This window comes from Garra rufa, chromosome 4, assembly GCF_049309525.1.
Source record: "Garra rufa chromosome 4, GarRuf1.0, whole genome shotgun sequence".
In the NCBI taxonomy this organism is placed as follows: Eukaryota; Metazoa; Chordata; class Actinopteri; order Cypriniformes; family Cyprinidae; genus Garra; species Garra rufa.
This window is the reverse complement of record NC_133364.1, coordinates 55,419,450-55,478,388: the sequence shown is the minus strand read 5'-3', so window position 1 is coordinate 55,478,388 and position 58,939 is coordinate 55,419,450. Positions and strand designations below refer to the sequence as shown.

The following is a 58,939-nucleotide window of genomic DNA, read 5'->3' as shown; positions in this document are numbered from 1 at the left end:
GGCATGAATCGCCAGCCCCTCTTCTCAGCTGACCAGCTGGCCGTGGTAATAAAAAATTACCTCCCCTTTCTGAAAGTCCCTTTTAGCCAAAACAGCAGCACACCCCCTCTCAGGGACGTCCCTGACAGTCAGTCCTTTCCAGCCTTGTCCTCTGATCATTCTCCCAACAAAGTCACTGTCAGGGGCAGAGTCAAGGGAGCCGAAGGGTGTCCACTTCTGGAGGATAACAGAAGCCTGTGGGACATTAGCTGACCAGCCTTGTTTTTCTACCCAGGCCTCCATTTTTGACTGCGAGGGCCGTCGTCGTCCGAAATGTTCTATAAAAACAAGCCGTTGAAAGCATTAGACATTGTGGGTACAAATACTTTGAGATTTCACTGACCTTTCACATGTGTGGACACTCACCAAGAACATGCTGTTCACTCAGCTTGAGCTGCTCGCTACGCCAGCGGTCATAGCAGTGCCTCTCGTGTTGTCCGCAAATTTGCTGCCGGCATGTCCTTTTTGGAGGAGGCCCGTCCAGAGTCACTGGCCAGGACTGCATTAAAATGGCAACAGCCGTTTGCTCATCCAGCACAGACTCTCGGCTGGTTGATCCAGTAAGCCCTTGCCTGTAAGATCAATGAATGAATGAATAAATTAAAGAAAGAAAGGGCAAATTAGAGACTGCTGACTGAAAAAAATGATTCATTGAATTTACTAAAAATGTTTAAGGTAAGTGGTTGCAATCAATTTATTTTAGCTACATTTAAATAATTACATTTTGTTGACTAAATTTCAAAATTGTTTTAATCACTTACCTTATTTATTTTTTCTGAATGAAAGGTTCTTAAATGGCTTTGCAAATAACACAACAAGTTTAATGTTTTGAATTTAGTTTTAATGTCATCAAATGTATATTCAATAACAGTTTCTTTGTATGTACAACAAGTGTTTGGAAGACAAGTGCTTACTTAAAGGGATAGTTCACCCAAAAATGAAAATTTGATCTGCTTACCCCCAATGCATCCAAGATGTAGGTGACTTTGTTTCCTCAGAAAAAATACAAACGAAGATTTTTAATGAAAACCGGTGCAGTCTGCCAGCCTTATCATAGACGTGGATGGGCACCAGACCTTTAAAAGTAAACAAAAACATGCACAGACAAATCCAAATTACACCCTGCGGCGATCGTTTTTTGTGAGAAACTAAACAGTATTTATATCATATTTTACCGTTGATACACAGCCACGTCCATCTGTCATGAGCACGAGTTTGGCATCAGTCACGTCACATGTGCACGCGCTCTAGCGTAGAATACGCAAACGCCGGAAGCCATCTGTCGCATGTATACGACACTCATTGTTTACACAGTGCACAGAGATTGTGGGTATAGTGGCTATACAAAATGGTAATTACTTGCGCGTATCCTGGTTGTTTAAACCGATTTAAAGCTAAAAGATTACGTTTGCTTGCGCAAACTCATCCGGGACTTTTCGCTGATTTCCCCTTACGGCGTTTGCGTATTCTACGCCAGAAGCGCGTGCACATGTGACGTGACTGATGCCAAACTCGTGCTCATGACAGATGGACGTGGCTGTGTATCAAAGGTAAAAAATGATATAAATACTGTTCAGTTTCTCACAAAAACCGATCGTTTCGTGTCTTAAGACATCAATGTATCATCACGAGCCGCAGGGTGTAATTTGGATTTGTCTGTGCATGTTTTTGTTTACTTTTAAAGGTTTGGTGCCCATCCACGTCCATGATAAGGCTGGCAGACTGCACCGGTTTTCATTAAAAATCTTCGTTTGTGTTTTTCTGAGGAAAACAAGTCACCTACATCTTGGATGCATTGGGGGTAAGCAGATAAACATAAAATTTTCATTTTTGGGTGAACTATCCCTTTAACATTGCACATTCACAAAATAAACATTAACAAAAATTCACAAGTGAAAGAGGCCACATTGTTGAGTGCTGACTTTAAATTGCAAAATTAATTAAAAATATGTGGAAACAGGCGACAGTATTTAGTGATTTAACAGTATATAGTATTTATTCAATAGTGAATAAAACAATAGTGCTAAAACTGTTCATATGTCAAGCAACAAACTGCAATTTGTAATGTATTATACAGGTTTGCCCATGGTGATGTTTTCTGGGTCTTTCAAGGAGTCATCTCTTTGACTGTCCTATATTTAAATAAAAAGAAACTGTTATTAGTAGGGTTGGTTATCAACTGATATTTACCAGCCAATATGCACAAAAACACATCAGTGTGTCATCATAAACAGCAGGTTTTTTTTAGGTTAAAGTAAAAGGAAGCAGATGAGAAAGAAAACTGACAAATCTATACAATCAGGGGTAATTATAGTCCTAAACTATGACATCCCCTTCCCCCATCTCTACAACATTATTGCAGTGCTTATTATGTTTTTAACATTATACTTTTTAAAACAAATGATGCCAAACATATAACATGCTAAAAAAAATTCACAGCAATAATGATCCAATTATTTTTTTTTAAAGGAACAGTTTGCCCAAATATAAATTATGTGATTAGTTAGTTAATTAATTAGATTAATTAATTCACCCTCATGTTGTTCCTAACCTGCAAATAGAACACAAATTCAGATATTTTTAATGAGATCTCTGAGCTTTATAACCCCGCATAGACTGCAACGCTACTCAACTGAAATGTTCTTAGGCCAAGAAACACATTAAAGATATTGGCAAAATAGTAGAACATGCAAGAACCATGTTTATAAGCAGAGGAAAACACACACATATGTCATTGTAGTCTTGACAATGGAGGCAGGGAGAAGAATTGTTGAATAAAGTTATTTTTGTTTTCTTTGCACATAAAACATTATTCTTGTAGCTCTGTAAAGATACAGTTGAACCACTGATGTCACATAAATGGTTTCACTTATGTCCTTAGTACGTTTTTGGGCCACTTATATTGTTGCCGATGCAAGTCCAGAAACCTCTCAGATTTCATTTGAAAAAATCTTAATTTTTTTGGTTCTGAAGATAAACTAAGGTCTTCTGGTTTTGGAAAGACATATTTTTCATTTTTAGGGCAACTATAAACCTTTTAGTATTTGAAATTTAAGTAGAATTAAAAAAAAAATCCTTTAAGATTTTAAATTCAAGCAGAGACATTTTTGTCTAGACAGTGTATTTGACATCACTGTGTTAAATAATAATACATATGGGAAAGGAAAAGACAATTGATAAATGAATACATATACCTCCTGTAAAATGCCGAAATATTTGACCACTTTCCTCCCAGGAAGACCTCCTTTCTGGAAAACAGCAGTGAGCTGTGGAACATAACATAATATTATATGATACATTTCATTAAAGTCAACTGTTTATTGTAAAATACTTTAATATTAAAAATACTTACTGTGCATATTGCTGGAATAATACAACTTCAGGAAAGTGGCGAACCTGGAATATTCCTTCGGCATCAAGGAAATCGTATGTGTTCACACGCACGTACAGAGAGTCCCTCAAAAGAAACAAAGCACACAATAATTAATATTGTTAGATTAAGACACATTTTACATGCTGCACCATTAAAGCTAGCAAAATGGGGGATGTATTAGTAGTAAAGACATTTACCAGTTTACATTAAAGGAGAAGTTCACTTCCAGAACAAAAATGTACAGATAATTTACTCACCCCCTTGCCATCCAAGATGTTTGTGTATTTCTTTCCTCAGTCGTTAAGAAATCATGTTTCTTGAGAAAGAAAGACACAAACATCTTGGATGACAGGTGTAAGTAAATTTTTGTTCTGGAAGTGAACTTCTCCTTTAAAGTCATCGGTAACACTTTATGCACAAATATGCATTAATTTACACTTAATTAATGCACAGATAATCACAAGTAAATGTATAATTCATGAGGAACTAAACCATTTATTAATTATTACTACATCAGCAACTAATTAATATTCTATGATTTATAGAATATATAATCAATACATTGTTATTAGTTAAATGTTTTCATAAAGTTTGTATTTACTAATAACTTAAAATTTTATTAACTCATAATATAAAATCATGTGTTAATTACCACAGTGGTCAAAGCTATACGCTTTAACTTCCAGTTGTCTGCTTTAATTACTCATAAGCTAATGGTTTGTAAATTTATCATTATGTTATGACTTTACTTGTTGGGGTACATGATGTATTAATTCTAAATCCACAATTACAAATTACTCAAAAATTATAGTTCCCCTTCAGTCGAATCACTTCGATGTTACATTGGGATCTTGCTTAAGAGACCAATCATCTCTGAGCCTTATTCCAGAAAAAAAAAAACCTTCTACAGAGTTCTTCGGAGTTCATGCTCCCTCCCGCTGGCGTGCTGCCAAAACTAAAAGTGTTTCAAAAGAGCATTGTTTGGCAGCCGCCAGCGTGGTCCTGCGGGCTGCCGTTTTCACGGCATCAAGAAGCCTTTTTGCATTCCGCGGCTCCTCCCTAGGCAAACCGGGATCACAAAAGAGCAATTTCTCATGGCTGTTAAGACGTTCTTTTCAGAATGGCTTTTCGGCCGTGCGTTTCTGGGTGTGGTACTTTCCTCTCCTCATCGGACGGACATGAATGCTGCCTCACGTGTTTGGGCTTCGAGCACGCTGAAGCGGCGTTCACGGATGGTTCATGCCCACACTGTGAGAGCATGACCATGGCCATGCTGAAGTCCCGCGGCTCGTTTGCGAGCCGGCTCCCCCCGCCTTCCTCCCGCGGTCGGTCGTTAAGCCGTCAATGCTTTTCGGCCACCGCGGCGAGGTCCGGGGGGGACATCCAAGTCACGGTAGAGAACGTACCGCCGGCCCATAAAGCCCTGCGGACTTCTCTATCTCAGCATGGCACCTCTCTAACAGACATTTGCAGAGCTGCGGGTTGGACTACACCCAACACCTTCGCTACGTTCTACAATCTCCGCGTAGAGGCCGTATCCTCCTGTGTCTTAACATAGACATCAGGTAAATGGGAGATCGGCTGGTGCCGGCTTGCTGCGCCATTCCTACGGGATCCGTACGCCATTTCCCAGCTGTTCCCTCCGGCGAACCTGGGTCCTCCATGCCCCGCAGTCAGCCTAGAGCGGAGTAGTTTCTGACTGTGCTCCTGCCGGGTCTCCTTCGCCCTGCAAGGTTGTGGCAACATGTCTCAGTATTTTTTCCCTCGTTCAGCCAGAAGGCCTTGGTTTCCCTCGTGTATCCCTAGACTTCTATTGATATATTGAATTACTCTGATTCCACATGTAAAATGATCTCATGTGCTCCGCCCCCCAACCCCTGCTTCAGTACAACTGGCATCCCTGTGGGGTACCCTACTTGGCCCCCAGGGCGTTGGGAAGGTTACACCTGTCTGCACGTGGTGTTGTGCGTTACGCGGCGTCAGGGTCGTGGCCTGTTCCATGGGTCTAAGTTCCCAATGTAACGTCGAAGTGATTCGACTGAAGGGGAACGTCTAGGTTACGTAGGTAACCCTCGTTCCCTGAAGGAGGGAACGGAGACGTTACATTCCCCTGCCACGCCCCTGGCGTCGCGCTGACGCCGGCTCGATCGGCTCCTCAGCAAAAACCTGAATGAGTGGTGCGCGCCGCCATCTTATATACCCGTATGTACGGGGGTGTGGCTGGCACGCACACACCACTCGCCAATTTTATTGGCCTTTTGAATAAGGCTCAGAGATGATTGGTCTCTCAAGCAAGATCCCAATGTAACGTCTCCGTTCCCTCCTTCAGGGAACGAGGGTTACCTACGTAACCTAGACGTTCTGTGCCTCATAACTATCATAATCTTTGCAGATAATTAGCTAATGATTAATTAAAGCAGACAATTGGAAGTTGAAATGCTATGGCTTCAACCCATTGTGGTAATTAACACATGAATTTACACTATTAGTTAATAAAATAAGTTATTAGGGAGTAAATACACTATGACACATTTAACTAAAAACAATTTATTGATTACTTAATCTATGAATCAGTTAAGTATTAACTCATGATTATCCCTGCATTAGTTAAGCATGAGTTAATGCATATTTGTGCACCTGTACTGTAAAGCATTACCAAGTCATCTGTATACTGTAATGAGTAGTGATTAGTAAAATAAAATTACTTACTGTGCAAATCATTAAAATAATAACATTTAAGGAAAACTACCTTAAGTCACACCATGGGAACCTGGAAACTTCCTTTGGCATCAAGAAAATGGTATGTGTCCTAGTCACAGGAACATGCAGAGAGTCCCTCAAATGAAAGTAAAAACACAATAATTATTATTGTTATTTTAAGACAGTTTACATGCTGCACCATTAAAGCTAGCAAAAAGGGGCATGTTCACATGATTACAATTGTGAACATGTGTCACCAAAACATTCAGAAATCCAATGTTATATTGTGAGATTTATCGATAGGAACTAACTGGAAATTCACCACATAACTTATATACCTTCGTCCATTTTTTAACTTTCCATTATGAGTCATATTTGGATTTCGATGTGATGGCGTCCAGTTTGAACGAAACACATCTATATACAGCATACATCTAACGTTACACCACAAATAAAGTTTGAGTCTGTGGAAACAATTCTACAGTACAAACACGCAGTTAAGGATACGATCTCCCCATCATTGCTTTAAATGCAATAGTCGCAAATTAAGTTATTTATTTTTTTCGGTATCACGCAAGCACTAAGTTACCTTACCTTCCGCCAAAACAAACTGCTCTTTAAAAAAACAAGTAAAGGACATTAAAGATTACCCGTCCAAAAGGATTTAACGTTATATCTCATGTTTAACCATATTAGAAGCCGGCAGATTCCCGAAGCACTGGCTGTGGTAAAGCTAACGTAACTTAGGCGGGAACAGCCGATAACGTTACCGGCCTGGAGCATCGCCGAAAGAGCTGAAGCATTTAAATAGAAGCTATCCTTACAAATAAACGGCACATTTTAGGCTTATAAAACTACTTTTCATCCAAAAATATCTTAAAAGTACATTCCGTCACATAAAAAAGTAATATTTGTTTTATTTGTGTAAGTTATATGCATGGGCGTAAATTTCATTTAACAGTAGGGGGGGGACAATAAATATAAAATTTCTCATGAGCAATTTTTGAAGGGGACGCAAAATAATACAGTCAAATTGTACTTATAAAGATACACAACAATAAAAACAAGGAATTAAAAAAAGGTTTAAAATTTTATTTAAAGTGAGGTCAGCTCGGACGTAAAACAGTGCTCATTTAGTAAATGCACAGCTAAATGAAATTATTCACAGTCGTGACGAGCGGGCCTCGAACCCGGGTCTGTTTGGCTGGACCCACTAACAGTGGCCTCTGTTGATCAATATTCTATTTGTGGCCATTAATGTTGAGTTAACATTATGCCAAGTCGTCAAAAATAAAACAATGCATGGGAAACGGCTTTGGCGTGTTAGTTGCAGTGCATTATGCAACAAGCTATGGTAAACAAACTAACGTTAACTAGATAAGTAATATTTTAATCGCTAATATTGCAGATTCATGGAAAATTATATCGGTAATAAGCATTTTTGTCGCAACCAATTTATGAATGAGTCTGCATCAACTACATTAAAGAGAATCACTTTATTTAAAGTTAATAAAATACACTACTTACTAGTTCAACATTAATTGAGCCGCAGCCACACACCTGACTCGTGTGTAGAGCAGGCAGTGGGCCAAACCACTGTGAGGAAGGGGAGGGGAAACTCAACTGTTTCTAAATGCATTTTTTGCGGGGTTTTTTTTTTACTTACACGAGTATTTTAGGTATACATACATATATTTTCACAAGAGAGAGTGCTTTTTTTTTTACAAATTTTTTTAGAGGGGGGGGGACAACCCTCGGATGGGGGGGGGGGACATGTCCCCCCCGTCCCCCCCGGGATTTACGCCCATGGTTATATGTGACCGTTGGTCGCTGTGGAATTTATCCCAAAGACTCGTTCTGCAGATATTATTTATACAGCGAACAAACTTTTTACAATAATAAAACAGTGCTAAACTACATATATATTACTCACATAAATATTACTCACCTTGTAAATCGACTTAATGATGAAAACTCCGGCTCCGGAATAAAAAGTTCCCACCGTGAACCTGAGTCATGACCAACTCCTTATAGCGCCATGGAGAATGTGCATTTGTGAAAATTTACTTAATATTTATACTTTTTTTGTAAAGTACCTTGTACTGTATAAGTTGCAAATTGGGATTTTTTGTCATGAAATAGATATTTTTGCAAATCTGTGTCCAGAAATCAGCATCAGGAGTGATAGATAGGTCTGATTCCCATTTCGTATTTGGTAGACTTATTGTGTTGTCTGATTTTATTATTATTTTATATATTTTGGAGAGAAGCTTTTTTGAGGATGAAATATTAATTAATTCTAAAATCGATGGTGAAAGGTCAAGATTGACAGTCCGAATATTGATTTTTGATTGGATAGATGATTTGAGTTGTAGATATTCCAGAAAACTATCACTCCTGATGCCATATCTCTGGACCAAGTGTGAAAAGGAAGCCAGATTATTACTTTGAAAGATGTGCTGAAGTTGTGTGATGCCCTTCTCAGCCCATGTGCGCATGTTAAGTGGCTTTTTATTAATTGTAAAATCTGGGTTATTCCAAATGGGGGTGAATTTAGATGATGCAAGTGGAGTGTTTGTTAACTGGTGAAATTTCCACCAGGCTGTCAGAGCTGTTGCTATAGTTGGTGATTTAAAACAGGAGTGTTTTTTGATTGTCTGAGTCATAAATGGTAAATCTGAAGTGCTAATGTCTTTACAAATTGTTTGCTCAATATCTAGCCATGTGCATTCTAATGTATTTGGGTGAATCCATTTATATATATATTGAAGCTGATTAGCCAGAAAGTAGTGGTAGAAGTGTGGTGCTTCCAATCCTCCTTGTGTTTTGGGTTTCTGTAGAGTAGTCAATTTAATTCTAGGGGTCTTATTTTTCCAGTAAAATTTGGTAATGATTGAGTCCAGAGATTTAAACCAGATGAGGGTGGGTTGTATTGGAATCATTGAAAATAAGTAGTTTATTTTAGGGAGTATAGTCATTTTTATTGCTGATATTCTGCCCATAATGGATAGTGGTAAATTCATCCAACGTTGAAGATCGTCATTTATTTTCTTGAGTAATGGGGTGAAATTAAGACTAACTAGGTCTGACAGCCTAGGGGAAATATTAATACCTAAATATGTGATGTGATTGGTGCAGAAAGGGATAGGTGATATTTGAGATGTCACATCCAAGCTTTTATGGTTTAAAGAGAGAATAGATGATTTACTCCAGTTAACCGAGTATTCGGAAATATGAGAGAATGAATCAATAAGCTTAATTGTTTCTTGTAATGATGATGGAGGATCTTGTAAATATAATAGTATGTCATCTGCGTAAAGGCTGATTTTGTGCTGTATGTTTAATGTTTGAATTCCTTTAATGTAACTGTTTTGACGGATGGCTGCTGCCAGTGGTTCAATAAAAATGGTAAATAATGAGGGGGAAAGTGGGCATCCTTGTCTAGTACCCCGGTGCAGTGTGAAGCTACGTGATGTTAGTCCATTGGTGATAACAGTGGCTGAAGGTGATGTATATAAAATTTTGATCCAATTAATGAATGACTCCCCAAAACCAAACCTCTCTAATGTGGAAAACAGGAATTTCCAGTTTACCCTATCAAATGCCTTCTCTGCGTCTAAAGTGACTATGATGGTTTTTTCTTTATGATTTGAAGAATAATGCATTAAGTCGAATAGTCTGCGTGTATTGGTGGATGCTAGTCTTCCTTTAATGAAACCGGTTTGATCTGGATGTATTATAGATGATATGACCTTTTCAATTCTGTAGGCTAATACTTTAGTGATGATTTTAATGTCAGCATTGATCAGAGAGATGGGACGGTAGCTTGATGGTAATTTGGGATCTTTATTTGGTTTGAGGAGAAGTGAAATTGTAGCTGTATTCATGCTTGTTGGTAGTTTTAATTTTTGTTGTGACTCAATTAACATTCTGAAAAAGAGTGGTGATAAAGTGGACCAAAAGTGTTTGTAGAATTCAGCAGGGAATCCATCAGGACCTGGTGCTTTATTATTAGGCATATGTTGCAATGCTGTATGAAGTTCATGTTGTGTTATGGGAGATTCAAGGCTATTTTTTTGGTGTTCATTCAGTTGTGGCAGAGTGATACTATTGAGAAAAGAGTTGATGTCATTCTGATTTGGGTCTTTTTCTGCTGAGTATAATTTGCTGTAGAAATTTTGAAAGATATGATTGATTTCATCTGGTGAGTTGGTAGATTTCCCTGCTGAGTCTGTAATAACTGAAATGGTTGCTTTTTCCTTGTTTTGTTTAAGTTGATTTGCCAAATATTTGCCAGATTTGTTACTATGATGAAATTCTTCTTGCCTAAGCCTATGAATCAAAAATTGAGTGTGTTTGTTAATTATTGAATTTAGTTTTAATTTGTATTCTCTTAATTTGTTTTGCGTTTCTTCTGTTGGATTGTTTATATTGATATTTTGAAGTTGTTTTATTTTTTGTTCCAATTCTGCTTCTTGTTCTTTTTCCTTTTTTTTTTTGTAAACGGAATATGAAATTATTTTCCCTCTAAGTACTGCTTTTCCTGTTTCCCACAAAAGGGAGGGAGATGATTCAGAGAAGTCATTCATTTCTAGAAAGAAAGCCCACTCCCTTTTAAAATAACTGTCAAAATCTGGATCTTTCAGGAGAGATATGTTAAACCGCCATCTGGTAATAGGGTTATGAGATTCAGTTCTGTTCCATTTTAATGTTACTGGGGCATGGTCACTAATGACAATAGGATGGATTTTTGATTCTGAAATATTTGATAAGAGAGAATTACTAGTGAGAAAAAAATCAATACGGGAATATGTATGATGGACCGGTGAGAAAAAAGAGTATTCTTTAACATTTGGATGTTGTAATCGCCAACTATCGCCAAGACCAAAATCACTCATGAACTGTTTTATGATTTCTGCTGACTGGCAAAGGCGTCTATTACTTGAATTATTTGATCGGTCTATTGCTGGGTTAAGAACTGTATTGAAATCCCCTGCTATTATGACTGGACAATTAGAAAGATTTGAAATGGTGGAAAAGAAGTTTTGAAAAAAAGATGGGTCGTCTGAGTTTGGGCCATATAGATTGCCAATTGTAACTGGTCTATTATTGATTGAGATGTTTATGATAATAAATCGTCCCTCTGGGTCTATAACAGTGGTATTATGAACAAATGGGATTTTTTTATTTATTAGAATGCATACTCCTCTTTGTTTTGTATTGTAGTGAGCTGAGAATAACTGGTTGTATTCGGATGATTTGATTTTATCTTGATCTGAATCTGATAGATGTGTTTCCTGTAAAAGGCATATGTCAGCTTGTAGTTTATTTAAGTGATTCAAGACTTTGACCTTCTTTGATTGAGAGCCAATTCCACGGACATTCCAGGTTAGAAAATTGATAGACATGTTATGAAATTGAAATTACTGTAAAGATGTATGAGTGGTGTGTGTAGCTGAGTGTGCATATAATAGAGTGTATACATTTACCGTGTGTACATGTGTGTGCATGACATTTTGATGTTGTTGACAAGCTAATGTAACTGAAGAAACCCAAATGACAGTGTGTATGTAGCAAAATAACAATAACAACAACAACAACAACAACAACAACAACAGCAGCAAAACAAAGACCATAAAAAAAAAAAAAAAAACAGTGTGAGTTAAGGTAAATAGGTTCGGGGGGGCGTGAGATCTAGGTGCAATATATATTACATTAAATGATATAAAATGAAAGGTGGAGACTGATGGAAGGAGAAGAGGGAGGAGGAGGAGGAGAAGGAAGAGAGAGGGATACTGGGGAGTGAGGTAAGGATAGATTATTTATAATCATCAGTTATTTGCTAGTTCTGAAATGGGGATGAAAAAAAAGAAAAGAAAGAGAAAAAAAAAAAAAAAAAAACCAGAAAAGCCAGGGAGTAATGCCTCTGTCACGATATAACTGTCCATTTATGTAAAGTTTGTCCACAGAGATGATTGCCTTTTTTCCTTCATTCATCATTTGTTTTCTGATTGGGAAGAGGTGTTTGCGACGTTCCAGTATGTCCCTTGGGTATTGATCATTGAGTCCGTAGTTTGTGCCTTTGAGTTGTTTGCCTTGCCTCTGAACCAGTTCTTTTTGTTTGTAATGTTCGAATTTTGCGATGATTGGACGTGGGCGATTGTTATTGTTTTGAGATCTGATCCGATGCACGCGGTGAAAAGTGATGTTCTGTACAGTATCGGCTGGTAACTTGAGTTGTTTAATCATGAAGTCCTTTACTGATTTTTCGGGATCGTCTGGGGTTTGTTCCGGGATGCCTGTAAAAACTAAATTGTCCCTCATGCTACGTGATTGTAAGTCCAGAATGCTTTCTTTCATCGCTTTGTTTTGTGAAACCACGGAGGTGAGTTCGGCTGTAAGAGTGTGAACGGAGTCCTTTAAAAAGTTATTTTCCTTGGTGAGAGTGTCTATCTGTTCTTGACTGAATTCTAAACTGTGCCGTAGTTCTTGAAAATCCTTATGTATTACTTCTATTAGCGCGATCCTTGCATCGAGTCCGGAAAGTTTATTTTCAATGGAGAGTAAAATGTCGCTTACCTCAGTGCAGCACGGCGGTTTTGGTGATGTGGATGGTGTACCTGTGCTGGAAAGTGAGCTGGGACGGGGTCTCTTGTAGTTTGGAGTGAGGTTGCCTTTACTTTTTTTGTTGTCATCTGCGTTATCCTTGTTCATGGTGCTGTAAAGTTTGTTATAGTGCGTGTCGATGTATTCCTCAAGGTAATCCAGATTGCAAAAACGTTATGGTCCAGTTTAGAAACGGGATGTAAATACGGTATGGTCCGGTTTTCAAAACGGGAGAGAAAGGAAAAAAAAAAGAGAGATAGAGGGAGAAGAACGACCAAAAAAGAGAGAGGGGAAAAAGTTGTTTGCTGAATGTCTAGCAGCAGTGGGCCGCCATCTTAGATTATGCACCTGGTCTCGTAGATTCTCGCGTTACTCAGCCATCAACTAGCCCTCCTGTCACCCTAGAATGATTTCTGACACTGACGACCTTTTAATATTTATACTTTTAATATTTATACTTAATAAAACAATTTATACTAATTATTTAAAATCAAAAACTAAATTTTAATTATTTAAATTAGCAAAATTGAATTATGCTTAATTTAACTGGGCCATAATAATTTTTTTCAGTGTAGCAAATGTAAGAATAAGAATTATTCATTAGATGTCAGATTGCGTACCGTGGGGTTTTCTAGCAAGCTGGTCAACCCTCTTTGGGCCAGAAATGCGTCTGCCGGAGTTCTTATCCTGTTGTGTTTTTCAGCCGTTTCTGGTGTGTGGCCCAAGAGCCATGCAACTGCATTCTTCTCCACCTCCTTCAGATTTTTGGCCGCTGTCTCAACTGCTCTACGTGCATAGCCACAGGTCACACTGGGGACATTATATCTACAACACAGAGCCTCATAAGTATACAGACCAGAATAAAAAGAAAAGATATAGATATCTGTAATATCTAGTGGTGGGCCGTTATCGGCGTTAACGTGCTGCGTTAACGCGAAACTCTTATCGTGCGATAAAAAAAAATATCGCCGTTAATCTATTCTCATATTTGGGTTGGGAGCTGGGTCTAAACTACGCAAGCTATGATGACTTTCACCTTGATAGTTTAACGCGGATGTATACCGAATATGGTCACGCGTTTAAGTCTCCTCCGCCAAAACACAGACAGGATCGCGTCGTCCTCCATTCATGAAAACCGAATCTACTATAGCGCGAAATGCCACGTAAATTCGTCGTTTTTTGGATTCATAAATCTAATGTTGGTCAGTCACTTAATTCAAATCGCGATATGGACTAGTGTATGTGAAAACTGAAATGCAAAAAGACCGTTTTAATATGAATCTGAAATGTTCCGTTTGCCTAGCTGTATGTATGCATGGCGGAGACGAGCTTTTACTACACGCATACTGAAACACACGTGACGCTCCCGGTAATTTTTGGCTTTTTTTTAATCTCACATGAACAGATAAACTTAATCTCCCAAACTGCTGTGAGTGTCACTTTTACCGTTTCATTTGAGAAAACTAGCATCATATCATACTGTATGACACAGAAACGTCACGGCAACCTGTCAAAATAAAAGTACGGTGTAACATGTAATGGGTTGGGTAGGTGTTGACGTTAAAAAAAAACACAATCTAATAGGTAGAAAAAATAATTTCATTGTTAGTTAGTTAGTAAACACAAGTACATCTAATTGAACATAATTTATTTTCATCAACAAATTATCATAGAACAGCTTTATGAGCTTTATGATCCATTCTCAAAGACTTACTTTTAGTCATTATTTGGGTAGCACACATATTCTGAATGCCTTCAGCAGAATTCAAATTAGCCATTTTAATCTAGATTAATCTAGATTAATTCCAAGATTTAATCTAGATTAATCTAGATTAAAAAAATTAATCTATGCCCACCCCTAGTAATATCACTTACTTGTCATGCAGTCGTTTCAAGTCGTTGGAGGGGTTGTAGATTGGCCTGTCAGTGCTTGAAACAAAGAATGAGCTGACTGCTTCTGTATCATCAGCAGAGCCGTTTTCTTTTAGCATTACTGGCCGCACCTCGTTGAAGCATATGTCCAACCACTGGTCACAGAAGAAAAAAAAACAAAACACAATGTCTCTGTCATCTGTTATGCCTTTCCCATAATATATTTAATTTGCTGTTATGGAGTAATTTCAACAATAAACTTTCCGGCTCGTCTGACAATGGCACTTCTGCAACTTGTGATGCTGCCCTTTTATGCTCTTTTACGGCAATTGAAACACCATTGTCCCCTCGTTTTCTCCCCAGCCATTCTTCAACCTGCAAATGGACAGTCGTGCACGTTTAATGAGGGGCATCACAAATATTCAAAAGGTAAATGACATAAAGCATACATTATTGAGGCATAGAAAAATGTTAATAAAATAAAAGGAGACTTAATTTAAAATGTATTATTAAGAGGATAAGCCCCTTGAGATGAATCATCTCGTTTTCGAGGGGGTCCTCAATGTACACAAATATATACAAACATGGCAGATACAGCAGTGCAGTAATGAAACTGCATCAATGCAGTAAAACAACAATACAATAAAGTAAATACAAAAACAAGACAACACAACAATTCACACACACACACACACACACACACACACACACACACACACACACACACACACACACACACACACACTTACACAAACTCTCAAAAAGCTGTCTGACCACCCAACAATTTGCATCTTTCACATTTTTAATGTTACAGAAGTTATTTAACAATATTGCATTAATCTTATACTGAAATACAATATTTAACCATATACAAACAAAAATCAGAAACAAATACAAGTATTCTGTAAGTAATGTACAAGAGAATTTCTAAACAAATAAAAGGAAGTTAAGGATCGAATAGAAGCTGGCAAATTATTCCAATCACAAGGTGCTTTATATTTAAATGAAAATCTGCCACTTTCTTTATTAATTCTAGGAACAACAAAAAATATTTGATCATCATGGTGTAAATTATAAGAAGAGCTGACTGGAATTAAATATTGTTTCAAATAATCAGGATAACTAAAGTGAATGCACTTGTAAATAAACAATAACCAATGAAAATGACATCTAGAGGATGGAGTAAACCAGGACAATCGGTGATACATAAGACAGGGATGAGTTCTAAAAGGACAACGGAAAATAAACCTGCACAGACTGTTATAAACAGCATTAAGAGGCTGAACATTAGTAGCTGTGGTTTTTAGATTAATAATATCCCTATAATCAAGAATTGGAAGTAATAATTGAGAAACATTTTTTTTTACGAACAGAAAAATTAAAACAACTAATTGATTGATAAAGTATTTTTAAACGATAAGTAATTTTTATTTATAATCGAATGTATATGAGTAGAGAATGAAAGATTAGAGTCAAGCCAAAGACCAAGATATTTAATTTGCCTAACAGGCTCAAGTGGTAACGAGTCCTTAAATTTAAGATTAAGATCATTAGGAACCCGAGATCTGCTCGTTTTGTGAAATAACATAGAATACGATTTAGTTTTGTTGAGTACTAGTTTATTAGACTGCAACCAACACAGAACTTTGTCAACATCAAACTGTAGTGAATTATGAATTGCAGTGATATTTGAGTTGGAATAATAAATCACAGTATCATCAGCATACAGCTGGATATTACAGTCAGTGCAGGTAAGAGGAAGATCATTAATGAAAATAGGAAACAAAAGAGGCCCAAGAGAAGAACCTTGAGGTACACCTCTCTCTAAAGTTCTAAAATCTGAGGAACTGCCTCTAAAAGAAATACATTGTTGACGATGATGAAGATAAACCAGAGAAGAGAAGTCTTGGGAGATAACCATGTTTCAGGAATTATGATAAGAATTATTATTATCAGGGCCCGAGCCCAGAATGTTTTTCAAAGAATTATTATTATTATTATTATTTTTCGTCAACGTTTTGGGGGGTTTCGGGGCCCTTAACATGCTAAAAAACTGCGGGACAGAGACTGGTACCTGGGCGTGGAATTTTGAGGGCCATATAGCACACATACTTGCACGTACACATATGAAACTCGGTACACCTATAGAACTCATCAAGCTGAACAATTTTTGCGCTGCATGTCATTAGCTCATCCCGAAAGGAAGTTGGTTATTCAGAGTTTTGTGCAAAACACATTTTTTTGAATTTGATATACTTGTTCCAGGTTTTTTACCCGAATGCCACCAAACTCTGTCAACATGATCTAGAGACATTGGGGATGAAAAATTGTGAGGGGATTTTTGATATTTCGAACGGTTTGGCTGTGGCGAGGCTTTGAAATTATGGCGAGAAATTAGAAAAAGGAAGTGCCTAATAACTTTTGCATACTTTGTCTGATTGTGATCAAGCTTAAGAAGTTTCTTTGTTGTATGATGCCGATCACATAAATGTGACTATTAAGAGACAAAGTTATAGCGCCACCAACTGTCGGCAGGAAGCGTGTCTCGATTAAAAATGCTTTGAAATAACATGGTTGCTTTTACCCGATTTGCTTCAAACTTCATCAGAATAATGTCAAAACACAGCCGATGCGAATCTGTGAAGGGGTCAATGATATGTTACATACTGTTGCCATGGCAACGTGTCAAACTTTAACCTTACCTTCCCTTCCTTTGTTTTGGGGGTACTTAATTTGCTTAGAATTTCATGAAACTCAACACACACATCAGTATTAATGACAGTTAGACAGTGACAAAAGCTCATAAATAGGCGTGGAGGAGGCACTCAATAGTGCCACCTTTTGACAAAAGTTGGGGGGTTAGTTTTATCTACAGTCACTAAACTCTGTACATATAATCTGGACAACTTTCTAATTTACACTCATTAGCTACGACCAACAGGAAGCCAGCTATTTAGATTTGAATGTGGATTGTTTGGAAAAATCAAGCTGTAAATAAAATCATACTAAACAAAACATAAACAAGTAGTTCACACCAAACTTTGTCAACATGATAAGAATATACTCAAAATGCTAAATTGAGAGAGGATTTGGGATATCTTGAACGGTGTTGATGTGGTGATTTTTTTAAAGTCACAGTAAAAAAAAGTTACATTAATTTTCATATATCTTTAAAGTGCATTATGCTAACTCTTCAAAACTTTGTATATATGAAGAACAAAACATTCTTGGGAAACACGCTTGGTATCAAAATTTTATCATGCTCAGAGGCCCAAAAACAATAAAGGAACACACAAATAATATAGTCAAATGAAGACTGTAATACGATGTTTGACCACCGGAGGTGTCTTGTATGATAAGGAATATTTTTACCTCCAATCCTGTTCTGCTCATTCTCAGTGTATAAGAATGAAAGTAATGCATTGAATCATTTGTTATGTACTGTACTGTCAGAATACTTTTACATAATGATTATATAAATGCTTAAAGAGCATTAAAATCATTTTTTAATTTTTAAAGAAAAATCAATAAAATGTTTGATTTGTCTCTCACTGATAGGATAAGATTTTTTTGGAGTCCGACCATTTACTGCTCAGTACAATTAATTAGAATAAGAAACAAATACATAAAAATTGTTAATTTGTAGTAATATAATTATCTTACAAATGCTTATAGATCATTAACATAATATTTAAAAATGGTTGTAAAATTGGTCATAAAAAGTGTCAGTAACAATTTAAAATATCTCTTTTGTTAACATTAGTTCATCCTTGAACTAACATGAACTAACAATAAACAATTTATTTTAACAGAATCATAGAATAGCATAGAATCAGTTGTTATGTTCTGTACTGTCAGAATACTTTTACATAGTTATATAAATGCTTAAAGAGCATTAAAATCATTTATTAATTTTTAAAGAAAAATCACGAAATGTTTTATTTGCCTCTCACTGATAGGATAAGATTTTTGTAGCTTATTTATTGAAGAAGCAGGACAACCACCTAGTAGTGCATTACAATAGTCCAGTCTAGACGTGAATGCATGAACTAACTTTTCTGCATCAGAAACAGGTAACATGTTCCTAAGATGGAAGAATGCTGTTTTTGTAACATAGGAAATATGATTTTCAAAAGACAGGTTGCTGTCTAATATAACACCCAGATTTTTGACTGTAGAGGAAATAACAGTACATCCGTCTAGTTGCAAATTGCAGTTTAAGAGATTCTGTGTACTGTTTTTTGGTCCAATAAGTAATATCTCAGTCTTATCTGAATTTAATAGTAGAAAATTATTGGTCATCCAGTCTTTCACATTTTTAACACACTCTGTTAACTTTGCTAAGTTAGAAGTTTCATCTGGTCTTGTTAAAATATATAGTTGAGTATCATCAGCATAACAATGGAAACTAATCCCATATTTCCTAATAATATTACCGAGGGGTAACATGTAAATTGAAAATAGTAGAGGACCTAGGACAGATCCTTGTGGCACTCCATACTTTACTGGTGATAGTTGCGATGACTCCCCGTTTAAATAAACAAAGTGGTAGCGATCGGACAGGTATGATCTGAACCATCTTAAAGCCTGCCCTTGAATAGCTTTGTAATCGATCTACGAGTATGTCATGATCTATAGTGTCGAACGCAGCACTAATATCAAGTAAAACTGGCAATGAGACACAGCCTTGATCTGACGCAAGTAGCAAGTCGTTTGTGATTTTTACAAGTGCAGTTTCTGTGCTATGATGGGGCCTGAAACCTGACTGAAATTCTACAAAGATATTATTATTTGCAAGAAGGAGCACAATTGAGCAGACACAACTTTTTCTAGAATTTTAGACATAAACGGAAGATTAGAAATGGGTCTGTAATTTGCCAGTTCACTAGGGTCTAGCTGTGGTTTCTTAATAAGAGGTTTAATAACCGCTAGTTTGAATGGTTTTGGGACATGGCCTAAAGATAACGATGAGTTAACAATATTAAGAAGCGGTACTTCTGCTACAGGTAACAACTCTTTTAGTAATTTAATGGGTACAGGATCTAATAGGCATGTTGTTGGTTTAGATGTGGTGATAAGTTTATTTAATTCTTTCTGTTCTAAAGTTGTAAAGCACTGCAGTTTTTCTTCGGGTGTAATGAATAATACTGAAGTATCAGTTGCTGTTGTATCTATATTAGTTATTGTATTTCTAATGTTGTCTATTTTATCAGTAAAGAAATTCATAAAGACGTTACTATTAAACTGTGCAGGAATATTCAGGTCAGGAGGTGTTTGGTTATTTGTTAATCTAGCCACTGTGCTAAATAAAAACCTTGGATTGTTTTGGTTTTTTTCTATGAGTTGGTGGATGTACTCGGCTCTAGCAACTTTTAAAGCCCGTCTATAGCTGGACATACTGTTTTTCCATGCAATTCTAAAAACTTCTAAGTTAGTTTTTCTCCAGTAACATCATCGCTTTGAGGTACGATATCAGTAAGATCAAGTCTGTGCGATATAATTAGATCTAGTGTATGATTAAAACGATGAGTGGGCCCAGTGACATTTTGTTTGACTCCAAAAGAGTTTATCAGGTCAGTAAATGCAAGTCCTAACGCATCATTTGTATTATCAACATGAATGTTAAAATCTCCAACAATTAATGCTTTATCAAAATTAACCAATAGGTCTGAAAGGAAATCGGCAAATTCATTTAGGAAATTTGTATACGGCCCTGGCGGTCTATACACAGTAGCCAGGGCGATGTACTGCGTACTGTCTCGATCAGGCTCCCGAAATCCCTCTTAAAGACCTCCGTCTGCCGCAGCCTGACATCCTTCACCCCCGCGTGCAGGATGATTTCACCGACGCTCACATCATCCTTCAAGATGGCAGGTATCTCTGAAGAGACATCGAGAACGCGAGCACCAGGGAAACAGTGAGTGTGCACTTTACCGTTAGCAAAGTTAGCACGAACGTACCGGACAATGGAGTCTCCGATGATCACAGTGTCGCGTTCCGTCTCGCGGAGGGGAGCGAAGCAGTTCCGGGTGGAGATCTCGAAGACCGGAGGCGGCGGAGGGGGAGAGGTCCTCGCCCGGGGTCTGGCTCGCGTCTTACGCTGCTGCTGCACCCAGGGTCCGTGGTGTCCCGGCGGAGTGAGTGACATCTGGGAGGATCGCGTCCTGGGTGCACCGGACCTGTGCAGAAAATCATACGGAGTAGAGGTAATGGGAGTGTTTTTCTGTCCCGCAGCTCGATCTGCCTGGTCAGCAACCCCTGGATCTGCTTTTCCACGGCCTCCAGCTCCACTGAACGTGTCTTCACCTGCACTCAAAGGTAGACACAAATTCGCCATTAAAGCAATTCATACACATATAGACCTCATCGGGCTGAACAACTTTCGTGCTCAAAGTCTGTGCTTCGCCCAATAGGAAGTCAGCTATTCAGGGATGTCTAAAAAGTGCATGCAATGGAATTTGATATACTCCTCCTAGGCCTTTCCACCGATGGCCACCAAACTCGGGGTCAGCATTATCTCAAGACATTGGGGACGCTAAATTGCCAGGGGAATTTTGATATTTCGAACGGTTTGGCCGTGGAGGGGCGACAAAGTTATGGCGAGAATTGAGAAACTGGATGTGTCTAATAACTTTAACACACTTTGTCTGATTTTGACCAAACTTCAGCAGTTTGTTCATTGTATGATGCTGATCACAGAGATGTGACTATTATGAGTCAAAGTTATAGCACGTTTTCTAAATGCTTTTAAATCAGCCTCTTAATTTTACTCAATTTGCTTCAAACTTCATCCCAATAATGTCGAAACACGGCCGATGAGAATCTGTGAAGGGCTTTATCGATAACTTTTATCATGTTGCCATGGCATAACTTTAACTTTTTGTGTTTTTGAGCCACTCTAAATACTTAGAATTTCATGAAACTCAACACACACATCTGTATTAATGATATTTAGACACTGATAACAGCCCATAAATAGGCGTGGAGGAGGCACTCTATAGCGCCACCTTTTGACAAAAGTTGGGGGTTTAGTTTTGTCTACAGTCACCAAACTCAGTACACATATTGTTCTCATCAATCCGGACAACTTTCTAATTAACACTCATTAGCTATAATAAACAGGAAGTTGGCTATTTTTATTTGAATGTGGATTTTTGGAAAAATCAGGCTGTAAATAAAATCATAATACTCGTAAAAGAATGACATTGTTCACACCAAACTTTGTCAACATGATAAGAATATACTCAAAATGCTAAATTGTGAGCGGATTTGGGATATCTTGAAGAGTGTTGATGTGGTGATCTATTAAGGTCACAGTAAAAAAAAGTTACATTATTTGTCATATATCTTTAAAGTGCCTAATACCAACTCTTCAAAACTTTGTATATTTGAAGAACAAATCATTCTTAGGAAATACACTTGGTATCAAAATTTTATCATTGTCAGAGGACCCAAAAACATTAAAAGTATCCAGATGTGAGAGAGAGATAGATGAAGACTGTAATACGAGGGATGAACACCAGAGGTCCTCGTATGTTAAGGAATATTTTTACCTCTAATCCTATTCTGCTTATTCTCAATGTACAACTATAAAACGAATGCATGTAATCAGTTGAAGTTGTAAAAGTTGTATAAATACTAAAAAAAAACATTATATATATATATATTTTTTTTTTAAGAAGAATCATGAAATGTTTAGTTTGTCTCTCACTGATTTGGTAACACTTTATATGAAGCCCCTATTATAAGGGTATTTCTAAGGCATTATAATGAACGCATAATGCATTATAAAAAAAAATTAAAAAAACGTATAATATATTATATCTAGGGATGTAACGATATTTCGTGGTACGATATTTCGCGATGCAAAAATGTTACGATATGTATCGTAGAGGGATGACGATACATTTACGATATGACGACAATCTAATCCTATTGGTTGAGCTGCCGACGTCTCCTACTCTGCAACAGCGCTGCTTGTGCTTTCATTGCAGAATCAGATGCAGAAATCATTTGAACTGAATATTAGTAGAGCAACATGAGTTCGGCTGAAACTTAAATTAAAGATACCCTGTCTTCACGTCCGACAGCATTTTGGTTTCACAGTCATGCGACAGTACGACGGTAGAAAAAAAAATTACAGACAAAACATTATTACAGTCACGGTGCATGTTATTAACACGGAGTGGGAAATGAAAAGTTCCGTGCTTCAGACTCACCCGCTTTTCGAGTCACACATTGGAACAAACATCTTAAAGCTTTTATGGCTCTTAGCCACAGGAACCTCCGAAGATGTATTGTAATCCTTTTATAAGCAGCAGCCACGATTTAAGTTACCGCACAGATAACTATTTACAACCAAAAGCGCATTTCACTGAGCGCATGTCGGAGTGTTGAAAACATGATCAAGATCATTTAAAATAGGCTATAATGGAGCTGTATGATCCATAAAATACGGAGAAAGGCTATTAATAAAGGTAAAAAAAATCCAGAAAATGCGTGTATAGCCTGCGCAGGTAAAAATACAATTATGTGTAAAATGTCATAGTAAACTGTGTCTGATATGAAAACTACGCTAGTCATTGTCCCATAAAATGACAAATAGCAAATAACACATATAGTTTTTTCATTACGTTTCATTTATTTTGTTTTTGTTAAGTAAAACGAGACCTTGTTGTTTGCAACTACGTTTACCCCGAGACCGTGTCGCGAACACCAGCTCGACCGCAAAACACTTTCACTTTGAGAGAAAGCGGCAGCCGCGGAGAGATTCCACCGCTTGACGCGTCCATGTGAAAGGGCTTTTAAACGGTCTTCAGACAGCGTGAACACAAAACGGGACCGTTTGAGAGCAGCGTCAGCGTGTACCGGATTGAGTCCAAAGAGCAAATACCCGTGCATGTCACCCGCACCGCACCTGACAGATAAATATTATTCCACCCGTTACGTCAGTTTTAGCGGTTCACCCGTCGGGTAGGACTCTGTTTGGCACACACATACAATCTTGCATTGATAGCAGGTTTAAAGAATTTGACATCTTGACAATCTTATGTTAAATAAAAAAAAAAAAAAAAAATCAGTGACAGGCAGACCTATTCAGTTGTTAATTTTAATACAGGTTTTTATTAAACCTTAAAATGTGACCTTGTATGTAAAACTAAGAAAGCTATTGAATTTTTTTTTTTATCTGTTGTTTGATTTTTAGTTTCATGTTTTAACTTTTGTTCAAAATATCGTATCGTATCGTGAACCCAATATCGGGATACGTACCGTATCGTGACCTAGGCATATCGTTACACCCCTAATTATATCATCCAATGAATATTCATAACAACAATTATCATACATTATAATACTTAAATATTAGTGGTTATAACTTTTAATATTATGATTATTTATAACACACAATAGACACCATATTAAATCGACTTCATTTGTAATGGACTATATCATATTACATTTATTTTTTACATTATATTCATTTTAATTTGATGGTCCCCTTAGTCTATTGACTATAAGCAACTAACTCTCACCAACTAACACTCCTTACAGTGTAGACTTAGGTTAATGTTAGGCTAAGTAGAAGGTTCATGTACTTGCAAAGTTACTTATAATCAGTTTCTCTTTTTTTCATATATATATATATATATATATGTATAGCCTGCCACCATAGATCCCCCCACATAACAAATCCCAATTTAACCCCTGCCAGGTTGTAATATGCAAATGTCATATAAGAGGGAAAAATGAATACCTTGTCTGCACCAAAGACTTTTTTTTCATTTACAGTTGGTCAATTGTCCACACACAGCTTGCGGAGCTGACAACTGCAACTTATTTGACAGGGCCTACACAGGCTTTTTGTGGACATACATTTTATGAAGTAAATATGAATATTAATGAGATGTAATGTATATAAACTTGTCAGACGGTGTGTCCTGAGTGAAGTACTGCACTCAAAAAAAATTAAATATGTTTGTTGTTTGATTAAAATAAATAGAGTATATTGAAACAAATAAAATGAATCAATTTAAGGGACATACACAGTTATCTCAAACCTCCCAAAACCCAAAAGTCCGAAACTGTTACCGGCTATAACCAGGCTCTGGAAGGCTGGGCTGAACCAGCGGAGGCTCTGGAAGGCTGGGCTGAACCAGCGGAGGCTCTGGAAGGCTGGGCTGAACCAGCGGAGGCTCTGGAAGGCTGGGCTGAACCAGCGGAGGCTCTGGAAGACTGGGCTGAACCAGCGGAGGCTCTGGAAGGCTGGGCGGAACCAGCGGAGGCTCTGGAAGGCTGGGCTGAACCAGCGGAGGCTCTGGAAGGCTGGGCTGAACCAGCGGAGGCTCTGGAAGGCTGGGCTGAACCAGCGGAGGCTCTGGAAGACTGGGCTGAACCAGCGGAGGCTCTGGAAGGCTGGGCGGAACCAGCGGAGGCTCTGGAAGACTGGCCGGAACCAGCGGAGGCTCTGGAAGGCTGGGCTGAACCAGCGGAGGCTCTGGAAGGCTGGGCTGAACCAGCGGAGGCTCTGGAAGGCTGGGCTGAACCAGCGGAGGCTCTGGAAGGCTGGGCTGAACCAGCGGAGGCTCTGGAAGGCTGGGCTGAACCAGCGGAGGCTCTGGAAGGCTGGGCGGAACCAGCGGAGGCTCTGGAAGGCCATCTTGTGAACAGACTCTAGAAGGGAGGCCATCCTGCGTGTAGACTCTTGAAAGGCGGCCATCTTGGCCGGGAACTCAGGAACAGAAGCCATCCTGGCAACAGGCTCAGGAAGGGCGGCCATCTTGTGAACAGGCTCAGGAGTGGCGGCCATCTTGTGAACAGGCTCTTGGTTGGCAGACATCTTATGCTGTGGCTCTGAGCTGGAACTGTGGTAAGATGGCCCTCCTCCACAATTCCCACAGTAAAAGGAGAGCCACACAACAAAAGAGCAAGATCCATATAATATTGTAAAGTCCAGCCCGGTTCAATCATGGGCATGAGGGAAGCCAATGGCTCTAAGAGTCCTCCACGGAAGAAAATCATCAGGCATTGATCATCCATAGAAGACAGATTTGCCAATTCAATGAAGTCCATCGCATAATCCTCAATAGTCCGCTCACCCTGCTTGAGACGCATGATCTGTACAGTGGGGTTCGTGCTGGAACCGGATGACACCATACTAGCTTCTGGATCCTTGTAGCGGCGAAGTCTTCTGTCACAAGGACGGACTGAGACGAGCGGATCCATTTGCAGCATTTATTTAGAACAGACAAACACAAAGGGGCAGGCAGAAATCGTAGTCAAAACACAGGCAGAAAGGTCGGGGCTGGCAGCGAGAATCAAATACGGAAGGGAGTCCAGGAATCAAAGACGAGAAAACAAACACGGGAAGAAACGCTCAGAAATGCAGCCGGGGCAATACAAGACTTCGCGAAGAAGCTAAGTGTGTGAGTGGCATATAAGCTGTCCGTGTGATGAGCTGCAGGTGTGTGTGTGTGTGTGTGTGTGTGTGTGAATGAGCTGCAGGTGTGTGTGTGTGTGTGTGTGTGTGTGTGTGTGTGAATGAGCTGCAGGTGAGAGCAGTGATCAGTGCAGTGAGAAACAGGGAGCAGGTGAATGCAGTGATTGGTGCAGTGGCTTGTGGGGAATGAAGTCCATGATGTGTAATGCAAGAGTTTATGATGACAGGACGACCAATACGTGACAATTATCTTATTTAAACATTTTATGTTTTTCAAATAACTTGTGTCGCTATCTGTGCTGCATTCAGGCAGAAAGTAAGATTTTGCATGCTCTGCGCGCATGCTGCTGAGTGAGCAAGAGATATGTTGAGGATCTGTCTTAATCTTCATTACAAATCTTGTTAGGTTTTATTTTGTATCATTGCATGTTAAAAATAATTCACTATGCTGGATTGCGAATAAGATTAGGCTATGGCATTTTACAACATATATTCAGCATATTTAACAACCTTTATTATTTAATGCATAAGCAATGTATTAAAACAAGTTTATGCTGCGACATCTGCGTAATCTCGATCAACAGCAACTAATGACCAACGAATTGGAGCGGCATCGGCCCGTTAGATCATTTTAAAACGTCAAATATTTTCTCCAATTTGCAGGTTATAACTGCGTTTGTCTCGGATGTAGACTTGTGATGATGTGCTATTATCGATATTCAAGTGTTTGTGATCCAAATAACTCGTCGCTATCGAGGCAGATATAAAACAACAGATTTTGTTTGGATGAATTTCGTATCATTGCATATGAAAATATTTTTTGTTATGCAGATGCAAAACGTGAATCTCATGTAAAGAACTAAGTTTCGCATCTAGCAGGACCACGGTACATAAATAAACATATATAAACAACAATAGAGGTAAGAGCTATTTTTAAACCTGTGTATAACTAACTTACCAAAGTGTTAATGCATAAGCAAGTCATTGAAACATTTTTTGAGCGGATCCGTTTAATCCTGATCAGCAATGCATCGGAGCGGCATTGTTCCGTTAGGTCATTTTAAAATGACAAAAAATAAAGCGGATTTCAAACTCTATAAACTCTATTGTTTAGTTATATATTTTAATTTTTTATTTTTTTAGAAATACTAAAGAAAGACCAGATGCGCTTTCTGCCATCTCTGTCTGTCTCTGGCTGGAACTCAGCGTGTGTCTCACATAGGCTACAAGAGATATGTCTACAGAAAGCTTAAAATGTCTACTTTTAAACGAAACAATTAAAAAAGAAAATTAAATACTCCGCATTTATGTAAAATGAAGGCTTTATTTCTCTCTTAAGCCACATCCAGTACAGGTCTGTGGAGATGCGAGTCATCACTGTGAAATAAAACATTCGCCTAGTTTATTAATAAAAAAAAAAGATAAAACATTAAAACGTCTCCTTTTTGTATACATTAATTAGTTAAATAATGGCCTAAACGAATGTTTTTACTATTAGTTACAGTTAGACGTCTCTGTTCAAGGTTTTAAAGCGTTCTATACGCATTTCCAGAGTCGGATAATGGTCACGTCCGTAAGGCGGATTAATCAGCTGAGATATAAAAGGGAAAATGTAAACAAAATTTATATTTTAGGTTTTGTAAATAGCCAGCCCTTGTCAATTCGGCAGATATTGTTACTTCTGCTCTGTGCACTGTAAATCGCAGAAATTTTACAAAATATGTTGTGTCCCAAAAACTCCTGTCTTTCTTTGTCACGTCCGTAACGCATGTGTATTTCTCTCATTTAAAATATAAAACAGGGTTTTAGACTGAAACTTTTCTGATGTCTAGACTCTATTTTTAGGGGTTTCGAAAAATATAAAGAGATGGTTTAATATATTGGTAAAGAATAAAATTTATGAAAATTTATATTTCAGGTTTTGACCTTGAATGTCACCGTCTGTAATGCTGGAATTGCTCAATTTACAAAAAGCCTTTGATAACACCGAGCTAAAAACAGGTAATGATACTCACCTGTGTATTTTGGCCGTGTCATTCAGAAAGCAGAAGTCCGAAAGCTTGCCCTTCCCCTCCGACATGTAGGCGATGAAATTTTTAATCCGGTAAATTTGACCACCCACATTTTCCCTCAGCTTGCGGGTGGGATCCGGGCCCAACAGGTACCGACTGTATCCCTCCATTAATTCATCTGCACGCAAAAGGCAAAAGAGCAAAGGCACAGTTAGCCCAGTAATAAAAAATAGTAATAACATAGTAGTTACATAGTAATGAGAAGAACAAGAGCAGCGTCAGACTCACTTAGAACCGTCACGTGGTCGGGATACTGAGGGGGGCTTTTTTCCCGCGCGGTGCTGGGCTTGTCTGCGCTGACCGAGGGCTCCTCGCATGGGGTTTCTGTGGGCTGCTCACTGGTGGAGGGCTCACAAGGACCGGAGGCCTGTTCGGGAGGCTGAGCGGCCTCTTCTTCATTATCAAAAGTAGAGAGGAGTTTCCGCACCACCTGACCGACACGGACAGCGCCCGACGGGGTCGACCTCCTCGACAGGGTGCGGAAGCGCCTGGTGACATTTCTTAAACTGTCAGTCAGAATGTCGACCAGTTTGTTCAGGTCTGCCACCTGGGATCTAAGAAACTCTTTTTGTTTCTTACACCCCATGTTTCCGCACTCCTCTTCCTCCTGATCTTCACGGTCAGGTGGCACGTCAGCCTCTTCTGTCTGCTGGCACTCCTCCAGGTCCAGGGTGGACACCATCGGAATCTCTGGGTTGGAGGCCCTCAAGGCGGTCAACTTGTTTATAACCACCCTCCGTTTGCATCGGAGGATTGCGTCCTCCTGCTCCACCACCGATATTTCGCTATGCGTTCGTATGTGGCGGTCAAGGCGGTTGGAAGACTTGCCGCATTCAGGAATCGGGCAGTTGCCCGCCCGGCCGTTGATGCGGCCTGACTCGATGGCTAGCAGAAGCTTCCTCTCCTCCTTATTGTGCACATTGTGCGTAGTTAGGAGGTGCTGGCTGAGACGGCCATACATTCTACAACAGATTGGACAAGTTTCAACGGGCATCTTGTCAATGCAAAAAACAGCACAGGAAAGTATATGTTTGTACTTCGGGGATTGGCGTTGAATGAATGGGCTCTCAGGCTTTAGAAAGCACTTTATTCCACATTTAAAGTTCAATCAGTTTCCTGGTTAAAGTAATTGACTCCACACTTAATCTGAAAATATATTGAGTTTTAAAGCAATTGAGTCCACACTTAATCTGAAAATAGATTGAGTTTTAAGGCAATTAACTACACACAGAATTATTGCAAACTTAAATAATGGGCTAATAATGCATTGTCCACGGAAAACCTGCAGGTCAACCAAATTCCAACATCATAAAGTGACAGCTGTAATTTATTTGACGGGGCCTCTGCAGGCTTTCCGTGGACAGACCTTTTTCAAGGTAAATAGGATTCAAATATGCAATAAAATAACTGCTTGCATATATTTAAACATTTTATTTTTATCCATAATACACTACCAGCCAAATACATACAATATATGGCTACATTTTAGCTTTTAATCTATAGATTGGTTAGTTTGTTTTGTATGTAGAATATAATCTGTAATATTGAAAAAATAAGTGTGTGTGTGTGTGTATATTCTTCATGCATGAAGCATTATATTCTTAACAGATGGATTAGTTTTTGTTTGTCTGCAGAAAATGGCTAATTATCAGCTCATCCTAACTATTGATATTGATGATTTTCAGTTCTGCAATTCGGTTAATGACTGTGATTTTTTAGTAATGGCTTCATTATTTTAATAGGAGAAACCATTTTCGGAACAAGCCAACTAAAGCACAACTATGTAAATATGTTTTTATATGTAAAGTAAATAAGCTTTTATATCAAATTAGAGCTGTGAGGCTTCCATAATTATTGTTTTTTGGTTAAATTACTGCCAACAAATAAATAATATATAAAGTTTATCTAAATCGATTCAAGAGATCATTTCTTAACCATATGCCAAAACCAATACATAGACATGTATTACTCTACACAGACAAAGAAGCATATTATTAAATACTTTTTAAAAAAATATAATTGTATGTTTGAATCAGTGTTTAAAAGCACACATATAACTTCAAATTTTTTGGGTTAGTAAATAGACACACTGTAGGCACAGCACCATTCAAGCCTGTGTAGTGAAAGACTTCAACACCCAGAATTCATTGCAGCAAAACAAACATGGCGACCTACGGTTGCTTTCATTTTGAACAAACGGAATATCAGATTGAAACAGATAAAACGATCAAACATATCTTTTTCGGACTGAATTCAACAGCGTGTTCTAAACCTGCTGATGCTGCAAGAAGCGTGCAACACCGTTCAGCAAATAGCTTAGCGTGCTGCTGTGTTGACACACGTGCCCAGATGTGTAGAGGCAATAGGTGTGTTCGAGCTCATGCTGCGCTGCGCAGAGTCGGGGAGGAGCTGAAAACGGAGCCGTCAAGTCGGACAAGTTGGAGATCTCGTTGCTTCCTCAAACATGGCAGATCACGTGGCGTTTGCCTACTTTATTGCAGATGAATTGGAAGCTATATAAATACCTTTTTTGTTGGAAGAAATGCAGCACATGCAAGTGAAGCAGCAACTACAGATTTCAGCATCAATCAGTGTTGACCACATTCCATAAAAAATATTACTTAAATATGTAGCTGAATACTATAAGTGGTCTGTATGAAAAAAGTACAATAATAAACTTATGCACAAATCCAATATAAAGAATTTAAGGGAGTAAAATGTACTGCAGTCAAAAGATCGTAAACTATTTACGAAATGGCATGCAAATTGATTTGTTCTGCACGAAACACGCGTGATCATCGTCATGTGGTGAATGTGGCCAATCGTGAGAAGCTGTGACGTCATCACAGCCTGGCGCAGTCCCTTCTGAAATGCTGCGCTGGCTGAGCAAGCCGGCTGTTCTCGAAACGCTCTCGCGTTACTTTGATGCCACACGTGAACGTCACGTGGCGTCGACGCCGGTTCAAGTCGGACAAAATTTCTAACCTGCACTACTTCAAATCAGCCGCCGATCGGTCCGCGCAGCGCTGCATGAAGTCGAACGCACCTAATGTTTTGGTGCTGAGCGACCAATCACAATCGTGTTTCGGGGCTGGAGGCGGAGATGAGCCCGCCCCCTGACGTAAATACACTAAGCACTTGTGGAGATCTGTCACTAGGTGCGTTCGACTTCATGCGGCGCCGCCAGAAATCGGCTGCCGCCTTACAAAACAATGCATTCTGGTAAGATCATTTGTCCGACTTTGATCGGCGCTGCAGCCGCCTTTCGATCACGTGTGCCATCAAAGTACCGTGAGAGCAAAACGAGAGCAGCCGCAGAGGTCAGGCGCTGCAGCTGCTTAAAACCGGCTGCGAAAGCCTTGATGACGACACACTTTATTCTCATTGGTCAGATTATGTGACGACAAGCACGACGTGTGCTGTGTGTTTTTTCTTAAAAAAGTTCCTGTATGTAATCAATCTTTATATCGAATATCTGATATTCAAACAAAACATTAATGATGAAAATGAAGATTAGGCGATATGGTAAACATATATTCTTATTGTTTAAGAGTTCAAATTAAAGTATACTGCTAAGAAAAATGAATCAGGTCATTTCTGAAGGGCTGAAACATTACACATAAAACACTTTTGCATATATGCAAGCTGTTATTTTATTGCTTATTTGAATCAATGTAATTTACTCCTGTGATCAAAGCTGAATCTGAATACTGAATTACATGTGCAGTAAATTGAAATTATACCCTCAAAAGCATGTCAAACAGGGCAATCCACTCTGTGTGTGTGAGTGTGTGTGTCTGTTTCTTTTCCAGGAAAGTATATATGCTTTACTAAATTTAAATGTTGTTTTGTCTGTTTCTTGAAGGTCTGCTGCTGATCGCCACCTGGTTTACTGTTTACGGTGCTTCAAGCCACAGGAAAACCTCTCTGTTCATCTGGCTAGGGTTTGTATGAAAACCAACACGCCAGATGAAAGAGCTGAGGAGCTGCATAAAGCCAAGGTATCCAATAGGGAATGGGTATGCACAAGCAGGACCTGGGATTACCAGGAGTGCCTCGCGGCTCAACATGACCAAGGAGCTTCTCCGGCGAGGAGAATCCTCAACTGGTCTTAGACCCTGCGGTTACCACCACTTCAGTCTCTCACAGCATGCAAGACTGTCAGAAGATCCTGACCGCTGCAAAAGCAGACTTCCTCAGGATACGAGGAAACCTGCTGAAGGGCGGCGAGGTGTCCGGGGCGGAGAAGACCCTTTACCGGTATTACTGCGAGGCAGTCTTGGTTTTCCGTCACCTTCAGGGCCCTGGAGCTGTGGAAGTCTTGACTGTGAGTTCATCTATTGTAGCAAGTTGTCCCTCATGATATGCTGTAATTTTTTGACATGAGTACGATTTGGCAATTAAAATATTTCCATGTTTTCTAGGATGCAGACTGGGTGGAGAGGTTGCAGCATGGTGGCAGGGTTGTGTTTGGCATCAGCAGCCGCGCAACAGCTAGAAAGCAGGCTCCCACGTTCGCCCTGTCCTCCACAGAGGAAGCTGTAAGGCCTTACATATCTTATTAGACTGATTCTCTGACTACAGTATGAAGCAATGCATGTGCTGTTTTATTGTAATGCACAAAGATTTTTTGGTTTCAGTACTAGTTTATAACAGTCTGTTCTATTTTCACAGTGGTTTCAGCTGTACTTCAGAGAGATACGGCCAGAAAACATTCGGCCTGATAAAACCTGCAATCGGTTTTTCATGTCACCGGCCGGCGAAGGAGTGTGCAACGTCACAAAGGATCTCAACCGCCTCCATGAAATGTATGTGGCCCCGCAGATCCGCATAGATTTCCAATATCTTACCGGTCACAGTGAATATTCATAAATAATCTTTTATTTCTTAATGCAGGTATAAGCTGCCCGCCATCAGGAGCAATGACATGCGGAAGGCAGTGGAGGCGGCTGCTGCTCAAACACTGCCAGCAGACCAACAGCAGGCAGTGAAAGAGTACCTAACCCTCAGGGTGCCGGCGGCAAAGAATGCAACAGCCACAGTTTGTGTGCTGCTGGACTCCTTGGCGGGGTAGGTCATTTCATCCAGTGGTTCAACATGATTGTGTTTTCCCAATGTTATATAATTTTTTTATTTTTTTAAACTTGTTTTTCCTTCCTTTTGCAGCTTTACATCAGACGATGGCACTCCCGGAACCAGCACCGAGAACAGAGACTTCTCTGCATTTGTCTCGCAATTTCCTGTGTAACTGGACGGCCAGTTTCTTTTCGTGGTCACATTCTTTAGATTGCAGATGGACGAATAGGCTTTTCGTGGTCACTTTCTTTAGATTGCAGATGGACGAATAGGCTTTTCATGGTCACTTTCTTTAGATTGCAGATGGACGAATAGGCTTTTCGTGGTCACTTTCTTTAGATTGCAGATGGACGAATAGGCTTTTCGTGGTCACGTACTTTAGATTACAGATGGACGAATAGGCTTTTCGTGGTCACTTTCTTTAGATTGCAGATGGACGAATAGGCTTTTCGTGGTCACTTTCTTTAGATTGCAGATGGACGAATAGGCTTTTCGTGGTCACATACTTTAGATTGCAGATGGACGAATAGGCTTTTCGTGGTCACTTTCTTTAGATTACAGATGGACGAATAGGCTTTTCATGGTCACTTTCTTTAGATTGCAGATGGACGAATAGGCTTTTCATGGTCACTTTCTTTAGATTGCAGATGGACGAATAGGCTTTTCGTGGTCACTTTCTTTAGATTGCAGATGGACGAATAGGCTTTTCATGGTCACTTTCTTTAGATTGCAGATGGACGAATAGGCTTTTCGTGGTCACTTTCTTTAGATTGCAGATGGACGAATAGGCTTTTCATGGTCACTTTCTTTAGATTGCAGATGGACGAATAGGCTTTTCGTGGTCACTTTCTTTAGATTGCAGATGGACGAATAGGCTTTTCGTGGTCACTTTCTTTAGATTGCAGATGGACGAATAGGCTTTTCGTGGTCACATACTTTAGATTGCAGATGGACGAATAGGCTTTTCGTGGTCACTTTCTTTAGATTACAGATGGACGAATAGGCTTTTCGTGGTCACTTTCTTTAGATTGCAGATGGACGAATAGGCTTTTCGTGGTCACTTTCTTTAGATTGCAGATGGACGAATAGGCTTTTCGTGGTCACATACTTTAGATTGCAGATGGACGAATAGGCTTTTCGTGGTCACTTTCTTTAGATTACAGATGGACGAATAGGCTTTTCGTGGTCACTTTCTTTAGATTGCAGATGGACGAATAGGCTTTTCATGGTCACTTTCTTTAGATTGCAGATGGACGAATAGGCTTTTCGTGGTCACTTTCTTTAGATTGCAGATGGACGAATAGGCTTTTCATGGTCACTTTCTTTAGATTGCAGATGGACGAATAGGCTTTTCGTGGTCACTTTCTTTAGATTGCAGATGGACGAATAGGCTTTTCGTGGTCACTTTCTTTAGATTGCAGATGGACGAATAGGCTTTTCGTGGTCACATACTTTAGATTGCAGATGGACGAATAGGCTTTTCGTGGTCACTTTCTTTAGATTACAGATGGACGAATAGGCTTTTCATGGTCACTTTCTTTAGATTGCAGATGGACGAATAGGCTTTTCGTGGTCACTTTCTTTAGATTGCAGATGGACGAATAGGCTTTTCGTGGTCACTTTCTTTAGATTGCAGATGGACGAATGGGCTTTTCATGGTCACTTTCTTTAGATTACAGATGGACGAATGGGCTTTTCATGGTCACATTCTTTAGATTACAGATGGACGAATAGGCTTTTCATGGTCACATTCTTTAGATTACAGATGGACGAATAGGCTTTTCATGGTCACTTTCTTTAGATTGCAGATGGACGAATAGGCTTTTCGTGGTCACTTTCTTTAGATTGCAGATGGACGAATGGGCTTTTCATGGTCACTTTCTTTAGATTACAGATGGACGAATGGGCTTTTCATGGTCACATTCTTTAGATTACAGATGGACGAATAGGCTTTTCATGGTCACATTCTTTAGATTACAGATGGACGAATGGGCTTTTCATGGTCACATTCTTTAGATTGCAGATGGACGAATAGGCTTTTCATGGTCACATTCTTTAGATTGCAGATGGACGAATGGGCTTTTCATGGTCACATTCTTTAGATTACAGATGGACGAATGGGCTTTTCATGGTCACATTCTTTAGATTACAGATGGACGAATGGGCTTTTCATGGTCACATTCTTTAGATTGCAGATGGACGAATGGGCTTTTCATGGTCACATTCTTTAGATTACAGATGGACGAATGGGCTTTTCATGGTCACATTCTTTAGATTACAGATGGACGAATAGGCTTTTCATGGTCACATTCTTTAGATTGCAGATGGACGAATAGGCTTTTCATGGTCACATTCTTTAGATTGCAGATGGACGAATAGGCTTTTCGTGGTCACATTCTTTAGATTGCAGATGGACGAATAGGCTTTTCGTGGTCACATTCTTTAGATTACAGATGGACGAATAGGCTTTTCATGGTCACATTCTTTAGATTACAGATGGACGAATAGGCTTTTCATGGTCACATTCTTTAGATTACAGATGGACGAATGGGCTTTTCATGGTCACATTCTTTAGATTACAGATGGACGAATAGGCTTTTCATGGTCACATTCTTTAGATTGCAGATGGACGAATAGGCTTTTCATGGTCACATTCTTTAGATTACAGATGGACGAATGGGCTTTTCATGGTCACTTTCTTTAGATTACAGATGGACGAATAGGCTTTTCGTGGTCACTTTCTTTAGATTGCAGATGGACGAATAGGCTTTTCGTGGTCACTTTCTTTAGATTGCAGATGGACGAATGGGCTTTTCATGGTCACTTTCTTTAGATTACAGATGGACGAATGGGCTTTTCATGGTCACATTCTTTAGATTACAGATGGACGAATAGGCTTTTCATGGTCACATTCTTTAGATTACAGATGGACGAATGGGCTTTTCATGGTCACATTCTTTAGATTGCAGATGGACGAATGGGCTTTTCATGGTCACATTCTTTAGATTACAGATGGACGAATGGGCTTTTCATGGTCACATTCTTTAGATTACAGATGGACGAATGGGCTTTTCATGGTCACATTCTTTAGATTACAGATGGACGAATAGGCTTTTCATGGTCACATTCTTTAGATTGCAGATGGACGAATAGGCTTTTCATGGTCACATTCTTTAGATTACAGATGGACGAATAGGCTTTTCATGGTCACTTTCTTTAGATTGCAGATGGACGAATAGGCTTTTCGTGGTCACTTTCTTTAGATTGCAGATGGACGAATGGGCTTTTCATGGTCACTTTCTTTAGATTGCAGATGGACGAATAGGCTTTTCGTGGTCACTTTCTTTAGATTGCAGATGGACGAATGGGCTTTTCATGGTCACTTTCTTTAGATTACAGATGGACGAATGGGCTTTTCATGGTCACATTCTTTAGATTACAGATGGACGAATAGGCTTTTCATGGTCACATTCTTTAGATTACAGATGGACGAATGGGCTTTTCATGGTCACATTCTTTAGATTACAGATGGACGAATAGGCTTTTCATGGTCACATTCTTTAGATTGCAGATGGACGAATGGGCTTTTCATGGTCACATTCTTTAGATTACAGATGGACGAATGGGCTTTTCATGGTCACATTCTTTAGATTGCAGATGGACGAATGGGCTTTTCATGGTCACATTCTTTAGATTACAGATGGACGAATGGGCTTTTCATGGTCACTTTCATTAGATTGCAGATGGACGAATAGGCTTTTCGTGGTCACATTCTTTAGATTACAGATGGACGAATGGGCTTTTCATGGTCACTTTCATTAGATTGCAGATGGACGAATAGGCTTTTCGTGGTCACATTCTTTAGATTGCAGATGGACGAATAGGCTTTTCATGGTCACTTTCATTAGATTGCAGATGGACGAATAGGCTTTTCATGGTCACATTCTTTAGATTACAGATGGACGAATGGGCTTTTCATGGTCACTTTCATTAGATTGCAGATGGACGAATAGGCTTTTCGTGGTCACATTCTTTAGATTACAGATGGACGAATAGGCTTTTCATGGTCACATTCTTTAGATTACAGATGGACGAATAGGCTTTTCATGGTCACTTTCATTAGATTGCAGATGGACGAATAGGCTTTTCGTGGTCACATTCTTTAGATTACAGATGGACGAATAGGCTTTTCATGGTCACATTCTTTAGATTGCAGATGGACGAATAGGCTTTTCATGGTCACATTCTTTAGATTACAGATGGACGAATGGGCTTTTCATGGTCACTTTCATTAGATTGCAGATGGACGAATAGGCTTTTCGTGGTCACATTCTTTAGATTACAGATGGACGAATAGGCTTTTCATGGTCACATTCTTTAGATTACAGATGGACGAATTGTGATGCAGTCATGGATTGATCCGGAGACGTGGGATCCATTTGCAACGCTTTATTTAAATCAGACAGTGTAAACAAGCAGGGGTCAACAGGAGCAGACTGGTATATCGTAGACAAGACAGAGAGTTTGTTCAGAGTCCAGGCAATAGGTCGAGGCAGGCGGCGATCGAAGGGAATAATCCGAGAGACAGGCAGAGGTCGACAAATGGCAGGCAGAGTCCGTTCACAAAGTCGATATACAGTCCAATTGTTAACAGAAAGGCAGTCCGATGAATAAACGCTCAGGATTGTCAGCATGACTAAACAAAACTTCGCGGAGAACACACCGACGCGGCAGTCCTTAAAATGGCCGCCGGGGGAAGTGACCCGGGGGGACCCGGAACCGGAAGTGAGCGCGGCAGGTACGGGGCTGATGGGAAATGTAGTGTTAAAAGTCCGGTGAGGGTTCCCGCTGGCGGCGGTCGGAGGGAGCCACAGAGACCGCCTCTGTGACAGAGCCCCCCCCCTGCGAGCGACTCCTGGCGCGAGGAGGAACCCGGCGCCGAGGTCTTCCTCTTCCACGGGGAGCTGGCCGATCTGGGTAGGTGGCGTGGAAGTCGGCGATTAGGGAAGGGTCGAGAATGTCCTCGGCAGGTATCCAAGACCTCTCCTCGGGACCGAACCCCTCCCAGTCGACCAGGTATTGGAGGCGACCGTTCCGGCGCCGGGAGTTCAGGAGCGAATTCACCCGATAGACCTCCTCGCCCTCGATGATCATGGGGGGGGGTCCCCGTGCAGCGGTCTCCTCTAGGTTCTCCCCTCCTTCCGGGTTACCAGCGGGCTTAAACAGAGAGACATGAAAGGTGGGTGAGATACGGTATTCGGGGGGAAGTTCAAGACGAAATGAAACAGGAGTAATTTGTTTGATAATTTTGAAAGGACCCACGTACCTGGGGCTTAACTTCCGGCAAGGTAGACGTAGACGGAGGTCCCGGGTCGAGAGCCACACCCATTGGCCAGGTTGGTAAGGGGGGTTCTGCCGACGTCGGCGGTTGGCCTGAGCTTCAGTACGTCGCACTGCCCTTTGCAGATGGACATGGGCTTGGTCCCAGACCTCCTCACTGCGCTGGAACCAGGAGTTGACCGCGGGGAGATCAGAGGGTTCTCCAGACCAGGGAAACAGAGGTGGTTGAAAACCTAAGACACATTGGAATGGAGTGAGGTTAGTGGATGGTTTGAGTAGAGAGTTCTGGGCGTATTCGGCCCAGAAAAGGAAGCGGCTCCAGTCCTCTTGGTTGTTCTGACAGTATGATCGTAGAAAGCGGATCAACTCCTGGTTCAGCCTCTCTGCCTGACCGTTGGACTCCGGGTGGTATCCTGAGCTGAGGCTGATGTTGACTCCGAGGAGTTGGAAGAAGCTGGTCCACAGGCGAGAAGTGAACTGGGGCCCTCGGTCGGATACAATGTCCTCTGGTAGACCGTAGAATCTGAATACAAAGTTGCACAGGATTTCGGCTGTCTCCATGGCTGTGGGAAGTTTGGGTAGAGGAATGAGTCTGCAGCCCTTTGAGAAACGATCCACTATGGTTAAGATGGTGGTGTGGCCCTTAGAGATGGGAAGATCAGTGATGAAATCTACGGCTATGTGTGACCAGGGACGTTGAGGCACGGGTAGAGGATGCAGAAGGCCGGCCGGGAGCTGACGTGGAACTTTAGAGGTGTTGCACACACGGCAGTTCTTAATGTAGGTGATGGTGTCAGAGCGTTGAGATGGCCACCAGAAGCGGTTTTGGAGGATCTGTAAGGTGGCCTCAATACCCGGGTGGCCAGAACTGGGCTGAGAGTGGACTTCTGATAGGACTCGTGAACGAATGGACTGAGGCACATACGTGAGCGAGGCCGGGCATTCACTAGGTGTGGGATCTTGTGATTGGGCTTCTGTGATCTCTGTTAGGATGTCCCAGGTGACAGGGGCTACAATGAGGGACTTCGGCAGAATGGTCTCGGACTGAGTAGGAGGAAGGTCAGGATCGTGAACTCGGGAGAGGGCGTCTGCCTTGGTGTTTTGAGATCCTGGCCGGTACGTGACTTGAAACTGAAAGCGTGTGAAGAATAAGGCCCACCTGGCCTGGCGATGGTTGAGCACTTTAGCGGAGCGGAGGTACTCTAAATTTCTGTGGTCAGTGAGAACTGTGAACGGGTGTTGGGACCCCTCGAGCCAGTGACGCCATTCTTCGAGGGCCAGTTTGATTGCTAGAAGTTCCCGATTGCCAACATCATAGTTCCTCTCTGCTGAAGAAAGCTTGTGGGAGAAATACGCGCAGGGATAGGTCTTAGGAGGTTCCCCCTGCCGCTGTGAAAGTACTGCCCCTACGCCAGTGCTAGAAGCGTCGACCTCTACCAGAAAAGGCTTCGTGGGATCTGGGTGGTGAAGGATGGGTGCTGTGGTGAATCTTACACGCAGATCATTGAAGGCCTGGATAGCGAGCTGGGACCAGACGAGCCGAGTGTTTCCCTTCTTTACCATAGATGTAAGGGGTGCCGCCAAGGAACTGAAGTTGCGGATGAATCGTCGATAGAAGTTCGAAAATCCTAGAAATCGCTGGAGCTCCTTGAGGGTTCTTGGTCTAGGCCAGTTCCGGACGGCGTTCACCTTACTCTCGTCCATTGCCACTCCCTCGGGGCTAATGATGTAGCCTAGGAAAGCGATCTTTTGAAGATGGAACTCGCATTTCTCCTGTTTAGCGTAGAGTTGGTGCTTGATCAGCCGTTGCAGGACTGCTCGGACGTGCTGGACATGTTCGGTGTATGAGTTGGAGTAGATTAAGATGTCGTCAATATAAACGATCACCCAGCGGTTAAGCATGTCACGGAACACCTCGTTGATGAATGCCTGGAAGTACGAGGGACTATTAGCCAGACCGAAGGGCATGACCCGATATTCGTAGTGGCCCGATGTGGTGGAGAAAGCGGTCTTCCACTCGTCACCTTCCCTGATGCGGACGAGGTTGTATGCTGAGCGTAGATCTAACTTGGTAAACAGCTTGGCCGTCCGTAGTTGTTCAAGGGCTGAGGGGACTAGTGGTAATGGATATCGGTACTTAATGGTGATGTCATTGAGGGATCTATAGTCAATACAGGGTCGAAGTCCTCCATCCTTCTTTTTAACGAAGAAGAACCCGGCTGAGGCGGGTGATGTGGACGGCCGGATGAAGCCCTTAGCCAGTTCTTCACTGATATAAGTATCCATAGCCTCAGTTTCGGGTTGGGAGAGTGGGAAGATACGACCTCGAGGTGGTGCAGAGCCAGGAATGAGGTCGATGGCGCAGTCTCCAGAGCGATGGGGTGGTAGTTTGGTAGCCTTGGAGCGGCTGAAGGCCTCAAGCAGATCTCGATACTCAGCTGGAACAGTCTCCTGAGAGATGGGTGACGAGGATGAGTCAGGTGGGCTCGAGGGTGGCGGTGTGCAGTGCTCCTGACAGTAGGGTGACCAGTGAGTGATGGTGCCTCTTGTCCAGGAAATGGCCGGTTCGTGTCGATTAAGCCATGGGTAGCCGAGAATGATGGGTGACTGAGGTGATGTGATGATAAAGAACCGGATTGTTTCCTGGTGAGGGGGGTCTAGGCAGAGAGTGATGTCAGCGGTAGTGTAATCAATCCTTCCAGATCCTAGTGGGCGCCCGTCGAGGGCGGCCACTGCCACAGGGGAGACACAAGAGAGGAGAGGGATGTGGTTAGCATTCACAAACTCTGAGTCAATGAAGTTTCCGGCGGCACCGGAGTCAACGAGAGCCGTGGTCGTGATATTAGTGTTTCCATAAATAAGTCTGACAGGAATTTCACATTTGTTTAGAAGGAGACGACTCTTACTCACCGAGGTGGGAGGACGAGGTGGTCTCGTCGGGCAGTTAGCTCGAATGTGCCCCGCCTGGCCGCAGTAGAGGCAGAGATTGCTTCTGAGCCGTCTTTCCCGCTCCTCAACAGAGATCTTGGTGGTTCCCACCTGCATGGGTTCAGGGGCTGATTCAGTAGGACCCGGAAGAAAGGTGACAGGAGTGAGGGATCGGGTAGACTTGCGGGTTCTCATGAGATTGTCGACCCGGATGGAGAGATCGATGTAGCGATCCAGTGACAATCCTTCATCCCGGCAGGCGAGCTCCACCTGCAGATCATGGTTGAGTCCTTTCCGATAGTGCAACTTGAGAGGCTCATCGTTCCAGTCACTCTGAGCCGCGAGGGTCCTAAATGTGAGGGCATAATCCGCCGCAGTCCTCCTGCCCTGTCGTAGAGCCACAATTTGCTCCCCGGCCTCGCTCGTTTCTGAGCTGGGTTGGAACACCTCCTTAAAACGTTGCATGAATGCGGCGAATGTGGGGAAGGAAGGCTGTTCCGGTCTCCAGACCGCAGTAGCCCAGTCTAACGCTCTGCCAGTGAGGAGCGAACAAACAAAGGCGATCTTTCCCTCATCGTTGGGATACAAGTGGGGTTGTTGTGAGACGAAGAGGGAACATTGCAAGAGAAAACCTTTGCACTTACTGGGAGTACCGTCGAACTTGTCTGGGAAGGCCAGGCGAGGGCTGGTGGTGATTGACTGGGCCGCGGGAGGAGGCGGAGCTGGTGCGGCGGCTGGAGATGCAGCGGAAGGAGCGGGAAACTGGAGGTTTTGCAACATCTGGGTAAGTTGTTCGGTTACCTTGGTTAACTTATCCAGTTGGGCGTGATGAGCTGACAGAAGGGAAGCTTGAGCAGATAGTTCAGTGGTGATCTGATGTACCGTTGCTGGATCCGTTGGCGGCGAAGTTTTCTGTGATGCAGTCATGGATTGATCCGGAGACGTGGGATCCATTTGCAACGCTTTATTTAAATCAGACAGTGTAAACAAGCAGGGGTCAACAGGAGCAGACTGGTATATCGTAGACAAGACAGAGAGTTTGTTCAGAGTCCAGGCAATAGGTCGAGGCAGGCGGCGATCGAAGGGAATAATCCGAGAGACAGGCAGAGGTCGACAAATGGCAGGCAGAGTCCGTTCACAAAGTCGATATACAGTCCAATTGTTAACAGAAAGGCAGTCCGATGAATAAACGCTCAGGATTGTCAGCATGACTAAACAAAACTTCGCGGAGAACACACCGACGCGGCAGTCCTTAAAATGGCCGCCGGGGGAAGTGACCCGGGGGGACCCGGAACCGGAAGTGAGCGCGGCAGGTACGGGGCTGATGGGAAATGTAGTGTTAAAAGTCCGGTGAGGGTTCCCGCTGGCGGCGGTCGGAGGGAGCCACAGAGACCGCCTCTGTGACACGAATAGGCTTTTCATGGTCACTTTCATTAGATTGCAGATGGACGAATAGGCTTTTCGTGGTCACATTCTTTAGATTACAGATGGACGAATAGGCTTTTCATGGTCACATTCTTTAGATTGCAGATGGACGAATAGGCTTTTCATGGTCACTTTCTTTAGATTACAGGTGGACGAATAGGCTTTTCGTGGTCACTTTCTTTAGATTACAGATGGACGAATAGGCTTTTCATGGTCACATTCTTTAGATTGCAGATGGACGAATAGGCTTTTCGTGGTCACTTTCTTTAGATTACAGATGGACGAATAGGCTTTTCGTGGTCACTTTCTTTAGATTACAGATGGACGAATAGGCTTTTCGTGGTCACTTTCTTTAGATTACAGATGGACGAATGGGCTTTTCATGGTCACATTCTTTAGATTACAGATGGACGAATAGGCTTTTCGTGGTCACTTTCTTTAGATTACAGATGGACGAATAGGCTTTTCGTGGTCACTTTCTTTAGATTGCAGATGGACGAATAGGCTTTTCGTGGTCACTTTCTTTAGATTACAGATGGACGAATAGGCTTTTCATGGTCACATTCTTTAGATTACAGATGGACGAATAGGCTTTTCGTGGTCACTTTCTTTAGATTACAGATGGACGAATAGGCTTTTCGTGGTCACTTTCTTTAGATTACAGATGGACGAATAGGCTTTTCGTGGTCACTTTCTTTAGATTACAGATGGACGAATAGGCTTTTCATGGTCACATTCTTTAGATTACAGATGGACGAATAGGCTTTTCGTGGTCACTTTCTTTAGATTGCAGATGGACGAATAGGCTTTTCGTGGTCACATTCTTTAGATTACAGATGGACGAATGGGCTTTTCATGGTCACATTCTTTAGATTACAGATGGACGAATGGGCTTTTCATGGTCACTTTCTTTAGATTACAGATGGACGAATAGGCTTTTCGTGGTCACTTTCTTTAGATTACAGATGGACGAATAGGCTTTTCGTGGTCACATTCTTTAGATTACAGATGGACGAATAGGCTTTTCGTGGTCACTTTCTTTAGATTACAGATGGACGAATAGGCTTTTCGTGGTCACATTCTTTAGATTACAGATGGACGAATAGGCTTTTCGTGGTCACTTTCTTTAGATTACAGATGGACGAATAGGCTTTTCGTGGTCACATTCTTTAGATTACAGATGGACGAATAGGCTTTTCGTGGTCACTTTCTTTAGATTACAGATGGACGAATAGGCTTTTCGTGGTCACATTCTTTAGATTACAGATGGACGAATAGGCTTTTCGTGGTCACATTCTTTAGATTACAGATGGACGAATAGGCTTTTCGTGGTCACATTCTTTAGATTACAGATGGACGAATAGGCTTTTCGTGGTCACATTCTTTAGATTACAGATGGACGAATAGGCTTTTCGTGGTCACATTCTTTAGATTACAGATGGACGAATAGGCTTTTCGTGGTCACTTTCTTTAGATTACAGATGGACGAATAGGCTTTTCGTGGTCACTTTCTTTAGATTACAGATGGACGAATGGGCTTTTCATGGTCACTTTCTTTAGATTACAGATGGACGAATAGGCTTTTCGTGGTCACATTCTTTAGATTACAGATGGACGAATGGGCTTTTCATGGTCACTTTCTTTAGATTACAGATGGACGAATAGGCTTTTCGTGGTCACATTCTTTAGATTACAGATGGACGAATGGGCTTTTCATGGTCACTTTCTTTAGATTACAGATGGACGAATAGGCTTTTCGTGGTCACTTTCTTTAGATTACAGATGGACGAATGGGCTTTTCATGGTCACTTTCTTTAGATTACAGATGGACGAATAGGCTTTTCGTGGTCACATTCTTTAGATTACAGATGGACGAATAGGCTTTTCGTGGTCACATTCTTTAGATTACAGATGGACGAATAGGCTTTTCGTGGTCACATTCTTTAGATTACAGATGGACGAATAGGCTTTTCGTGGTCACATTCTTTAGATTACAGATGGACGAATAGGCTTTTCGTGGTCACATTCTTTAGATTACAGATGGACGAATGGGCTTTTCATGGTCACTTTCTTTAGATTACAGATGGACGAATGGGCTTTTCGTGGTCACTTTCTTTAGATTACAGATGGACGAATAGGCTTTTCGTGGTCACTTTCTTTAGATTACAGATGGACGAATGGGCTTTTCATGGTCACTTTCTTTAGATTACAGATGGACGAATAGGCTTTTCATGGTCACTTTCTTTAGATTACAGATGGACGAATAGGCTTTTCGTGGTCACATTCTTTAGATTGCAGATGGACGAATAGGCTTTTCGTGGTCACATTCTTTAGATTACAGATGGACGAATAGGCTTTTCGTGGTCACATTCTTTAGATTACAGATGGACGAATAGGCTTTTCATGGTCACATTCTTTAGATTACAGATGGACGAATAGGCTTTTCGTGGTCACATTCTTTAGATTACAGATGGACGAATAGGCTTTTCGTGGTCACATTCTTTAGATTACAGATGGACGAATAGGCTTTTCGTGGTCACATTCTTTAGATTACAGATGGACGAATGGGCTTTTCATGGTCACTTTCTTTAGATTACAGATGGACGAATAGGCTTTTCGTGGTCACTTTCTTTAGATTACAGATGGACGAATGGGCTTTTCATGGTCACTTTCTTTAGATTACAGATGGACGAATGGGCTTTTCATGGTCACTTTCTTTAGATTACAGATGGACGAATAGGCTTTTCGTGGTCACTTTCTTTAGATTACAGATGGACGAATGGGCTTTTCATGGTCACTTTCTTTAGATTACAGATGGACGAATAGGCTTTTCGTGGTCACATTCTTTAGATTACAGATGGACGAATAGGCTTTTCGTGGTCACATTCTTTATATTACAGATGGACGAATAGGCTTTTCGTGGTCACATTCTTTATATTACAGATGGACGAATAGGCTTTTCGTGGTCACATTCTTTAGATTACAGATGGACGAATAGGCTTTTCGTGGTCACATTCTTTAGATTACAGATGGACGAATAGGCTTTTCGTGGTCACATTCTTTAGATTACAGATGGACGAATAGGCTTTTCGTGGTCACTTTCTTTAGATTACAGATGGACGAATGGGCTTTTCATGGTCACTTTCTTTAGATTACAGATGGACGAATAGGCTTTTCATGGTCACTTTCTTTAGATTACAGATGGACGAATAGGCTTTTCATGGTCACATTCTTTAGATTGCAGATGGACGAATAGGCTTTTCGTGGTCACTTTCTTTAGATTGCAGATGGACGAATAGGCTTTTCGTGGTCACTTTCTTTAGATTGCAGATGGACGAATAGGCTTTTCGTGGTCACTTTCTTTAGATTACAGATGGACGAATAGGCTTTTCATGGTCACATTCTTTAGATTACAGATGGACGAATAGGCTTTTCGTGGTCACATTCTTTAGATTACAGATGGACGAATAGGCTTTTCATGGTCACGCACTTTAGATTGCAGATGGACTAATAGGCTTTTTGTGGTCACATTCATTAGATTGCAGATGGACGAATAGGCTTTTCGTGGTCACGTACTTTAGATTGCAGATGGACGAATGGGCTTTTCATGGTCACTTTCTTTAGATTACAGATGGACGAATAGGCTTTTCATGGTCACATTCTTTAGATTGCAGATGGACGAATAGGCTTTTCGTGGTCACTTTCTTTAGATTGCAGATGGACGAATAGGCTTTTCGTGGTCACTTTCTTTAGATTACAGATGGACGAATAGGCTTTTCGTGGTCACATTCTTTAGATTACAGATGGACGAATAGGCTTTTCATGGTCACGCACTTTAGATTGCAGATGGACGAATAGGCTTTTCGTGGTCACTTTCTTTAGATTGCAGATGGACGAATAGGCTTTTCGTGGTCACTTTCTTTAGATTACAGATGGACGAATAGGCTTTTCGTGGTCACATTCTTTAGATTGCAGATGGACGAATAGGCTTTTCGTGGTCACATTCTTTAGATTGCAGATGGACGAATAGGCTTTTCGTGGTCACTTTCTTTAGATTACAGATGGACGAATAGGCTTTTCGTGGTCACATTCTTTAGATTACAGATGGACGAATAGGCTTTTCGTGGTCACATTCTTTAGATTACAGATGGACGAATAGGCTTTTCGTGGTCACATTCTTTAGATTGCAGATGGACGAATAGGCTTTTCGTGGTCACTTTCTTTAGATTACAGATGGACGAATAGGCTTTTCGTGGTCACTTTCTTTAGATTACAGATGGACGAATAGGCTTTTCGTGGTCACTTTCTTTAGATTGCAGATGGACGAATGGGCTTTTCATGGTCACATTCTTTAGATTACAGATGGACGAATGGGCTTTTCATGGTCACATTCTTTAGATTACAGATGGACGAATGGGCTTTTCATGGTCACATTCTTTAGATTACAGATGGACGAATGGGCTTTTCATGGTCACATTCTTTAGATTACAGATGGACGAATGGGCTTTTCATGGTCACATTCTTTAGATTACAGATGGACGAATGGGCTTTTCATGGTCACATTCTTTAGATTACAGATGGACGAATAGGCTTTTCATGGTCACTTTCATTAGATTGCAGATGGACGAATAGGCTTTTCGTGGTCACATTCTTTAGATTACAGATGGACGAATAGGCTTTTCATGGTCACATTCTTTAGATTGCAGATGGACGAATAGGCTTTTCATGGTCACTTTCTTTAGATTACAGGTGGACGAATAGGCTTTTCGTGGTCACTTTCTTTAGATTACAGATGGACGAATAGGCTTTTCATGGTCACATTCTTTAGATTGCAGATGGACGAATAGGCTTTTCGTGGTCACTTTCTTTAGATTACAGATGGACGAATGGGCTTTTCATGGTCACTTTCTTTAGATTGCAGATGGACGAATAGGCTTTTCGTGGTCACTTTCTTTAGATTACAGATGGACGAATAGGCTTTTCATGGTCACATTCTTTAGATTGCAGATGGACGAATAGGCTTTTCGTGGTCACTTTCTTTAGATTACAGATGGACGAATAGGCTTTTCATGGTCACTTTCTTTAGATTGCAGATGGACGAATAGGCTTTTCGTGGTCACTTTCTTTAGATTACAGATGGACGAATAGGCTTTTCATGGTCACATTCTTTAGATTACAGATGGACGAATAGGCTTTTCGTGGTCACTTTCTTTAGATTACAGATGGACGAATAGGCTTTTCATGGTCACTTTCTTTAGATTACAGATGGACGAATAGGCTTTTCGTGGTCACTTTCTTTAGATTACAGATGGACGAATAGGCTTTTCGTGGTCACTTTCTTTAGATTACAGATGGACGAATAGGCTTTTCATGGTCACTTTCTTTAGATTACAGATGGACGAATAGGCTTTTCGTGGTCACTTTCTTTAGATTACAGATGGACGAATAGGCTTTTCGTGGTCACTTTCTTTAGATTACAGATGGACGAATAGGCTTTTCGTGGTCACTTTCTTTAGATTACAGATGGACGAATAGGCTTTTCATGGTCACATTCTTTAGATTACAGATGGACGAATAGGCTTTTCGTGGTCACTTTCTTTAGATTACAGATGGACGAATGGGCTTTTCATGGTCACATTCTTTAGATTACAGATGGACGAATGGGCTTTTCATGGTCACTTTCTTTAGATTACAGATGGACGAATAGGCTTTTCGTGGTCACATTCTTTAGATTACAGATGGACGAATAGGCTTTTCGTGGTCACTTTCTTTAGATTACAGATGGACGAATAGGCTTTTCGTGGTCACATTCTTTAGATTACAGATGGACGAATAGGCTTTTCGTGGTCACATTCTTTAGATTGCAGGTGGACGAATAGGCTTTTCATGGTCACATTCTTTAGATTACAGATGGACGAATAGGCTTTTCGTGGTCACTTTCTTTAGATTACAGATGGACGAATAGGCTTTTCGTGGTCACATTCTTTAGATTACAGATGGACGAATAGGCTTTTCGTGGTCACATTCTTTAGATTACAGATGGACGAATAGGCTTTTCGTGGTCACATTCTTTAGATTACAGATGGACGAATAGGCTTTTCGTGGTCACATTCTTTAGATTACAGATGGACGAATAGGCTTTTCGTGGTCACATTCTTTAGATTACAGATGGACGAATAGGCTTTTCGTGGTCACATTCTTTAGATTACAGATGGACGAATGGGCTTTTCGTGGTCACTTTCTTTAGATTACAGATGGACGAATAGGCTTTTCGTGGTCACTTTCTTTAGATTACAGATGGACGAATAGGCTTTTCGTGGTCACTTTCTTTAGATTACAGATGGACGAATGGGCTTTTCATGGTCACTTTCTTTAGATTACAGATGGACGAATGGGCTTTTCGTGGTCACTTTCTTTAGATTACAGATGGACGAATAGGCTTTTCGTGGTCACTTTCTTTAGATTACAGATGGACGAATGGGCTTTTCATGGTCACTTTCTTTAGATTACAGATGGACGAATAGGCTTTTCGTGGTCACATTCTTTAGATTACAGATGGACGAATAGGCTTTTCGTGGTCACATTCTTTAGATTACAGATGGACGAATAGGCTTTTCGTGGTCACATTCTTTAGATTACAGATGGACGAATAGGCTTTTCGTGGTCACATTCTTTAGATTACAGATGGACGAATAGGCTTTTCGTGGTCACATTCTTTAGATTACAGATGGACGAATAGGCTTTTCGTGGTCACATTCTTTAGATTACAGATGGACGAATAGGCTTTTCGTGGTCACATTCTTTAGATTACAGATGGACGAATGGGCTTTTCATGGTCACTTTCTTTAGATTACAGATGGACGAATAGGCTTTTCGTGGTCACTTTCTTTAGATTACAGATGGACGAATGGGCTTTTCATGGTCACTTTCTTTAGATTACAGATGGACGAATAGGCTTTTCATGGTCACTTTCTTTAGATTGCAGATGGACGAATAGGCTTTTCATGGTCACATTCTTTAGATTGCAGATGGACGAATAGGCTTTTCGTGGTCACTTTCTTTAGATTGCAGATGGACGAATAGGCTTTTCGTGGTCACATACTTTAGATTGCAGATGGACGAATAGGCTTTTCATGGTCACATTCTTTAGATTGCAGATGGACGAATAGGCTTTTCGTGGTCACTTTCTTTAGATTGCAGATGGACGAATAGGCTTTTCGTGGTCACTTTCTTTAGATTACAGATGGACGAATAGGCTTTTCATGGTCACATTCTTTAGATTACAGATGGACGAATAGGCTTTTCGTGGTCACTTTCTTTAGATTACAGATGGACGAATAGGCTTTTCATGGTCACATTCTTTAGATTGCAGATGGACGAATAGGCTTTTCGTGGTCACTTTCTTTAGATTACAGATGGACGAATAGGCTTTTCATGGTCACATTCTTTAGATTACAGATGGACGAATAGGCTTTTCGTGGTCACATTCTTTAGATTACAGATGGACGAATAGGCTTTTCATGGTCACGCACTTTAGATTGCAGATGGACTAATAGGCTTTTTGTGGTCACATTCATTAGATTGCAGATGGACGAATAGGCTTTTCGTGGTCACGTACTTTAGATTGCAGATGGACGAATAGGCTTTTCATGGTCACATTCTTTAGATTGCAGATGGACGAATAGGCTTTTCGTGGTCACTTTCTTTAGATTACAGATGGACGAATAGGCTTTTCGTGGTCACATTCTTTAGATTACAGATGGACGAATAGGCTTTTCATGGTCACGCACTTTAGATTGCAGATGGACTAATAGGCTTTTCATGGTCACATTCTTTAGATTACAGATGGACGAATAGGCTTTTCATGGTCACGCACTTTAGATTGCAGATGGACGAATAGGCTTTTCGTGGTCACGTACTTTAGATTGCAGATGGACGAATGGGCTTTTCATGGTCACTTTCTTTAGATTACAGATGGACGAATAGGCTTTTCATGGTCACATTCTTTAGATTGCAGATGGACGAATAGGCTTTTCGTGGTCACTTTCTTTAGATTGCAGATGGACGAATAGGCTTTTCGTGGTCACATTCTTTAGATTGCAGATGGACGAATAGGCTTTTCGTGGTCACATTCTTTAGATTACAGATGGACGAATAGGCTTTTCGTGGTCACATTCTTTAGATTGCAGATGGACGAATAGGCTTTTCGTGGTCACATACTTTAGATTACAGATGGACGAATAGGCTTTTCGTGGTCACATACTTTAGATTACAGATGGACGAATAGGCTTTTCGTGGTCACATACTTTAGATTACAGATGGACGAATAGGCTTTTCGTGGTCACATACTTTAGATTACAGATGGACGAATAGGCTTTTCGTGGTCACATACTTTAGATTACAGATGGACGAATAGGCTTTTCATGGTCACATTCTTTAGATTACAGATGGACGAATAGGCTTTTCGTGGTCACATACTTTAGATTACAGATGGACGAATAGGCTTTTCATGGTCACATTCTTTAGATTACAGATGGACGAATAGGCTTTTCGTGGTCACATACTTTAGATTGCAGATGGACGAATAGGCTTTTCGTGGTCACATACTTTAGATTGCAGATGGACGAATAGGCTTTTCGTGGTCACATACTTTAGATTGCAGATGGACGAATAGGCTTTTCGTGGTCACATACTTTAGATTGCAGATGGACGAATAGGCTTTTCGTGGTCACATACTTTAGATTGAAGGTGGACGAATAGGCTTTTCGTGGTCACATTGATTAGATTGCAGGTGGACGAATAGGCTTTTCGTGGTCACATACTTTAGATTGAAGGTGGACGAATAGGCTTTTCGTGGTCACATTGATTAGATTGCAGGTGGACGAATAGGCTTTTCGTGGTCACATACTTTAGATTGCAGGTGGACGAATAGGCTTTTCGTGGTCACATACTTTAGATTGAAGGTGGACGAATAGGCTTTTCGTGGTCACATTGATTAGATTGCAGGTGGACGAATAGGCTTTTCGTGGTCACATACTTTAGATTGCAGGTGGACGAATAGGCTTTTCGTGGTCACGTACTTTAGATTGCAGATGGACGAATAGGCTTTTCGTGGTCACATTGATTAGATTGCAGGTGGACGAATAGGCTTTTCGTGGTCACATTGATTAGATTGCAGGTGGACGAATAGGCTTTTCGTGGTCACATTGATTAGATTGCAGGTGGACGAATAGGCTTTTCGTGGTCACGTACTTTAGATTGCAGATGGACGAATAGGCTTTTCGTGGTCACATTGATTAGATTGCAGGTGGACGAATAGGCTTTTCGTGGTCACATTGATTAGATTGCAGATGGACGAATAGGCTTTTCGTGGTCACATTGATTAGATTGCAGGTGGACGAATAGGCTTTTCGTGGTCACATACTTTAGATTGCAGATGGACGAATAGGCTTTTCGTGGTCACGTACTTTAGATTGCAGGTGGACGAATAGGCTTTTCGTGGTCACATACTTTAGATTGCAGATGGACGAATAGGCTTTTCGTGGTCACATTGATTAGATTGCAGGTGGACGAATAGGCTTTTCGTGGTCACATACTTTAGATTGCAGATGGACGAATAGGCTTTTCGTGGTCATGTACTTTAGATTGCAGGTGGACGAATAGGCTTTTCGTGGTCACATACTTTAGATTGAAGGTGGACGAATAGGCTTTTCGTGGTCACATACTTTAGATTGCAGGTGAACGAATAGGCTTTTTGTGGTCACATACTTTAGATTGCAGATGGACGAATAGGCTTTTCGTGGTCACATACTTTAGATTGCAGATGGACGAATAGGCTTTTTGTGGTCACATACTTTATATTGCAGATGGACGAATAGGCTTTTCGTGGTCACATACTTTAGATTGCAGATGGACGAATAGGCTTTTTGTGGTCACATACTTTAGATTGCAGATGGACGAATAGGCTTTTCGTGGTCACATTCTTTAGATTGCAGGTGGACGAATAAGCTTTTCGTGGTCACATACTTTAGATTGCAGGTGGACGAATAGGCTTTTCGTGGTCACATTCTTTAGATTGCAGGTGGACGGACGAATAGGCTTTTCGTGGTCACATACTTTAGATCGCAGGTGGACGAATAGGCTTTTCGTGGTCACATACTTTAGATTGCAGATGGACGAATAGGCTTTTCGTGGTCACATTCTTTAGATTGCAGATGGACGAATAGGCTTTTCGTGGTCACATTCTTTAGATTGCAGATGGACGAATAGGCTTTTTGTGGTCACATACTTTAGATTGCAGATGGACGAATAGGCTTTTCGTGGTCACATACTTTAGATTGCAGATGGACGAATAGGCTTTTCATGGTCACATACTTTAGATTGCAGATGGACGAATAGGCTTTTTGTGGTCACATACTTTAGATTGCAGATGGACGAATAGGCTTTTCGTGGTCACGTACTTTAGATTACAGGTGGACGAATAGGCTTTTCGTGGTCACATTGATTAGATTGCAGGTGGACGAATAGGCTTTTCGTGGTCACATTGATTAGATTGCAGGTGGACGAATAGGCTTTTCGTGGTCACATACTTTAGATTGCAGATGGACGAATAGGCTTTTCGTGGTCACATTGATTAGATTGCAGATGGACGAATAGGCTTTTCGTGGTCACGTACTTTAGATTGCAGGTGGACGAATAGGCTTTTCGTGGTCACATACTTTAGATTGCAGATGGACGAATAGGCTTTTCGTGGTCACATTGATTAGATTGCAGGTGGACGAATAGGCTTTTCGTGGTCACATACTTTAGATTGCAGATGGACGAATAGGCTTTTCGTGGTCACATTGATTAGATTGCAGATGGACGAATAGGCTTTTCGTGGTCACGTACTTTAGATTGCAGGTGGACGAATAGGCTTTTCGTGGTCACATACTTTAGATTGCAGATGGACGAATAGGCTTTTCGTGGTCACATTCATTAGATTGCAGATGGACGAATAGGCTTTTCGTGGTCACATACTTTAGATTGCAGGTGGACGAATAGGCTTTTCGTGGTCACATACTTTAGGTTGCAGGTGGACGAATAGGCTTTTCGTGGTCACATTCTTTAGATTGCAGGTGGACGAATAGGCTTTTCGTGGTCACATACTTTAGGTTGCAGGTGGACGAATAGGCTTTTCGTGGTCACATTCTTTAGATTGCAGGTGGACGAATAGGCTTTTCGTGGTCACATACTTCAGATTGCAGGTGGACGAATAGGCTTTTCGTGGTCACGTACTTTAGATTGCAGGTGGACGAATAGGCTTTTCGTGGTCACATACTTCAGATTGCAGGTGGACGAATAGGCTTTTCGTGGTCACGTACTTTAGATTGCAGGTGGACGAATAGGCTTTTCGTGGTCACGTACTTCAGATTGCAGGTGGACGAATAGGCTTTTCGTGGTCACGTACTTTAGATTGCAGGTGGACGAATAGGCTTTTCGTGGTCACATACTTCAGATTGCAGATGGACGAATAGGCTTTTCGTGGTCACGTACTTTAGATTGCAGGTGGACGAATAGGCTTTTCGTGGTCACGTACTTCAGATTGCAGATGGACGAATAGGCTTTTCGTGGTCACGTACTTCAGATTGCAGATGGACGAATAGGCTTTTCGTGGTCACGTACTTTAGATTGCAGGTGGACGAATAGGCTTTTCGTGGTCACGTACTTCAGATTGCAGGTGGACGAATAGGCTTTTCGTGGTCACATACTTCAGATTGCAGATGGACGAATAGGCTTTTCGTGGTCACGTACTTCAGATTGCAGATGGACGAATAGGCTTTTCGTGGTCACGTACTTTAGATTGCAGGTGGACGAATAGGCTTTTCGTGGTCACATACTTCAGATTGCAGATGGACGAATAGGCTTTTCGTGGTCACGTACTTCAGATTGCAGATGGACGAATAGGCTTTTCGTGGTCACATACTTCAGATTGCAGATGGACGAATAGGCTTTTCGTGGTCACGTACTTCAGATTGCAGATGGACGAATAGGCTTTTCGTGGTCACATACTTCAGATTGCAGGTGGACGAATAGGCTTTTCGTGGTCACGTACTTTAGATTGCAGGTGGACGAATAGGCTTTTCGTGGTCACGTACTTCAGATTGCAGATGGACGAATAGGCTTTTCGTGGTCACGTACTTTAGATTGCAGGTGGACGAATAGGCTTTTCGTGGTCACATACTTCAGATTGCAGATGGACGAATAGGCTTTTCGTGGTCACGTACTTTAGATTGCAGGTGGACGAATAGGCTTTTCGTGGTCACGTACTTCAGATTGCAGGTGGACGAATAGGCTTTTCGTGGTCACGTACTTTAGATTGCAGGTGGACGAATAGGCTTTTCGTGGTCACATTCTTTAGATTGCAGATGGACGAATAGGCTTTTCGTGGTCACGTACTTCAGATTGCAGATGGACGAATAGGCTTTTCGTGGTCACATTCTTTAGATTGCAGATGGACGAATAGGCTTTTCGTGGTCACGTACTTCAGATTGCAGGTGGACGAATAGGCTTTTCGTGGTCACGTACTTCAGATTGCAGATGGACGAATAGGCTTTTCGTGGTCACATACTTCAGATTGCAGATGGACGAATAGGCTTTTCGTGGTCACATTCTTTAGATTGCAGATGGACGAATAGGCTTTTCGTGGTCACATTCTTTAGATTGCAGGTGGACGAATAGGCTTTTCGTGGTCACGTACTTTAGATTGCAGGTGGACGAATAGGCTTTTCGTGGTCACATTCTTTAGATTGCAGATGGACGAATAGGCTTTTCGTGGTCACGTACTTCAGATTGCAGGTGGACGAATAGGCTTTTCGTGGTCACGTACTTTAGATTGCAGGTGGACGAATAGGCTTTTCGTGGTCACATTCATTAGATTGCAGATGGACGAATAGGCTTTTCGTGGTCATGTACTTTAGATTGCAGGTGGACGAATAGGCTTTTCGTGGTCACATACTTTAGATTGAAGGTGGACGAATAGGCTTTTCGTGGTCACATACTTTAGATTGCAGGTGGACGAATAGGCTTTTCGTGGTCACATACTTTAGGTTGCAGGTGGACGAATAGGCTTTTCGTGGTCACATTCTTTAGATTGCAGATGGACGAATAGGCTTTTCGTGGTCACGTACTTCAGATTGCAGGTGGACGAATAGGCTTTTCGTGGTCACGTACTTTAGATTGCAGGTGGACGAATAGGCTTTTCGTGGTCACATTCTTTAGATTGCAGATGGACGAATAGGCTTTTCGTGGTCACATACTTTAGATTGAAGGTGGACGAATAGGCTTTTCGTGGTCACATACTTTAGATTGCAGATGGACGAATAGGCTTTTGGTGGTCACGTACTTTAGATTGCAGATGGACGAATAGGCTTTTCGTGGACACATACTTTTGATTGCAGGTGGACGAATAGGCTTTTCGTGGTCACATACTTTAGATTGAAGGTGGACGAATAGGCTTTTCGTGGTCACATACTTTAGATTGAAGGTGGACGAATAGGCTTTTCGTGGTCACATACTTTAGATTGCAGATGGACGAATAGGCTTTTCGTGGTCACATACTTTAGATTGCAGATGGACGAATAGGCTTTTCGTGGACACATACTTTTGATTGCAGGTGGACGAATAGGCTTTTCGTGGTCACATACTTTAGATTGAAGGTGGACGAATAGGCTTTTCGTGGTCACATACTTTAGATTGCAGATGGACGAATAGGCTTTTCGTGGGTACATACTTTAGATTGCAGATGGACGAATAGGCTTTTCGTGGTCACGTACTTTAGATTGCAGGTGGACGAATAGGCTTTTCGTGGTCACGTACTTTAGATTGCAGATGGACGAATAGGCTTTTCGTGGTCACATTCATTAGATTGCAGATGGACGAATAGGCTTTTCGTGGGTACATACTTTAGATTGCAGATGGACGAATAGGCTTTTCGTGGTCACGTACTTTAGATTGCAGATGGACGAATAGGCTTTTCGTGGTCACGTACTTTAGATTGCAGATGGACGAATAGGCTTTTCGTGGTCACATTCATTAGATTGCAGATGGACGAATAGGCTTTTCGTGGGTACATACTTTAGATTGCAGATGGACGAATAGGCTTTTCGTGGTCACGTACTTTAGATTGCAGGTGGACGAATAGGCTTTTCGTGGTCACATACTTTAGATTGAAGGTGGACGAATAGGCTTTTCGTGGTCACATACTTTAGATTGCAGGTGGACGAATAGGCTTTTCGTGGTCACATACTTTAGGTTGCAGGTGGACGAATAGGCTTTTCCTGGTCACATTCTTTAGGTTGCAGGTGGACGAATAGGCTTTTCGTGGTCACATTGATTAGATTGCAGGTGGACGAATAGGCTTTTCGTGGTCACGTACTTTAGATTGCAGGTGGACGAATAGGCTTTTCGTGGTCACATACTTTAGATTGCAGGTGGACGAATAGGCTTTTCGTGGTCACATACTTTAGATTGCAGGTGGACGAATAGGCTTTTCGTGGTCACATACTTTAGGTTGCAGGTGGACGAATAGGCTTTTCCTGGTCACATTCTTTAGGTTGCAGGTGGACGAATAGGCTTTTCGTGGTCACATTGATTAGATTGCAGGTGGACGAATAGGCTTTTCGTGGTCACATACTTTAGATTGCAGGTGGACGAATAGGCTTTTCGTGGTCACATACTTTAGATTGATACTACCGCTCTCCTTTCTCTCTCGCTGATTGTTCGCTTTTATTCCAAAACCACGATCTGAAACGCGTTAGCATTCCGCTAATCGATTAGCTTGCAAATCGCGATTCCTTTTACATCCTATTTACTCCGTTGTTCCTCCTCCCATCCCGCTCTTCAAGTGTTCATCAAGTAACAGTGGTAAGTTGGGTCCTTTCTACAAAAACGGTGAGTAATGGCTTCTTCTCTTGCTGTTGTTGTGTGCACCACATGCCACATGTATAGTTTATCTATCTCTGTCGGCAGTGAGTCTTATACATGTGATAAATGCAAGGAAATAGCTAGGCTGACAGAGAAGATCACAGAACTAGAGACACACATCCAAACTTTAATGGAGGATAGTAAGAATGTGAGGGACTTAGATACGGCTTTGGATGTGACTAGCTCAGGGAGTCATGCAAATTGTTCGGTTCCGGTAACAACGCCCGTGCAGCAGGGCAACTGGGTGACTGTGAGACGGCATAGTCGCGGGTCAAAACACCGCTCTTCCGTTCCGATCAGAACATCAAACAGGTTCTCCCCACTCAGTGAAGCACCCACTGAGAAACCTGATGAAAGTGCTCTAGTAATTGGCGATTCTATTGTACGGAACGTGAAAATAGAGACACCAGCCAACATAGTCCAATGTTTACCGGGAGCCAGAGCGCCTGACATCTTGGCAAATTTAAAAGTGCTGGCTAATGCTAAACGTAAATTCAGTAAGATTGTTATTCACGTCGGCGCTAATGATGTTCGACTTCGCCAGTCGGAGATCACTAAAAATAATGTTAAAGAGGTGTGTGAACTTGCAAGTACGATGTCAGACACTGTAATATGCTCTGGTCCCCTCCCGGCTTACTGTGGTGACGAGATTCACAGTAGACTGTGGTCACTCCATGGCTGGATGTCAAAGTGGTGCCCGCGAAATAACATAGGTTTCATAGACAATTGGACAAGCTTTTGGGGCAGACCTGACCTGTTTAAAAGAGATGGTCTTCATCCCTCCGGATGTGGAGCATCTCTTCTGTCTAGAAATATGGCACATAGTCTTAGTGTTTGCACTTGACTCACTGGGGCCCAGGTCAGGAAGCAGACAGACTGGCTAAACCGACCGTCTGCTAGCTGCCTCACGTCACAGAAATCAGTTAATTCTCAGCACATAGAGACCCTTTCACCTAGATATCACACTATAGAGACTGTGTCTGTTCCCCAAGCTCGAAAATACAATAAACTTCCAAAGCAATTTAAGAGTCGCAATTTAATTGATGTTCAACAAATAAAAAATGTACATAATACTGAGAAACAAATGATAAAGCTTGGCTTATTAAA

At 41.2% G+C, this 58,939-nt stretch overlaps 1 protein-coding gene across 1 annotated transcript; it reads left to right on the top strand.

Annotated features, from left to right (window-relative positions):
• Window positions 1-32,178: 32,178 nt before the first annotated feature.
• On the top strand, window positions 32,179-33,392 carry LOC141333077 (uncharacterized). Its single transcript, XM_073838007.1, has 5 exons — window positions 32,179-32,426; window positions 32,524-32,640; window positions 32,774-32,907; window positions 32,996-33,169; window positions 33,266-33,392. The coding sequence occupies exons 1-5, from the start codon at window positions 32,250-32,252 to the stop codon at window positions 33,345-33,347; spliced, it is 684 nt and encodes a 227-aa protein (XP_073694108.1). The 5' UTR covers window positions 32,179-32,249; the 3' UTR covers window positions 33,348-33,392.
• Window positions 33,393-58,939: the final 25,547 nt, after the last annotated feature.

Excerpts from the sequence above, each read along its gene's own strand:
- LOC141333077 (XM_073838007.1), top strand. The coding sequence starts at position 32,250 with ATGCAAGACTGTCAGAAGATCCTGACCGCTGCAAAAGCAGACTTCCTC. Across the intron at positions 32,427-32,523 it reads GAGCTGTGGAAGTCTTGACT|GATGCAGACTGGGTGGAGAG; the intron begins GTGAGTTCATCT and ends CATGTTTTCTAG. Across the intron at positions 32,641-32,773 it reads TGTCCTCCACAGAGGAAGCT|TGGTTTCAGCTGTACTTCAG; the intron begins GTAAGGCCTTAC and ends CTATTTTCACAG.